We start from the raw sequence: 72,089 nt of genomic DNA, 5'->3' as shown, positions 1-72,089 counted from the left end.
GCACCATGTATATACTACCAGTAGGGGGAGATAGCGGCCGATCCTCCCTGCACCATGTATATACTACCAGTAGGGGGAGATAGTGGCCGATCCTCCCTGCACCGTGTATATACTACCAGTAGGGGGAGATAGCGGCTGATCCTCCCTGCACTGTGTATATACTACCAGTAGGGGGAGATAGCGGCCGATCCTCCCTGCACCATGTATATACCACCAGTAGGGGGAGATAGCGGCCGATCCTCCCTGCACCATGTATATACTACCAGTAGGGGGAGATAGCGGCCAATCCTCCCTGCACCATGTATATACTACCAGTAGGGGGAGATAGTGGCCGATCCTCCTGCACCATGTATATACTACCAGTAGGGGGAGATAGCGGCCGATCCTCCTGCACCATGTATATACTACCAGTAGGGGGAGATAGCAGCCAATCCTCCCTGCACCATGTATATACTACCAGTAGGGGGAGATAGCAGCCGATCCTCCTGCACCATGTATATACTACCAGTAGGGGGAGATAGCGGCCGATCCTCCCTGCACCATGTATATACTACCAGTAGGGGGAGATAGCGGCCGATCCTCCCTGCACCATGTATATACTACCAGTAGGGGGAGATAGCGGCCGATCCTCCCTGCACCATGTATATACTACCAGTAGGGGGAGATAGCGGCCCATCCTCCCTGCACCATGTATATACTACCAGTAGGGGGAGATAGCGGCCGATCCTCCCTGCACCATGTATATACTACCAGTAGGGGGAGATAGCGGCCGATCCTCCCTGCACCATGTATATACTACCAGTAGGGGGAGATAGCGGCCGATCCTCCCTGCACCATGTATATACTACCAGTAGGGGGAGATAGCGGCCAATCCTCCCTGCACCATGTATATACTACCAGTAGGGGGAGATAGCGGCCGATCCTCCCTGCACCATGTATATACTACCAGTAGGGGGAGATAGCGGCTGATCCTCCCTGCACCATGTATATACTACCAGCAGGGGGAGATAGCGGCTGATCCTCTCTGCACCATGTATATACTACCAGTAGGGGGAGATAGCGGCCGATCCTCCCTGCACCGTGTATATACTACCAGTAGGGGGAGATAGCGGCCGATCCCGATCCTCCCTGCACCATGTATATACTACCAGTAGGGGGAGATAGCGGCCGATCCTTCCTGCACCGTGTATATACTACCAGTAGGGGAAGATAGTGGCCGATCCTCCCTGCACCATGTATATACTACCAGTAGGGGGAGATAGCGGCCGATCCTCCCTGCACCGTGTATATACTACCAGTAGGGGGAGATAGCGGCCGATCCTCCCTGCACCATGTATATACTACCAGTAGGGGGAGATAGCGGCCGATCCTTCCTGCACCGTGTATATACTACCAGTAGGGGAAGATAGTGGCCGATCCTCCCTGCACCATGTATATACTACCAGTAGGGGGAGATAGCGGCCGATCCTCCCTGCACCATGTATATACTACCAGTAGGGGGAGATAGCAGCCAATCCTCCCTGCACCATGTATATACTACCAGTAGGGGGAGATAGCGGCCCATCCTCCCTGCACCATGTATATACTACCAGTAGGGGGAGATAGCGGCCGATCCTCCCTGCACCATGTATATACTACCAGTAGGGGGAGATAGCGGCCGATCCTCCCTGCACCATGTATATACTACCAGTAGGGGGAGATAGCGGCCCATCCTCCCTGCACCATGTATATACTACCAGTAGGGGGAGATAGCGGCCGATCCTCCCTGCACCATGTATATACTACCAGTAGGGGGAGATAGCGGCCAATCCTCCCTGCACCATGTATATACTACCAGTAGGGGGAGATAGCGGCCGATCCTCCCTGCACCATGTATATACTACCAGTAGGGGGAGATAGCGGCCGATCCTTCCTGCACCGTGTATATACTACCAGTAGGGGAAGATAGCGGCCGATCCTCCCTGCACCATGTATATACTACCAGTAGGGGGAGATAGCGGCCGATCCTCCCTGCACCATGTATATACTACCAGTAGGGGGAGATAGCAGCCAATCCTCCCTGCACCATGTATATACTACCAGTAGGGGGAGATAGCGGCCCATCCTCCCTGCACCATGTATATACTACCAGTAGGGGGAGATAGCGGCCGATCCTCCCTGCACCATGTATATACTACCAGTAGGGGGAGATAGCGGCCGATCCTCCCTGCACCATGTATATACTACCAGTAGGGGGAGATAGCGGCCCATCCTCCCTGCACCATGTATATACTACCAGTAGGGGGAGATAGCGGCCGATCCTCCCTGCACCATGTATATACTACCAGTAGGGGGAGATAGCGGCCAATCCTCCCTGCACCATGTATATACTACCAGTAGGGGGAGATAGCGGCCGATCCTCCCTGCACCATGTATATACTACCAGTAGGGGGAGATAGCGGCTGATCCTCCCTGCACCATGTATATACTACCAGCAGGGGGAGATAGCGGCTGATCCTCTCTGCACCATGTATATACTACCAGTAGGGGGAGATAGCGGCTGATCCTCCCTGCACCATGTATATACTACCAGTAGGGGGAGATAGCGACCGATCCTCCCTGCACCATGTATATACTACCAGTAGGGGGAGATAGCGGCCGATCCTCCCTGCACCATGTATATACTACCAGTAGGGGGAGATAGCGGCCGATCCTCCCTGCACCATGTATATACTACCAGTAGGGGGAGATAGCGGCCGATCCTCCCTGCACCATGTATATACTACCAGTAGGGGGAGATAGCGGCTGATCCTCCCTGCACCATGTATATACTACCAGCAGGGGGAGATAGCGGCCGATCCTCCCTGCACCATGTATATACTACCAGTAGGGGGAGATAGCGGCCGATCCTCCCTGCACCATGTATATACTACCAGTAGGGGGAGATAGCGGCCGATCCTTCCTGCACCGTGTATATACTACCAGTAGGGGAAGATAGTGGCCGATCCTCCCTGCACCATGTATATACTACCAGTAGGGGGAGATAGCGGCCGATCCTCCCTGCACCGTGTATATACTACCAGTAGGGGGAGATAGCGGCCGATCCCGATCCTCCCTGCACCATGTATATACTACCAGTAGGGGGAGATAGCGGCCAATCCTCCCTGCACCATGTATATACTACCAGTAGGGGGAGATAGCGGCCGATCCTCCCTGCACCATGTATATACTACCAGTAGGGGGAGATAGCGGCCAATCCTCCCTGCACCATGTATATACTACCAGTAGGGGGAGATAGCGGCCGATCCTCCCTGCACCATGTATATACTACCAGTAGGGGGAGATAGCGGCTGATCCTCCCTGCACCATGTATATACTACCAGCAGGGGGAGATAGCGGCTGATCCTCTCTGCACCATGTATATACTACCAGTAGGGGGAGATAGCGGCCGATCCTCCCTGCACCATGTATATACTACCAGTAGGGGGAGATAGCGGCCGATCCTCCCTGCACCATGTATATACTACCAGTAGGGGGAGATAGCGGCCGATCCTCCCTGCACCATGTATATACTACCAGTAGGGGGAGATAGCGGCTGATCCTCCCTGCACCATGTATATACTACCAGCAGGGGGAGATAGCGGCTGATCCTCTCTGCACCATGTATATACTACCAGTAGGGGGAGATAGCGGCCGATCCTCCCTGCACCATGTATATACTACCAGTAGGGGGAGATAGCGGCCGATCCTTCCTGCACCGTGTATATACTACCAGTAGGGGAAGATAGTGGCCGATCCTCCCTGCGCCATGTATATACTACCAGTAGGGGGAGATAGCGGCCGATCCTCCCTGCACCATGTATATACTACCAGTAGGGGGAGATAGCGGCCGATCCTCCCTGCACCATGTATATACTACCAGTAGGGGGAGATAGCGGCCGATCCTCCCTGCACCGTGTATATACTACCAGTAGGGGGAGATAGCGGCCGATCCCCATCCTCCCTGCACCATGTATATACTACCAGTAGGGGGAGATAGCGGCCGATCCTTCCTGCACCGTGTATATACTACCAGTAGGGGAAGATAGTGGCCGATCCTCCCTGCACCATGTATATACTACCAGTAGGGGGAGATAGCGGCCGATCCTCCCTGCACCATGTATATACTACCAGTAGGGGGAGATAGCAGCCAATCCTCCCTGCACCATGTATATACTACCAGTAGGGGGAGATAGCGGCCGATCCTCCCTGCACCATGTATATACTACCAGTAGGGGGAGATAGCGGCCGATCCTCCCTGCACCATGTATATACTACCAGTAGGGGGAGATAGCGGCCGATCCTCCCTGCACCATGTATATACTACCAGTAGGGGGAGATAGCGGCCCATCCTCCCTGCACCATGTATATACTACCAGTAGGGGGAGATAGCGGCCGATCCTCCCTGCACCATGTATATACTACCAGTAGGGGGAGATAGCGGCCGATCCTCCCTGCACCATGTATATACTACCAGTAGGGGGAGATAGTGGCCGATTCTCCCTGCACCGTGTATATACTACCAGTAGGGGGAGATAGCGGCCGATCCTCCCTGCACCATGTATATACTACCAGTAGGGGGAGATAGCGGCCGATCCTCCCTGCACCATGTATATACTACCAGTAGGGGGAGATAGCGGCCGATCCTTCCTGCACCGTGTATATACTACCAGTAGGGGAAGATAGTGGCCGATCCTCCCTGCACCATGTATATACTACCAGTAGGGGGAGATAGCGGCCGATCCTCCCTGCACCGTGTATATACTACCAGTAGGGGGAGATAGCGGCCGATCCCGATCCTCCCTGCACCATGTATATACTACCAGTAGGGGGAGATAGCGGCCGATCCTTCCTGCACCGTGTATATACTACCAGTAGGGGAAGATAGTGGCCGATCCTCCCTGCACCATGTATATACTACCAGTAGGGGGAGATAGCGGCCGATCCTCCCTGCACCATGTATATACTACCAGTAGGGGGAGATAGCAGCCAATCCTCCCTGCACCATGTATATACTACCAGTAGGGGGAGATAGCGGCCGATCCTCCCTGCACCATGTATATACTACCAGTAGGGGGAGATAGCGGCCGATCCTCCCTGCACCATGTATATACTACCAGTAGGGGGAGATAGCGGCCGATCCTCCCTGCACCATGTATATACTACCAGTAGGGGGAGATAGCGGCCCATCCTCCCTGCACCATGTATATACTACCAGTAGGGGGAGATAGCGGCCGATCCTCCCTGCACCATGTATATACTACCAGTAGGGGGAGATAGCGGCCAATCCTCCCTGCACCATGTATATACTACCAGTAGGGGGAGATAGCGGCCGATCCTCCCTGCACCATGTATATACTACCAGTAGGGGGAGATAGCGGCTGATCCTCCCTGCACCATGTATATACTACCAGCAGGGGGAGATAGCGGCTGATCCTCTCTGCACCATGTATATACTACCAGTAGGGGGAGATAGCGGCCGATCCTCCCTGCACCATGTATATACTACCAGTAGGGGGAGATAGCGGCCGATCCTCCCTGCACCATGTATATACTACCAGTAGGGGGAGATAGCGGCCGATCCTCCCTGCACCATGTATATACTACCAGTAGGGGGAGATAGCGGCTGATCCTCCCTGCACCATGTATATACTACCAGCAGGGGGAGATAGCGGCTGATCCTCTCTGCACCATGTATATACTACCAGTAGGGGGAGATAGCGGCCGATCCTCCCTGCACCATGTATATACTACCAGTAGGGGGAGATAGCGGCCGATCCTTCCTGCACCGTGTATATACTACCAGTAGGGGAAGATAGTGGCCGATCCTCCCTGCGCCATGTATATACTACCAGTAGGGGGAGATAGCGGCCGATCCTCCCTGCACCATGTATATACTACCAGTAGGGGGAGATAGCGGCCGATCCTCCCTGCACCATGTATATACTACCAGTAGGGGGAGATAGCGGCCGATCCTCCCTGCACCGTGTATATACTACCAGTAGGGGGAGATAGCGGCCGATCCCGATCCTCCCTGCACCATGTATATACTACCAGTAGGGGGAGATAGCGGCCGATCCTTCCTGCACCGTGTATATACTACCAGTAGGGGAAGATAGTGGCCGATCCTCCCTGCACCATGTATATACTACCAGTAGGGGGAGATAGCGGCCGATCCTCCCTGCAGCATGTATATACTACCAGTAGGGGGAGATAGCAGCCAATCCTCCCTGCACCATGTATATACTACCAGTAGGGGGAGATAGCGGCCGATCCTCCCTGCACCATGTATATACTACCAGTAGGGGGAGATAGCGGCCGATCCTCCCTGCACCATGTATATACTACCAGTAGGGGGAGATAGCGGCCGATCCTCCCTGCACCATGTATATACTACCAGTAGGGGGAGATAGCGGCCCATCCTCCCTGCACCATGTATATACTACCAGTAGGGGGAGATAGCGGCCGATCCTCCCTGCACCATGTATATACTACCAGTAGGGGGAGATAGCGGCCCATCCTCCCTGCACCATGTATATACTACCAGTAGGGGAAGATAGCGGCCGATCCTCCCTGCACCATGTATATACTACCAGTAGGGGGAGATAGCGGCCGATCCTCCCTGCACCATGTATATACTACCAGTAGGGGGAGATAGTGGCCCATCCTCCCTGCACCATGTATATACTACCAGTAGGGGGAGATAGCGGCCCATCCTCCCTGCACCATGTATATACTACCAGTAGGGGGAGATAGTGGCCGATTCTCCCTGCACCGTGTATATACTACCAGTAGGGGGAGATAGCGGCCGATCCTCCCTGCACCATGTATATACTACCAGTAGGGGGAGATAGCGGCCGATCCTCCCTGCACCATGTATATACTACCAGTAGGGGGAGATAGCGGCCCATCCTCCCTGCACCATGTATATACTACCAGTAGGGGGAGATAGCGGCCGATCCTCCCTGCACCATGTATATACTACCAGTAGGGGGAGATAGCGGCCGATCCTCCCTGCACCATGTATATACTACCAGTAGGGGGAGATAGCGGCCCATCCTCCCTGCACCATGTATATACTACCAGTAGGGGGAGATAGCGGCCGATCCTCCTGCACCATGTATATACTACCAGTAGGGGGAGATAGCGGCCGATCCTCCCTGCACCATGTATATACTACCAGTAGGGGGAGATAGCGGCCCATCCTCCCTGCACCATGTATATACTACCAGTAGGGGGAGATAGCGGCCGATCCTCCTGCACCATGTATATACTACCAGTAGGGGGAGATAGCGGCCGATCCTCCCTGCACCATGTATATACTACCAGTAGGGGGAGATAGCGGCCCATCCTCCCTGCACCATGTATATACTACCAGTAGGGGGAGATAGCGGCCCATCCTCCCTGCACCATGTATATACTACCAGTAGGGGGAGATAGCGGCCGATCCTCCTGCACCATGTATATACTACCAGTAGGGGGAGATAGCGGCCGATCCTCCCTGCACCATGTATATACTACCAGTAGGGGGAGATAGCGGCCCATCCTCCTTGCACCATGTATATACTACCAGTAGGGGGAGATAGCGGCCGATCCTCCTGCACCATGTATATACTACCAGTAGGGGGAGATAGCGGCCGATCCTCCCTGCACCATGTATATACTACCAGTAGGGGGAGATAGCGGCCCATCCTCCCTGCACCATGTATATACTACCAGTAGGGGGAGATAGCGGCCCATCCTCCCTGCACCATGTATATACTACCAGTAGGGGGAGATAGCGGCCCATCCTCCCTGCACCATGTATATACTACCAGTAGGGGGAGATAGCGGCCGATCCTCCCTGCACCATGTATATACTACCAGTAGGGGGAGATAGCGGCCGATCCTCCCTGCACCATGTATATACTACCAGTAGGGGGAGATAGCGGCCGATCCTCCCTGCACCATGTATATACTACCAGTAGGGGGAGATAGCGGCCCATCCTCCCTGCACCATGTATATACTACCAGTAGGGGGAGATAGCGGCCGATCCTCCCTGCACCATGTATATACTACCAGTAGGGGGAGATAGCGGCCCATCCTCCCTGCACCATGTATATACTACCAGCGGGGGGAGATAGCGGCCGATCCTCCCTACACCATGTATATACTACCAGTAGGGGGAGATAGCAGCCGATCCTCCCTGCACCATGTATATACTACCAGTAGGGGGAGATAGCGGCCCATCCTCCCTGCACCATGTATATACTACCAGTAGGGGGAGATAGCAGCCGATCCTCCCTGCACCATGTATATACTACCAGTAGGGGGAGATAGCGGCCGATCCTCCCTGCACCATGTATATACTACCAGTAGGGGGAGATAGCGGCCCATCCTCCCTGCACCATGTATATACTACCAGTAGGGGGAGATAGCGGCCGATCCTCCTGCACCATGTATATACTACCAGTAGGGGGAGATAGCGGCCGATCCTCCCTGCACCATGTATATACTACCAGTAGGGGGAGATAGCGGCCGATCCTCCCTGCACCATGTATATACTACCAGTAGGGGGAGATAGCGGCCCATCCTCCCTGCACCATGTATATACTACCAGTAGGGGGAGATAGCGGCCGATCCTCCCTGCACCATGTATATACTACCAGTAGGGGGAGATAGCGGCCGATCCTCCCTGCACCATGTATATACTACCAGTAGGGGGAGATAGTGGCCGATTCTCCCTGCACCGTGTATATACTACCAGTAGGGGGAGATAGCGGCCGATCCTCCCTGCACCATGTATATACTACCAGTAGGGGGAGATAGCGGCCGATCCTCCCTGCACCATGTATATACTACCAGTAGGGGGAGATAGCGGCCGATCCTCCCTGCACCATGTATATACTACCAGTAGGGGGAGATAGCGGCCGATCCTCCCTGCACCATGTATATACTACCAGTAGGGGGAGATAGCGGCCCATCCTCCCTGCACCATGTATATACTACCAGTAGGGGGAGATAGCGGCCGATCCTCCTGCACCATGTATATACTACCAGTAGGGGGAGATAGTGGCCGATCCTCCCTGCACCATGTATATACTACCAGTAGGGGGAGATAGCGGCCGATCCTCCCTGCACCATGTATATACTACCAGTAGGGGGAGATAGCGGCCGATCCTCCCTGCACCATGTATATACTACCAGTAGGGGGAGATAGCGGCCAATCCTCCCTGCACCATGTATATACTACCAGTAGGGGGAGATAGCGGCCAATCCTCCCTGCACCATGTATATACTACCAGTAGGGGGAGATAGCGGCCGATCCTCCCTGCACCATGTATATACTACCAGTAGGGGGAGACAGCGGCCCATCCTCCCTGCACCATGTATATACTACCAGTAGGGGGAGATAGCGGCCGATCCTCCCTGCACCATGTATATACTATCAGTAGGGGGAGATAGCGGCCGATCCTCCCTGCACCATGTATATACTACCAGTAGGGGGAGATAGCGGCCCATCCTCCCTGCACCATGTATATACTACCAGTAGGGGGAGATAGCGGCCGATCCTCCTGCACCATGTATATACTACCAGTAGGGGGAGATAGCGGCCGATCCTCCCTGCACCATGTATATACTACCAGTAGGGGGAGATAGCGGCCCATCCTCCCTGCACCATGTATATACTACCAGTAGGGGGAGATAGCGGCCCATCCTCCCTGCACCATGTATATACTACCAGTAGGGGGAGATAGCGGCCGATCCTCCTGCACCATGTATATACTACCAGTAGGGGGAGATAGCGGCCGATCCTCCCTGCACCATGTATATACTACCAGTAGGGGGAGATAGCGGCCCATCCTCCCTGCACCATGTATATACTACCAGTAGGGGGAGATAGCGGCCGATCCTCCTGCACCATGTATATACTACCAGTAGGGGGAGATAGCGGCCGATCCTCCCTGCACCATGTATATACTACCAGTAGGGGGAGATAGCGGCCCATCCTCCCTGCACCATGTATATACTACCAGTAGGGGGAGATAGCGGCCGATCCTCCTGCACCATGTATATACTACCAGTAGGGGGAGATAGCGGCCGATCCTCCCTGCACCATGTATATACTACCAGTAGGGGGAGATAGCGGCCCATCCTCCCTGCACCATGTATATACTACCAGTAGGGGGAGATAGCGGCCGATCCTCCTGCACCATGTATATACTACCAGTAGGGGGAGATAGCGGCCGATCCTCCCTGCACCATGTATATACTACCAGTAGGGGGAGATAGCGGCCCATCCTCCCTGCACCATGTATATACTACCAGTAGGGGGAGATAGCGGCCGATCCTCCTGCACCATGTATATACTACCAGTAGGGGGAGATAGCGGCCGATCCTCCCTGCACCATGTATATACTACCAGTAGGGGGAGATAGCGGCCCATCCTCCCTGCACCATGTATATACTACCAGTAGGGGGAGATAGCGGCCGATCCTCCTGCACCATGTATATACTACCAGTAGGGGGAGATAGCGGCCGACCCTCCCTGCACCATGTATATACTACCAGTAGGGGGAGATAGCGGCCCATCCTCCCTGCACCATGTATATACTACCAGTAGGGGGAGATAGCGGCCGATCCTCCTGCACCATGTATATACTACCAGTAGGGGGAGATAGCGGCCGATCCTCCCTGCACCATGTATATACTACCAGTAGGGGGAGATAGCGGCCCATCCTCCCTGCACCATGTATATACTACCAGTAGGGGGAGATAGCGGCCGATCCTCCCTGCACCATGTATATACTACCAGTAGGGGGAGATAGCGGCCGATCCTCCTGCACCGTGCATAGATTATCTCCAAAATAGGAAAAGTTAATGGGTCCCAACTCGATTATTCAATTCTAAGTGCAAAATAATTAGTGTCCTTATTTTATGCACGTAATCTAATTCTCTCACTTCCTGATGTCATTTTATATAAAGGAAACGTCGCATGGTTGCCTCCACGTGGTGTTTTCTGGGTAACGCAGAGAACTATGCAAAATGGTGAACATATGTTTTTCCTCAGTATCTCTAAAGTAGCCACGACTTCATAAGATTTCCGTGTGAACACCAGATAAACACCAGTACCAAATTAACTCGGGCGAAGCCGGGTATATCAGCTAGTATATATATATATAACTCGGGCGAAGCCGGGTATATCAGCTAGTATATATATATATAACTCAGGCGAAGCCGGGTATATCAGCTAGTATATATATATATAACTCGGGTGAAGCCGGGTATATCAGCTAGTATATATATATATAACTCGGGTGAAGCCGGGTATATCAGCTAGTATATATATATATAACTCGGGTGAAGCCGGGTATATCAGCTAGTCTATATATATATATATAACTCGGGCGAAGCCGGGTATATCAGCTAGTATATATATATATAACTCGGGTGAAGCCGGGTATATCAGCTAGTATATATATATATATAACTCGGGTGAAGCCGGGTATATCAGCTAGTATATATATATATATAACTCGGGTGAAGCCGGGTATATCAGCTAGTCTATATATATATATATATATATATATATATAACTCGGGCGAAGCCGGGTATATCAGCTAGTATATATATATATATATATAACTCGGGTGAAGCCGGGTATATCAGCTAGTATATATATATATATATAACTCGGGTGAAGCCGGGTATATCAGCTAGTATATATATATATAACTCGGGCGAAGCCGGGTATATCAGCTAGTATATATATATATATGCCTCTTCAGACCTATTCCATCCCGGCTCACGCACACGGTGTATTGTCAGCACATATTACACACATGTTTCCCGTGTACCCCCGTGGCTGGAGGCAGTGACCGTCTGCGGTCTGTCGCTCTCCCCTGCACACCTCTGGGCGCTGCGATACGCAGGAGGAGTAAGTCGCCGCAGCACGCTCGGTTTCTCCGTGTCTCATGCGCAGCCCTTGTATGAAACAACCCGCATGCTTTGTGAAGGGGCGGCGCTTCCACACGCATCCTCTGTCTGAGCAGGGAACAAACCACACTGCGCCCGTCTGTGCCGTCAGATCCGCGGGCATGCCCAGTGCAAATCGCAGCCCGTACGCGGTTTGTGAGGGCAAAGCGTATGGGCTGTAATGTGTACAACATGTGAGGGCCGCAGCATTGTATGCAGACCCCCGTGTGAATGAGCCCCGTGTCTGATGAAGAGCCCTGAGAGGGTGGAAGCTGCGGTACCATCATGTATTGTTGTGGCCATTCGAAGGTCTCACATCTACAAGAGGACTTGGCTTCTCCTGCTGGGAACAACCACATTGTACGCCGCGCACTCAGAGTCTGGAGGTGCCAGCAGAACAGTGAATGCAGCTCTGGATGGAGCACACGGCCCTTTTACATGGCGGCATGTAGATCTGCACTCATTAAAGGGGCTGTCCAGTTGTAAACCAGTCATAGCCTGTCCTTAGCTGAGCTCATCAATAGTAGATTGTCATCCAGGACTGCCGCTGCACTCTGAAGGAGGCAGACAGCGCCATTCTCACTGCAGTGGCCAGGACTGGTATGACATCCATTCATTTCAGCAGGACTTTCATCTGTAATACCAATCCTGGCCACTGTGGGAGAACGGAGCTATCACTCAGTACATGGGTAAACTGGCGTGGATTACACCTAAACGGTGGGGGTCCTCGGGGACCAACCTGCACTGATCTATAGACATGTATGCCTCTACACACGGCAGGTATATACATATCCTCTACAGCTCTACCCTGCGTGTATCTACGGATTTCACTGTACTTTGTGTGCTGTCAGGCAGCGCTCGCATCGGATCACACCTGTGATTTAAAGGGCTTAATGACAGGAGCGTGAGAATGCCGGCCGTACAACGGGACACAGCGACACCGCGGATGTCAGCAGGAGTTCACTGGTCGAGAGCAGGCAGGCGCGGCCCTGCAGTGAACACGGGATCGGCGAGGATCGGCCGGCCGCTCGCTTCCTGCCTCTTTTTTCAAACTCCTGCAGTCTGGCACAAAGTTTGAGCTGCCGGCGAGGGAGAATAGGTCCGCCCGTTCAGGCGCAGCTCCGTACCACCGCGTGTATTCGTGCCTAGGGCAGCGTGTTTCCAGCCTGACCAGAGGCCTCCCACGGGTATTGCCCAATTAGACGGGTATCGGGTGAGCGGCCTGACTGCGCCGCCACCTTCATGTTCAGCGTGTAAAGCCGCCTGCACCGTACTGTGAGGCTGCTGGCGGCGCGGTTCGCTTCCCAGGAGAAAACCACCTCCGTTGTTCACTGTAAACGTTTTCTAATAAAGTTTTGTAGTTTGACATTTCTTGCTGTCCGATCAGCGGGTGCAGACGGGCAGACGGAACGCTCCGCACGCATGTGTTACAAAAATAACAAATTACAATACTTTTTCAATTTTGTAACTTTTTTTTTGCGGAACAGAAAACCGTAGCAGACAAACCGCACAGAAACAACGGTCCGCCGCCGTGCGGCTGCTGCACGCCATTGTAGCCCACGGCGCCCTCAGACACCACCTTCTCATCTGGTTTTTGGACAATAGTGTGCGGTTGAAGATTTGTCCGCACTGACGGCCCCTAAAACAGGTGTTTGTGCAGGGTGGCGCCCCCTTCAGCCGCCGTTGGGCACTACAGTGGCACTCTCTTGTCGGTGGCCGATTCTTGGTTGCCGCTCCACTGCTGCCCCATCTCGGCGGACGCCCCGGTGAAGGAGGATACGAGGATCGGGAGTGGTTAGAAGAGCCAACATACGATGGCATCGGTGCGGCGTTCATACGGACGTTCGGCCCGATCCGTGCCGCCACCAATGATCGATGGGATTAACAACCATCGGCCCATGCAAAGGCCCTGTAAATGAATGCCAATCGCCACAGACCACTATAGAAGATATGGCAGGAGGATACTGGGCAGCAGGCGGGTAGAAGGAAGTGATGCCGCTGCCCTTACACTTCCCATTGGCAATGCACTCCACAGTTCCTCTGGCACCACAACATTGCCAAGCAAGCCGCCCGTATATCCCCCGACACATGAGCCGTTGGCAGTACTACGCTGTAAGGAAAGCCTAGAAGGAAGGTTGTCGGGCAGGGGGGAGGAGTCAGGCAGCGAGCCCGCTGTACACGTGAGGATGCCTTTATTGGGGTACACAGATCATACATCACACCTTCAGGGTTTGTCATATGAAGTCATTGTGATTAAAGAGCCGCCATCTTCCAGGACGACGTCTTCCTCTGGTATGGCGGCCCGTGAAGTGCGCAGCGTGAGGCCTTTCACAAACCGCGCCTCTCTGGGGAATCTGGAGGAGATCCAGCAGCAGGGAGGGTGACAGCGTGAGACAATATCCACCGGGTACAACGTGATAGTGGGAAACAAATGAAGATGGAGGTGGCGCCCCCAGGGGGTTACATGTTGTTCAGCTCCACCAGCGTCTGGTCCAGCGTCTGCTGAATTTCCAACTTCTCATCCTTGGCCTGGGACAAGGTCTCTGGAGGAGCAAACGCAACAATGGTGACCAAGGTGACAACCCAAGTGAGCCACCACTCACACTCCGCTTATGGTACCCGGGTCAACGTGCGTCTTACAAACATCACCCCATGTGGCCCTCATGACCGCTCACCCGCTACCTCAGTGCATACTCATATGTACATGGTGCATTATCCTGTGCACCCACACAGAGCGGCAGCCCGCACCCACACAGGCCGGCAGCCCGCACCCACACAGAGCGGCAGCCCGCGCCCACACAGAGCGGCAGCCTGCACCCACACAGAGCGGCAGCCCGCACCCACACAGAGCGGCAGCCTGCACCCACCCAGAGCGGCAGCCCGCACCCACACAGAGCGGCAACCTGCACCCACACAGAGCGGCAACCTGCACCCACACAGAGCGGCAGCCCGCGCCCACACAGAGCGGCAGCCTGCGCCTACACAGACTAGCAGCCTGCGCCCACACAGGCCAGCAGCCTGCACCCACACAGACTAGCAGCCTGCACCCACACAGACTAGCAGCCTGCACCCACACAGACTAGCAGCCTGCACCCACACAGACTAGCAGCCTGCACCCACACAGACTAGCAGCCTGCACCCACACAGAGCGGCAGCCCGCGCCCACACAGAGCGGCAGCCCGCGCCCACACAGAGCGGCAGCCCGCGCCCACACAGAGCGGCAGCCTGCGCCCACACAGAGCGGCAACCTGCACCCACACAGAGCGGCAACCTGCACCCACACAGACTAGCAGCCTGCACCCACACAGACTAGCAGCCCGCACCCACACAGAGCGGCAGCCCGCGCCCACACAGAGCAGGATCCGGCACCCACACAGAGCGGCAGCCTGCGCCCACACAGAGCGGCAGCCTGCGCCCACACAGAGCGGCAGCCCGCGCCCACACAGAGCGGCAGCCCGCGCCCACACAGAGCGGCAGCCCGCGCCCACACAGAGCGGCAGCCCGCGCCCACACAGAGCGGCAGCCCGCACCCACACAGAGCAGGATCCTGCACCCACACAGAGCGGCAGCCCGCGCCCACACAGAGCAGCAGCCTGCGCCCACACAGAGCAGGATCCTGCACCCACACAGAGCGGCAGCCCGCACCCACACAGAGCAGCAGCCCGCACCCACACAGAGCAGCAGCCCGCACCCACACAGAGCAGGATCCTGCACCCACACAGAGCGGCAGCCCGCACCCACACAGAGCAGCAGCCTGCGCCCACACAGAGCAGGATCCTGCACCCACACAGAGCAGGATCCGGCACCCACACAGAGCGGCAGCCTGCACCCACACAGAGCGGCAGCCTGCACCCACACAGAGCAGGATCCGGCACCCACACAGAGCGGCAGCCGGCACCCACACAGAGCGGCAGCCTGCACCCACACAGAGCAGGATCCGGCACCCACACAGAGCGGCAGCCCGCACCCACACAGCGCGGCAGCCTTGCACCCACACAGAGCGGCAGCCCGCACCCACACAGAGCGGCAGCCCGCACCCACACAGAGCGGCAGCCCGCACCCACACAGAGCGGCAGCCTGCACCCACACAGAGCGGCAGCCCGCACCCACACAGAGCGGCAGCTCGCACCCACACAGAGCGGCAGCCCGCGCCCACACAGATCGGCAGCCCGCGCCCACACAGATCGGCAGCCCGCGCCCACACAGAGCGGCAGCCCGCGCCCACACAGAGCGGCAGCCCGCGCCCACACAGAGCGGCAGCCCGCGCCCACACAGTTCAGCAGCCTGCACCCACACAGAGCAGCAGCCTGCACCCACACAGACTAGCAGCCTGCACCCACACAGTTCAGCAGCCTGCACCCACACAGGCCAGCAGCCTGCACCCACACAGACTAGCAGCCTGCACCCACACAGGCCAGCAGCCTGCACCCACACAGACTAGCAGCCTGCACCCACACAGAGCGGCAGCCCGCACCCACACAGAGCGGCAGCCCGCACCCACACAGAGCGGCAGCCCGCACCCACACAGAGCGGCAGCCCGCACCCACACAGAGCGGCAGCCTGCACCCACACAGAGCGGCAGCCTGCACCCACACAGAGCGGCAGCCTGCACCCACACAGAGCAGCAGCCTGCACCCACACAGAGCGGCAGCCCGCACCCACACAGAGCGGCAGCCCGCACCCACACAGGCCAGCAGCCTGCACCCACACAGGCCAGCAGCCCGCACCCACACAGAGCGGCAGCCTGCACCCACACAGAGCAGCAGCCTGCACCCACACAGAGCGGCAGCCTGCACCCACACAGAGCGGCAGCCTGCACCCACACAGAGCGGCAGCCTGCACCCACACAGAGCGGCAGCCTGCGCCCACACAGATCGGCAGCCCGCGCCCACACAGAGCGGCAGCCCGCGCCCACACAGAGCGGCAGCCCGCGCCCACACAGAGCGGCAGCCCGCGCCCACACAGAGCGGCAGCCCGCGCCCAGAGCGGCAGCCTGCGCCCACACAGTTCAGCAGCCTGCACCCACACAGAGCAGCAGCCTGCACCCACACAGACTAGCAGCCTGCACCCACACAGTTCAGTAGCCTGCACCCACACAGGCCAGCAGCCTGCACCCACACAGACTAGCAGCCTGCACCCACACAGGCCAGCAGCCTGCACCCACACAGACTAGCAGCCTGCACCCACACAGACTAGCAGCCCGCACCCACACAGAGCGGCAGCCTGCACCCACACAGACTAGCAGCCTGCACACACACAAGCCTGCACCCCCACAGACTAGCAGCCTGCACCCACACAGACCGGCAGCCTGCACCCACACAGACCAGCAGCCTGCACCCACACAGACCAGCAGCCTGCACCCACACAGACTGGCAGCCTGCACCCACACAGACTAGCAGTAATCCATCGTGGCATCTGTGAGTCTTTAGAAGAGAGCTTCCAGCAGAGAAGGAGGAAATCAGCAACATAGAGAAACATCTAGAGCCTTAGGAGGAGAGAAGAATCAGCAGGTGACTGGATGGCAGTGCTGACTACAACTGGCCAAGAGAAATGGACTTACCACATGTCCCCCAATGTGGCTGCAGATTGCTGTAGGGCACTGGCACACCCAGGTTCTGCATTTTACCTCTGTCCAAGACCCCAAACCTCCGAACATGTACCATGAAAACTAGGTACCAGGGAAGGGGGTTCTAGTATGTGGATGAGTGGCACCTACCCCTCAGTGACCCATCATCCATATATATATATATATATATATGGGACCATAGGGAGGGAAGGGACCATGGTGTGCGCTGAATCTGCCCCTCTTACCACCTACATGTACCATATATACTCCACCTGCATGTGGCGCTCTGCAGACCACGTTATGAGAGATATGGCCTCTACCTGGAAGATTTTGGGTTCTCCACCACTTCATGCGGCTGCACTATTAGATATTATAGCTTATACATTTCGGAAGCACCCTCTTATGTCTGCAACTGTCAGGTCTTTGCCAAGGGAACTGATTATGGGACTACCACTCATGACCGCCATTACAGTCACTATTGGGCTCATTACCTAACTAGAAACCCTGACATAACTTTGCTCTCTGCCTTGTGTCAGTCCTCCTTGCATTTTATTCATGCCCATGGGGATCTAATGAGCTATAGGGATACTCTGTGAATACCATTAGTCACAATTCTACATCTGGGGGTCGTGGAGAAGATGGGATTGAATTTGTGGGTGAGAGAGAAAGATGGAGACATAAAAGGACAGCAATGGAGAGAAGCACTTTATTCAGCAGTGATGGAACCGCACGGTGCGACGGAAACCCATGAACGGGAGCAGCAAAATCCTCCATGCCCGGAGTGTAACGTGTCCGGGTCATCGTCCTTCCTGCCCCCCCACTCACACGTAATCACACAAAACACAATAATAACATCTGGGAAGAGAATGAGAGGAAGCACAAGAGCCATCTGTAGTTTATGTACAAGACGAGACCTCCGTGTCGGACATCAGTGACCGCAGAAGATGGGGCGAGCAGCGGAGAGCTAGAAGAGGAGGAGAAGGAGGAAAGTGTGGAGGGTCGTCCAGGATAATGACCGTGTGCATCCAGGCTGGAGAGGTGTGCAACAGAGACAGCGACAGGACCCGAGGATGGACAGAGGTGACAGGCCGTGGAAGGCTCACAGGGAGGTAATGTCATTAAGGGCATTATCCAGCTCCTCACTGATGGCCTTATACTTCATCTTCTGAGCATAGACCTCATCTATAGAGCAGCAGGAAAAGACAGAGGACAGAAAAGTCAGAGCAGAGTACACCAGAGGAGCAAGTACAGTCAGAAGGGAGGGGGGTCAGGTGAAAGCATGGACAGTCCAATGGGAAAACCCAGCAAAGAGAAGCAAGGCAACCCGGTAAGCACAGCTGAGTATGACAACTCGGCAAGTTCACTCCGTACAAAGTACAAAGACAATCCAGCAGGATTCTCATGATGTACGTGCCGGCTGCTCGTGAAGGAGTGTAGTCAGGACACAGACAAGGGGAACACGTGGCAGCCGGACTATGAGGAGCTCCTTTACCTTCAAGGTCATCGATTGTCTTCTCCAGCTTCGCCACTGATTTTTCTGCAAACTCTACTCGGCCATCAGTCTAAAAAACAATTCGGTGTTACACGGTGCAGCGGTGACTTTTAGGAGCGTGTGCAAGTAGGAAGAGGATTCAGACTCACCTCCTTCAGCCGCTCGGTCAGATGTCTTATCTCTTCCTCATAGTGGTCTTCTTTAGATGAGTACTACGGAATGAAAGTTTGAGAAGATCAGGGTCTACTATGCGTCAGCAGGCGTTGTGGACGGTGGAGATCGGCGAGGACACAAGCATTGCACTCCAGTATTAGACATGTTAGAAGGTGGCACTTTCATGCATGGCGGTGAACAGGACGGGGGCAGAATAGGAAGACAGCTTGGGGGTCTTAGACTTGTTAGGAGGGGATATGTTATCACACAGCAGGTTGGCCTGCATACATGTACAGTGATACCTTATCTGCTTGAGCTTCTAGGGACTTTTGGGTATTGGTGACATTCTTGAGCTCCTCTTCCAAGTCGGCACATTTACTGTGCCGGGGTAATAACAGGACGTAAAGCGGGGAAGTGCGGATGGCAGGATGGAGGACGTGTGAGGGAAGAGGGAGAGAGAGAGGTGGAAGAGCAATCATGAGAACAAGAGCCAAAATCAGACAGAAGAGCAGTGAAATACAGAAGATATATCAGACATGGGGGAGGGGAGAGTCTGGTGCAAAGGAGGGGGGAGGGAGTGGAGAGTCTGGTGTAAAAAAGGGGGGGAGGGAGTGGAGAGTCTGGTGTAAAAAAGGGGGGGAGGGAGTGGAGAGTCTGGTGTAAAGAAGGGGGGGAGGGAGTGGAGAGTCTGGTGTAAAGAAGGGGGGAGGGAGTGGAGAGTCTGGTGTAAAGAAGGGGGGAGGGAGTGGAGAGTCTGGTGTAAAAAAGGGGGGGGAGGGAGTGGAGAGTCTGGTGTAAAGAAGGGGGGAGGGAGTGGAGAGTCTGGTGTATAGAAGGGGGGGAGGGAGTGGAGAGTCTGGTGTAAAAAAGGGGGGGAGGGAGTGGAGAGTCTGGTGTAAAAAAGGGGGGGAGGGAGTGGAGAGTCTGGTGTAAAGAAGGGGGGGAAGGGAGTGGAGAGTCTGGTGTAAAGAGGGGGGAGGGAGTGGAGAGTCTGGTGTAAAGAAGGGGCGAGGGAGTGGAGAGTCTGGTGTAAAGAAGGGGGGAGGGAGTGGAGAGTCTGGTGTAAAGAAGGGGGGGAGGGAGTGGAGAGTCTGGTGCAAAGGAGGGGGGAGGGAGTGGAGAGTCTGATGCAAAGAAGGGGGGTGGAGGGAGTGGAGAGTCTGGTGTAAAGGAGGGGGCAGGGAGTGGAGAGTCTGGTGCATAGAAGGGGGGAAGGGAGTGGAGAGTCTGGTATAAAGAAGAGGGAGTGGAGAGAGTCTGGTGCAAAGGAGGGGGGGGGGAATAGAGAGTCTGATGCAGGAGAGGGCGAGGAAGTGGAGAGTCTGGTGCAAAGGAAGGAGTGGGGAGTCCAGTACAAGGGTCAGGGTGGTGGGGGGCGGAGTCTGGTATAAGGATGGGACAGCAGTACATGGTCAGCATCAAATACTGATTGGAATTGACCCAAGCCGATTGCTATCGAGGGTGAATGATGCAATATGCCTGTTACAGCTGGGGAAACCTTGTGAAGGATGTGGCGGCGCCCACATATGGTAATAACCTATGACTCTATAGGTCAGAGGGAGGCAGAGAACCTCCAATGTACAGAAGAGATATGAGCAGAGGATAGACAGCAGAGACGCTCCCCGTCAATACCTCCTCCTCTGCTGCTATCAATGATTTCAAGGCTTGGTCCACGGTGCGAAGTTCTGTTTCTAGCTCTCTGTACCGACTTAGGAAGGAAAAAAGGAAGATGACATCACCAGAGACTTAAAATACGTAGCGCCAAATCCCATCACATGACTCCTGGAATTATGACATCACTCTAGCTTAGTGACATCATATGACTGCATCGCTTTGCATAAGCAACGTCTTGTTTATTAAGTCTCCGTATCATGACATCACTCTGACCCAATGACATCACAGACACCTAACTCAGGACTATGACATCACTCTGCATCATTACAGTTATACACATGGAAATCTACGTCAAGTCAGTGGTGGTGAACTCCAGCAAGGCTCGTGTGCCTAGGAGGAGCCGACTACTCTCATTATCTGCAGAGTACCATCACCTCATGATCGTCTGTATATATCCGGCTTGCTCCCCCTTCCTCTGCTACAACCATAATCCGAGGAAACTGTGAATCTGGGGGATCCTGGATACATGTAATGCAGAGACACAATTTTTACAGATTCTACACATGGGAAACCACTACATAGCGTACAGCGGGGGGAGGTGCTCAGAGAGGAGCAATGGCAAGACTAGGGGTCCAGGGAGGAGCAATGGCCAGACTAGAGACCCAGGGAGGAGAAACTGCAAGACTAAAGGCCCAGGGAGCAGTGATGGCAAGACTAGAGGCTCAGGGAGGAGCAACGGTGAGACTATAGGCCCAAAGAGGAGCAAGGGCAAGACTACCCAGGGAGGAGGAACGACGCCAAGACTAGAGGCCCAGGGAGGAGTGATGATGAGACTAGATGCCCAGAGAGGAGCGACAGTGAAACTAGAGGCCCAAGAAGGAACGATGGCAAGACTAGAGGCCCAGGGAGGTGCAATGGCGATACTAGAGGCCCAGGGTGGAGTAAAGGTAGGACTAGAGACCCAGAGAGGAGTGACGGTGAGACTAGAGGCCCAGGGAGGAGGAACGACAGTCAGACTAGAGGCCTAGGGAGGAGTGACGGTGAGACTAGAGGCTCAGGGAGGAGGGATGGTGAGACTAGAGGCCCAGGGAGGAGGGATGGTGAGACGAGAGGCTCAGGGAGGAGCGATTGTGAGACTAGAGGCCCAGGGAGGCGCGACAGTGTGACTAGAGGCCCAGGGAGGAGCGACGGCAAGGCTAGACACCTAGGGAGGCACGACAGCAAGACTAGACACCTAGAGAGGAACAACAGTGACACTAGAGGCCCATGGTGGAGTGACAGTGAGACTAGAGGCCCAGAGAGGAGTGATGGCGGGACTAGAGACCAAGAGAGAAGCAACAGTCAAACTAGAGGCCCAAGAAGGAGCAACGGCAAGACTAGAGGCCCAGGGACGCGCAATGGCAATACTAGAGGCCCAGGGACGCGCAATGGCAATACTAGAGGCCCAGGGACGCGCAATGGCAATACTAGAGGCCCAGGAAGGAGCGACGGCAAGGCTAAACACCTAGGGAGGAACGACAGTGACACTAGAGGCCCAGGGAGGAGTGACGGTGAGACTAGAGGCCCAGGGAGAAGTGACGGTGAGACTAGAGGCCCAGGGAGGACCAATGGCAGGACCAGAGGTCCAGAGAGGAGTGACTGTGAAACTAAAGACCCAAGAAGGAGCAATGGCAAGACTAAAGGCCCAGGGAGGAGCGACAGCAAGACTAGACACCTAGGGAGAAATGACAGCGACACTAGAGGCTGAGGGAGATGCGACACTAGAGACCCAGGGAGGAGCGATGGTCACACTAGAGGTTACGGTATGGAGAGGTTATAGTGTAATGTAAATGAAGGCTTGTAAAGGAGAAACACCAAAAATGTTGACTTGTAGAATGGATGCCATGGAAACAGAGGACAATTTTTCTATCATAGAATCCTAGAATGGTAGAGTTGGAAGGGACCTCCAGGGTCATCAGATCCACCCCCCTGCTCAGTGCAGTTTCTATAGGAGGTGACTCACCTCTCAGCCACCTCGGCTCGCTCTTCAGATCGCTCTAATTCACCCTCAATAATCACTAATTTGCGGGCAACCTGCGGCAAAAGAGATGGAAGAGTAGATTAGACCCTTGTCCGAAAGTAAAAGACAATCTGAAAGCCAGTAGAACACTGGGGAAGGGGACAAGGGGGACAACGAGGGTAAGACCAGGGGGAGGGGGACTTAAAGGAGACTGAGGGGGCTTTTATACTAACATATACAATAAACCCTCCGGAATGCTCTGGCAGGAGAACGAGCTCCCACACATAATATATTGGGCCAGTTATTCTAATATCGGGGGTCACAGACTGCTGGAACGCAGATATAAGAGAATCTATGAATAAACATCAGCCCTCCATTTCCTGGTAAAAGCAATTAGTCCTGGAACTCCACCCAAAGTTTGGACAAGAGAGGAACGCAGAGCCAGTTCTCAGGAGGCTTCAGATCTTTGGTGTCTCAAGCTTCAGGAAAAAAACAAACTTCTTTACAACATGATTAGAAAACGTGGGGTGCAGACCCCAGGTTACCTACGCATTTCGAGTTGTGATTAGCTCTTACACATAGCATGAAGCTGGAGACACCACACATTTCAAGCTGCCTTGCCATAAGAGAATCATAGTATGGAGTCATCATTGGCAGGTATACCTATACCACACCACAATGGACAACCGTCCACAAGACTCACCTCCTCATACTTCCTGTCAGAGTCCTCAGCAACGTGTTTGGCTTCCTTGAGCTGTAGGTCCTGGTCGTGCATCTTCTCCTCATCCTTGTTGGCCCTGTTCTCTATGACCTTCATTCCTCTGTAAGACAAAGAGAATCCAGGAGAAGTCAGTGGTCCAATAATCTGCAGGATGTATAAATATGTATTAGGGGGTCTGAAAAGTCCTCACACCCTCTCACTCTATACCTGTAATGTTGTGTCCCTGACATTTTGCACTCAGCACCCCATAATGACAAAGTGACAACAGAAATCTTTGCAAATCTTTTAAAAATGAAAGACTCCCATTCTGCAGCGACACAAGTATTCACACCCTTTGGTATGACACTTGTAGCTCCAGGTCTCCCATCTCTCTTGATTATCAAAAAGTTGTATCTACACCGTGATTGGAGTCACCTGGGGGAAATCCAGCTGATTGGACATATGACCTCACATCTATATAAGGTCTCACAGCTCACAATCCTTATCAGAGCTCAAACAAAGCCATGAGGAGGACAGAACTGCCTGTAGAGCTCAGAGACTGGATTGTGTGGAGGCGAAGATCTGGAGAAGCTGCAAAAACATTTCTGCTGCCCTGAAAGTTCTCAAGAGCCCAGCAGCCCCCATAATACTTATATGGAAGAACAGCCAGGACTCTTACTAGAGATGCCAACCCACCAAACTAAGGAGAGAAGGGTCTTGTAAGAGAGGTGACCAAGAGCACAGCCGCCTCCATAATTCTTACATGGGAGAACAACCACCAAGACCTTCCTAGAGCCACCGACCCCCAAACTAAGGGGGAGAAGGGTCTTGTAAAAGAGATGACCAAGAGCCCAGTGGCTCCCATAATACTTACATGGAAGAACAACCAGGACTCTTCCTAGACCTGCTGACCCACCAAACTAAGGAGAGAAGGGTCTTTGTGAGAGAGGAGACCAACAGTCCAGCGGCTCCCATAATACTTACATGGAAGAACCAACAAGACTCTTCCTAGAGCTGCCGACCCACCAAACTAAGGGGGAGAAGGGTCTTGTAAGAGAGGAGACCAAGAGCCCAGTGGCCCCCATAACACTTACATGGAAGAACAACCAAGACTCTTCCTAGAGCTGGTGACCCACCAAACTAAGGGAAGAAGGGTCTTATAAGAGAGGAGACCAAGAACCCAACTGTCACTCTGTTCTGATAACACCAAGATAAAACTTCTTGGGCTCTAAGCATTCTGTCTGGAGTAAACCAGGCGTCACTCATTACCAGCCCAATACCATCCCTACAGTGAAGCCCGGTGGTGGAGCATCATACTGGGATAGGGGAGATGGTCAGGGTGGATGGAAACCAGGCGCCGTTCATCACCAGCCCAATACCATCCCTACAGTGAAGCCCGGTGGTGGTGCATCATGTTGGGGGAGGAGAGACTGGTCAAGGTGGATGGAAACCAGGCGCCGCTCACCACCTGCCCAATATGATCCTTACAGTGAAGCCAGGTGGCGAAGCATCATACTGGGGGAGGGGAGACCAGTCAGGGTGGATGGAAAGCTGAATGGAACGAAGTGCAGAGATAATGACAACCTAATTTAGAGCACAAGGCACCTTAGACTGGACAGAAGGGTCACCTTTCAACAAGACAATGACCCTAAGACCCCAGCCAAGACCACTAAGGAGTGGGGACGACTCTGTGGATGTCCATGAGGGGCCCAGCCAGAGCCCTGAAACCAATGGGACATCTCTGGAGAGACCTGCCAATGGCTGTCGACAGACGGCCCCCCTTTCAACCTGACAGAGGACAGAAAGTCCCCAAATTCAGGGGTGCAAACCTTGCGGCATCCCCAAGAAGACTGGAGGCTGGAATCACTGCCAAAGGGGCTCCGACTAGTACTGAGTGTGACTACTTATGTCACTGCAGGGTGGGGGGGGTTATAAAAACGTACAAAGATTTCTGGGGGTTTGTTGTCACTTTGTCATTATGGGGTACTGAATGCAGAATGAGGGGGACACAAGATAACGTGTGAGAGGGTTTGAGGAGTTTCAGGATCCTCTATATCTGCGATAATGGAGAATGGTGTAATGGGTTAATGAGGATTTGTGAAGCACCTGGTATTAGACCTGGGTCATATTCATACTTTGTGTCACATCCATTGTGGTAACTACAGAGGAGAAATGATGACGCTCCATCTCGTCTGCACATGGCAGATGGGGGCCCATTACAGATGTGACATTGGGGCTCCGGAGCCCACAGTTGGTGCCGCTGCTCACCTCTCGCTCTCATCCACGGCCTTCTCTGTCTCCTCCAGCTTCTGCAGGGCGGTGGCCAGTCTCTCCTGTGCCCGGTCCAACTCTTCCTCTACCAGTTGGATGCGTCTGTTCAGAGAAGCCACGTCCGCCTCCGCCTGGAAGACACGATACACAAGGGAGCTTTGAGCTTCACATGTTACATGGCCACTGGATGACGCTGCGCTCAATGTCTATGTGTGCCTACTGAAGTGTGTGTGATACAAGAGAGAAACAACGGTGCAGACAGAGCAAGGCCACCATTATCCACGCAGACCCTCATTATAACCCCCTGGAGACACCTCATCAGAAGTATAAGCAGCCCCAGCCAGAAACACGGCACAGAGGTGCTATGAGGACACAGGTGATATTACAGCTGGAAGCTCCGGTGATGCCGGCGGCACAGGTACATGAAATATTCAACAGAGAGACACGACGACACTGAAACCTGAGGAATGTGCGAGGGGTTAAATTGTCACTTGTAGGCTATACACATGGATGGTTCTAATACTCACAGTATGGTGGACAGTGTAACGATGTCACAGAACGCTGGATACGTGGACAGTGTAAGGCTGTGACAATATGGTGGAGACGTGGATGGTGTAAGGATGTGACAATATGGTGGAGATGTGGAAGAAGAAAGGATGTAACAGAATGGTGGAGATGTGGATGGTGTAAGGATGTGACAATATGGTGGAGATGTGGAAGAAGAAAGGATGTAACAGTATGGTGGAGATGTGGACAGTGTAGGGATGTAACAGTATGGTGGAGATGTGGATGGTGTAAGGATGTGACAATATGGTGGAGATGTGGATGGTGTAAGGATGTGACAATATGGTGGAGATGTGGATGGTGTAAGGATGTGACAATATGGTGGAGATGTGGATGGTGTAAGGATGTGACAATATGGTGGAGATGTGGATGGTGTAAGGATGTGACAATATGGTGGAGATGTGGAAGAAGAAAGGATGTAACAGTATGATGGAGATGTGGAAGAAGAAAGCATGTAACAGAATGGTGGAGATGTGGACGGTGTAAGGATGTAACAGAATGGTGGAGATGTGGACGGTGTAAGGATGTAACAGAATGGTGGAGATGTGGACGGTGTAAGGATGTAACAGTATGGAGGAGATGTGGAAGAAGAAAGGATGTGAGAGTATGGTGGAGATGTGGAAGAAGAAAGCATGTAACAGAATGGTGGAGATGTGGACAGTGTAGGGATGTAACAGTATGGAGGAGACGTGGACGGTGAAAGGATGTGACAGTATGGTGGAGACGTGGAGGGGGTAAGTATGTAACAGTATGGTGGAGATGTGGACAGTGTAAGGATGTAACAGTATGGTGGAGACGTGGATGGTGTAAGGATGTAACAGTATGGTGGAGATGTGGACGGTGTAGGGATGTAACAATATGGTGGATACGTGGACAGTGTAAGGCTGTGACAGTATGGTGGAGAAGTGGATGGTGTAAGGATGTGACAATATGGTGGAGATGTGGAAGAAGAAAGGATGTAACAGAATGGTGGAGACGTCGACGGTGTAAGGATGTAACAGTATGGTGGAGATGCACAGGGGATAAGGATGTAACAATATGGTGGAGATGTGGACGGTGTAAGGATGTAACAGTATGGTGGAGATGCACAGGGGATAAGGATGTAACAATATGGTGGAGATGTGGACGGTGTAAGGATGTAACAGTATGGTGGAGATGTGGACGGTGTAAGGATGTAACAGTATGATGGAGATGTGGATGGTGTAAGGATGTGACATTATGGAGGAGATGTGGACAGTGTAGGGATGTAACAGTATGGAGGAGATGTGGAAGAAAGGATGTGAGAGTATGGTGGAGACGTGGACGGTGAAAGGGTGTGACAGTATGGTGGAGATGTGGAAGAAGAAAGGATGTAACAGAATGGTGGAGACGTGGACGGTGTAAGGATGTAACAGTATGGTGGAGATGCACAGGGGGTAAGGATGTAACAATATGGTGGAGATGTGGACGGTGTAAGGATGTAACAGTATGGAGGAGACGTGGACGGTGAAAGGATGTGACAGTATGGTGGAGACGTAGATGAAGTAAGGATGTAACAGTATGGTGGACATGTGGACGGTGAAAGGATGTAACAGTATGGAGGAGACGTGGAAGGTGAAAGGATGTGACAGTATGGTGGAGACGTGGAGGGTGTAAGGATGTAACAGTATGATGGATACGTAGACAAAGTAAGGATGTGACAGTATGGAGGAGATGCAGAGGGTGTAAGGATGTAACAGTATGGTGGACATGTGGACGGTGTAAGGATGTAACAGTATGGTGGACATGTGGACAGTGTAAGGATGTAACAGTATGGAGGAGATGTGGAAGAAGAAAGGATGTAACAGTACAGGGAGACGTGGACGGTGTAGGGATGTAACAGTATGGTGGAGACGTTGACAGTGTGAGGTTGTAACAGTATGGAGGAGACGTGGACGGTGAAAGGATGTAACAGTATGGAGGAGACGTGGACGGTGTAGGGATGTAACAGTATGGTGGAGATGTGGAAGAAGAAAGGATGTAACAGTATGGAGGAGACGTGGACGGTGAAAGGATGTAACAGTACAGGGAGACGTGGACGGTGTAGGGATTTAACAGTATGGTGGAGATGTTGACAGTGTGAGGTTGTAACAGTATGGAGGAGACATGGACGGTGAAAGGATGTAAGAGTATGGTGGAGATGTGGAGGAAGAAAGGATGTGACAGTATGGTGGAGATGCAGAGGGGGTAAGGATGTAACAGTATGGAGGAGATGTGGACCCTGTAAGGATGTAACAGTATGGTGGAGATGTGGACAGTGTAAGGATGTAACAGTATGGTGGAGATGTGGACAGTGTAAGGATGTAACAGTATGGTGGAGATGCAGAGGGGGTAAGTATGTAACAGTATGGTGGAGATGTGGACAGTGTAAGGATGTAACAGTATGGTGGAGATGCAGAGGGGGTAAGTATGTAACAGTATAGTGGAGACGTGGATGGTGTAAGGATGTAACAGTATGGTGGAGATGTGGATGGTGTAAGGATGTAACAGTATGGTGGACATGTGGACGGTGTAGGGATGTAACAGTATGGAGGAGATGTGGATGGTGTAAGGATGTAACAGTATGGTGGAGATGTGGAAGAAGAAAGGATGTAACAGTATGGAGGAGACGTGGACGGTGAAAGGATGTAACAGTATGGAGGAGACGTGGACGGTGAAAGGATGTAACAGTACAGGGAGACGTGGACGGTGTAGGGATTTAACAGTATGGTGGAGATGTTGACAGTGTGAGGTTGTAACAGTATGGAGGAGACATGGACGGTGAAAGGATGTAAGAGTATGGTGGAGATGTGGAGGAAGAAAGGATGTGACAGTATGGTGGAGATGCAGAGGGGGTAAGGATGTAACAGTATGGAGGAGATGTGGACCCTGTAAGGATGTAACAGTATGGTGGAGATGTGGACAGTGTAAGGATGTAACAGTATGGTGGAGATGCAGAGGGGGTAAGTATGTAACAGTATAGTGGAGACGTGGATGGTGTAAGGATGTAACAGTATGGTGGAGATGTGGATGGTGTAAGGATGTAACAGTATGGTGGACATGTGGACGGTGTAAGGATGTAACAGTATGGTGGAGATGTGGAAGAAGAAAGGATGTAACAGTATGGTGGAGATGTGGAAGAAGAAAGGATGTGACAGTATGGAGGAGATGCACAGGGGGTAAGGATGTAACAGTATGGAGGAGACGTGGACGGTGTAAGGATGTAACAGTATGGTGGAGATGTGGAAGAAGAAAGGATGTGACAGTATGGAGGAGATGCACAGGGGGTAAGGATGTAACAGTATGGAGGAGACGTGGACGGTGTAAGGATGTAACAGTATGGTGGAGATGTGGACAGTGTAAGGATGTAACAGTATGGTGGAGATGTGGAAGAAGAAAGGATGTGACAGTATGGAGGAGACGTGGACGGTGTAAGGATGTAACAGTATGGTGGAGATGTGGACAGTGTAAGGATGTAACAGTATGATGGAGATGTGGAAGAAGAAAGGATGTGACAGTATGGAGGAGACGTGGACGGTGTAAGGATGTGACAATATGGTGGACATGTGGACGGTGTAAGGATGTAACAGTATGGTGGAGACGTGGACGGTGTAAGGATGTAACAGTATGGAGGAGACGTGGACGGTGTAAGGATGTAATAGTATGGTGGACATGTGGACAGTGTAAGGATGTAACAGTATGGAGGAGACGTGGACGGTGTAAGGATGTAACAGTATGGAGGAGACGTGGACGGTGTAAGGATGTAATAGTATGGTGGACATGTGGACGGTGTAAGGATGTAACAGTATGATGGACATGTGGACAGTGTAAGGATGTAACAGTATGGAGGAGACGTGGAAGAAGAAAGAATGTAACAGTACAGGGAGACGTGGATGGTGTAGGGATGTAACAGTATGGTGGAGATGTTGACAGTGAACGGATGTAACAGTAGGGAGGAGACATGGATGGTGTAAGGATGTAACAGTAGGGAGGAGACGTGGACAGTGAAAGGATGTAACAGTATGGTGGAGATGCAGAGGGGGTAAGGATGTAACAGTATGGAGGAGACGTCCACGGTGTAAGGATGTAACAGTATGGTGGAGATGCACAGGGGGTAAGGATGTAACAGTATGGAGGAGACGTGGACGGTGAAAGGATGTAACAGTATGGAGGAGACGTAGATGAAGTAAGGATGTAACAGTATGGTGGAGACGTAGATGAAGTAAGGATGTGACAGTATGGTGGATGAGGTTCAGCCCTTCTACATATCGGTAGCCACAGAATTACTATAAGTAACTACCTTCTATCGGACCCAGAGCCACATGTGACCCTTCTTACCCGCTCCCGGGTCTCCCTCTCCACAGCCAGCTCCTTCCTTAGCCGGTCTCCTCGCTCCTCAGCATTATCCACCTTCTCCTGAAGGTCCTGGATCTTCTTCCTCACTGCTGCTATCGATTTGGCGCCGGGCAGGGATGACCTACAGGCGAGTTTATTCTGTATCTCATCTCGTCAGCAGGAAGGCCACAGATGCCCACAGAGCCAACAATAGTGGTGGCTCCACTGGTACAAGTGTAGACCCCAAGGTCACCTAGAAAGAACTAATATACTGTGCAAACTCACTAGTACCTCAGTGAAGAAACTGGATGCTCACCATGATGATATCATCACACCAATGACATCACCATCAAAACAAAGATGTCACTGCAGAACATCAATGTCACTCCTGCCAATGATGCCACCACTACAGCGATGCTACACGCACAAATGATGTCACCACCGCATAGATCACTGAGCAGCATCTGAGATGATCTGCAGGGACAGGCAGAGTCTTGGCCGCAGTGCATCAGATGCATTCTGGGTAAGCACCGGAATGTGTGGTCGGACAGTGCCATCTGCTGTAGCCCATCACCTAAACCTGGGAGGCTGCAGATATTGGGAAGACAACGAAGGTAAGCGCAGTGACATCACCAACGCGTCTCCAGACTACAGGCTGACAGAGCGCCAACCGGCGACCAACACCCCCACCCCGCCAGGGAAAGCGAAGAGAACCAAAATTCAAATGATACTTAAAAGTGACTGACTTCATCAGTGTGTGACATCATCAGTGACATCATCAGTGACATCATCAGTGACCGCTACGTCGCTTTTTATTGGAATATGGAGGAATAACGGCTAGGTTGTATTTTCGTCATCTGCGGCCATGAACTCCTTCCTACTGCTGGGGACTTTTTGGATGGGGGTTCAGATCCTTTTTGTGGTGGAGCAGTAGATGCTCCTCACCCGGCTGCGTTACTTCACACATAGCCCCTGCTGCTGATAAATCTCTATTTTAGACATCTCATCAGTGACATCATCAGTGACATCATCAGTATGGCAGTTCACATCTCTTGTGGTAGAACATGTGAGCGTGCCTCCTCGCAGGAGCCTCCAGCAAGACGACAGCCACGCGGCTTCACTAGAAGGACATATAAGGAATCCAAGTGCCGAGACCGCTGATACAAGAGACCGCACCAGCAGAGTGAGGGGAGTGCCGAGACCGCTGATACAAGAGACCGCACCAGCAGAGTGAGGGGAGTGCCGAGACCGCTGATACAAGAGACCGCACCAGCAGAGTGAGGGGAGTGCCGAGACCGCTGATACAAGAGACCGCACCAGCAGAGTGAGGAGAGTGCCGAGACCGCTGATACAAGAGACCGCACCAGCAGAGTGAGGGGAGTGCCGAGACCGCTGATACAAGAGACCGCACCAGCAGAGTGAGGGGAGTGCCGAGACCGCTGATACAAGAGACCGCACCAGCAGAGTGAGGGGAGTGCCGAGACCGCTGATACAAGAGACCGCACCAGCAGAGTGAGGGGAGTGCCGAGACCGCTGATACAAGAGACCGCACCAGCAGAGTGAGGGGAGTGCCGAGACCGCTGATACAAGAGACCGCACCAGCAGAGTGAGGGGAGTGCCGAGACCGCTGATACAAGAGACTGCACCAGCAGAGTGAGGAGAGTGCCGAGACTGCTGATACAAGAGACCGCACCAGCAGAGTGAGGGGAGTGCCGAGACCGCTGATACAAGAGACCGCTCCAGCAGAGTGAGGGGAGAGCCGAGACCGTTGATACAAGAGACCGCACCAGCAGAGTGAGGAGAGTGCCGAGACTGCTGATACAAGAGACCGCACCAGCAGAGTGAGGGGAGTGCCGAGACCGCTGATACAAGAGACCGCACCCGCAGAGTGAGGAGAGTGCCGAGACCGCTGATACAAGAGACCGCACCAGCAGAGTGAGGAGAGTGCGGAGACCGCTGATACAAGAGACCGCACCCGCAGAGTGAGGGGAGTGCGGAGACCGCTGATACAAGAGACCGCACCAGCAGAGTGAGGGGGTGCGGAGACCGCTGATACAAGAGACCGCACCAGCAGAGTGAGGGGGTGCGGAGACCGCTGATACAAGAGACCGCACCAGCAGAGTGAGGGGAGTGCCGAGACCGCTGATACAAGAGACCGCACCAGCAGAGTGAGGAGAGTGCCGAGACTGCTGATACAAGAGACCGCACCACCAGAGTGAGGGGAGTGCCGAGACCGCTGATACAAGAGACCGCACCAGCAGAGTGAGGAGAGTGCCGAGACTGCTGATACAAGAGACCGCACCAGCAGAGTGAGGGGAGTGCGGAGACCGCTGATACAAGAGACCGCACCAGCAGAGTGAGGAGAGTGCCGAGACCGCTGATACAAGAGACCGCACCAGCAGAGTGAGCAGAGTGCCGAGACCGCTGATACAAGAGACCGCACCAGCAGAGTGAGGAGAGTGCCGAGACTGCTGATACAAGAGACCGCACCAGCAGAGTGAGGGGAGTGCGGAGACCGCTGATACAAGAGACCGCACCAGCAGAGTGAGGAGAGTGCCGAGACTGCTGATACAAGAGACCGCACCAGCAGAGTGAGGGGAGTGCGGAGACCGCTGATACAAGAGACCGCACCAGCAGAGTGAGGAGAGTGCCGAGACCGCTGATACAAGAGACCGCACCAGCAGAGTGAGGAGAGCGCGGAGACCACTGATACAAGACACCGCACAAGCAGAGTGAGGAGAGTGCCGAGACTGCTGATACAAGAGACCGCACCAGCAGAGTGAGGGGAGTGCCGAGACCGCTGATACAAGAGACCGCACCAGCAGAGTGAGGAGAGTGCCGAGACTGCTGATACAAGAGACCGCACCCGCAGAGTGAAGAGAGTGCCAAGACCGCTGATACAAGAGACCGCACCACCAGAGTGAGGGGAGTGCCGAGACCGCTGATACAAGAGACTGCACAAGCAGAGTGAGGCGAGTGCGGAGACTGCTGATACAAGAGACCGCACCAGCAGAGTGAGGGGAGTGCGGAGACTGCTGATACAAGAGACCGCACCAGCAGAGTGAGGAGAGTGCCGAGACCGCTGATACAAGACACCGCACCAGCAGAGTGAGGAGAGTGCCGAGACCGCTGATACAAGAGACCGCACCAGCAGAGTGAAGAGAGTGCCGAGACCGCTGATACAAGAGACCGCACCAGCAGAGTGAGGGGAGTGCCGAGACCGCTGATACAAGAGACCGCACCAGCAGAGTGAAAAGAGTGCCGAGACCGCTGATACAAGACACCGCACCAGCAGAGTGAGGAGAGTGCCGAGACTGCTGATACAAGAGACCGCACCAGCAGAGTGAGGGGAGTGCGGAGACCGCTGATACAAGAGACCGCACCAGCAGAGTGAGGAGAGTGCCGAGACCGCTGATACAAGAGACCGCACCAGCAGAGTGAGGGGAGTGCCGAGACCGCTGATACAAGAGACCGCACCAGCAGAGTGAGGGGAGTGCGGAGACCGCTGATACAAGAGACCGCACCAGCAGAGTGAGGAGAGTGCCGAGACCGCTGATACAAGAGACCGCACCAGCAGAGTGAGGGGAGTGCCGAGACCGCTGATACAAGACACCGCACCAGCAGAGTGAGGAGAGTGCCGAGACCGCTGATACAAGAGACCGCACCAGCAGAGTGAAGAGAGTGCCGAGACAATTACACCACAAGTGTGAAAATCAGTCCGACCCCGCTGTGCAGAAACAGATGTAGCAGAGCTGGAACTGAACATCTGGAGGAGCAGAGTGTGCGTCCTTCTAGCTCTGAGTACAGATAATGTAGTAGGTGTGACCGGCAGTCCTATGTAACACCACAGATAACACATTGATACATCTCTGAGTATAGATAATGTAGTAGGTGTGACCGTCAGTCCTATGTAACACCACAGATAATACATTGATACCGCTCTGAGAACAGATAATGTAATAGGTGTGACCGGCAATCCTATGTAACACCACAGATAATACATTGATACCGCTCTGAGAACAGATAATGTAGTAGGTGTGACCGTCAGTCCTATGTAACACCACAGATAATACATTGATACCGCTCTGCGTACAGATAATGTAGTAGGTGTGAACGGCAGTCCTATGTAACACCACAGATAATACATTGATATCCCTCTGAGTACAGATAATGTAGTAGGTGTGACCGGCAGTCCTATGTAACACCACAGATAACACATTGATACATCTCTGAGTACAGATAATGTAGTAGGTGTGACCGTCAGTCCTATGTAACACCACAGATAATACATTGATATCCCTCTGAGTACAGATAATGTAGTAGGTGTGACCGGCAATCCTATGTAACACCACAGATAATACATTGATATCCCTCTGAGTACAGATAATGTAGTAGGTGTGACCGGCAGTCCTATGTAACACCACAGATAACACATTGATACATCTCTGAGTACAGATAATGTAGTAGGTGTGAACGGCAGTCCTATGTAACACCACAGATAATACATTGATATCCCTCTGAGTACAGATAATGTAGTAGGTGTGACCGGCAATCCTATGTAACACCACAGATAACACATTGATACATCTCTGAGTACAGATAATGTAGTAGGTGTGAACGGCAGTCCTATGTAACACCACAGATAACACATTGATACATCTCTGCGTACAGATAATGTAGTAGGTGTGAACGGCAGTCCTATGTAACACCACAGATAACACATTGATACATCTCTGAGTACAGATGATATAGTAGGTGTGACCGGCAGTCCTATGTAACACAGAGTCAAGGCAATCTCAGCTCTGCTGCATGTGTATCTCTCAGGTCCGCAGCTCCTACCTCATCTTCTGTCTTTCTGTCTTCTCACCATCTATGTCCTCTGCTGTCAGAGATCTCTCTCTGGGATGTAATGACCCCCCCCCCCCCCTGCCCCCCCATCATCCTCCCTCTTAACTCTTCACCTCCTGCTCTAAGTGACGCAATGTAACCATGATCCATCTATAGAAAGAACGCGCCCCATAGACTAGGAATACAGAAATGTGTCCTCACCGCCCCTCCTTGTAATCTGCCTCCTCTGTACTATACCGTGTACCTCCTGCCCCTCCTTGTAATCTGCCTCCTCTGTACTTCTCTATACCGTGTATCTGCTGCCCCTCCTTGTAATCTGCCTCCCCTGCACTTCTCTATATCGTGTATCTGCTGCCCCTACTTGTAATCTGCCTCCCCTGCACTTCTCTATATCGTGTATCTGCTGCACCTCCTTGTAATCTGCCTCCCCTGCACTTCTCTATATCGTGTATCTGCTGCCCCTCCTTGTAATCTGCCTCCTCTGTACTTCTCTATATCGTGTACCTCCTGCCCCTCCTTGTAATCTGCCTCCTCTGTACTTCTCTATATCGTGTATCTGCTACCCCTCCTTGTAATCTGCCTCCCCTGCACTTCTCTATATCGTGTACCTCCTGCCCCTCCTTGTAATCTGCCTCCTCTGTACTTCTCTATACCGTGTATCTGCTGCACCTCCTTGTAATCTGCCTCCCCTGCACTTCTCTATATCATGTACCTCCTGCCCCTCCTTGTAATCTGCCTCCCCTGCACTTCTCTATACCGTGTATCTGCTGCCCCTCCTTGTAATCTGCCTCCCCTGCACTTCTCTATATCGTGTATATCCTGCCCCTCCTTGTAATCTGCCTCCCCTGCACTTCTCTATACCGTGTATCTGCTGCCCCTCCTTGTAATCTGCCTCCCCTGCACTTCTCTATATCGTGTATATCCTGCCCCTCCTTGTAATCTGCCTCCCCTGCACTTCTCTATACCCTGTATCTGCTGCCCCTCCTTGTAATCTACCTCCTCTGTACTTCTCTATACCATGTACCTCCTGCCCCTCCTTGTAATCTGCCTCTCCTGCATTTCTCTATATCATGTACCTCCTGCCCCTCCTTGTAATCTGCCTCCCCTGCACTATACCGTGTATCTCCTGCCCCTCCTTGTTATCTGCCTCCTCTGTACTTCTCTATATCGTGTACCTCCTGCCCCTCCTTGTTATCTGCCTCCTCTGTACTTCTCTATATCGTGTATCTGCTGCCCCTCCTTGTAATCTGCCTCCCCTGCACTTCTCTATATCGTGTATCTGCTGCCCCTCCTTGTAATCTGCTTCCCCTGCATTTCTCTATATCGTGTATCTCCTGCCCCTCCTTGTAATCTGCCTCCCCTGCACTTCTCTATATCGTGTATCTCCTGCCCCTCCTTGTAATCTGCCTCCCCTGCACTTCTCTATATCGTGTATCTGCTGCCCCTCCTTGTAATCTGCCTCCCCTGCACTTCTCTATATCGTGTATCTGCTGCCCCTCCTTGTAATCTGCTTCCCCTGCATTTCTCTATATCGTGTATCTCCTGCCCCTCCTTGTAATCTGCCTCCCCTGCACTTCTCTATATCATGTACCTCCTGCCCCTCCTTGTAATCTGCCTCCCCTGCACTATACCGTGTATCTCCTGCCCCTCCTTGTTATCTGCCTCCCCTGCATTTCTCTATACCGTGTACCTCCTGCCCCTCCTTGTAATCTCCCTCCCCTGCACTTCTCTATACCGTGTATCTGCTGCCCCTCCTTGTAATCTGCCTCCTCTGTACTTCTCTATATCGTGTATCTGCTGCCCCTCCTTGTAATCTGCCTCCTCTGTACTTCTCTATATCGTGTATCTGCTGCCCCTCCTTGTAATCTGCTTCCCCTGCATTTCTCTATATCGTGTATCTGCTGCCCCTCCTTGTAATCTGCCTCCCCTGCACTTCTCTATATCGTGTATATCCTGCCCCCCCTTGTAATCTGCCTCCCCTGCACTTCTCTATACCGTGTATCTGCTGCCCCTCCTTGTAATCTGCTTCCCCTGCATTTCTCTATATCGTGTATCTGCTGCCCCTCCTTGTAATCTGCCTCCCCTGCACTTCTCTATATCGTGTATATCCTGCCCCCCCTTGTAATCTGCCTCCCCTGCACTTCTCTATACCGTGTATCTGCTGCCCCTCCTTGTAATCTGCTTCCCCTGCACTTCTCTATATCGTGTATCTCCTGCCCCTCCTTGTAATCTGCCTCCTCTGCACTTCTCTATATTGTGTACCTCCTGCCCCTCCTTGTAATCTGCCCCCCCTGCACTTCTCTATATCGTGTACCTCCTGCCCCTCCTTGTAATCTGCTTCCCCTGCATTTCTCTATATCGTGTACCTCCTGCCCCTCCTTGTAATCTGCCTCCCCTGCACTTCTCTATATCGTGTATCTGCTGCCTCTCCTTGTAATCTGCCTCCCCTGCACTATACCGTGTACCTCCTGCCCCTCCTTGTAATCTGCCTCCCCTGCACTATACCGTGTACCTCCTGCCCCTCCTTGTAATCTGCCTCCCCTGCACTATACCGTGTACCTCCTGCCCCTCCTTGTAATCTGCCTCTCCTGCACTATACCGTGTACCTCCTGCCCCTCCTTGTAATCTGCCTCCCCTGCACTATACCGTGTACCTCCTGCCCCTCCTTGTAATCTGCATCCCCTGCACTTCTCTATATCGTGTATCTCCTGCCCCTCCTTGTAATCTGCCTCCCCTGCACTATACCGTGTATCTGCTGCCCCTCCTTGTAATCTGCCTCCCCTGTACTTCTCTATATCATGTATCTCCTGCCCCTCCTTGTAATCTGACTCCCCTGCATTTCTCTATACCGTGTATCTCCTGCCCCTCCTTGTAATCTGCCTCCCCTGCACTTCTCTATATCGTGTATCTGCTGCCCCTCCATGTAATCTGCTTCCCCTGCATTTCTCTATATCGTGTACCTCCTGCCCCTCCTTGTAATCTGCCTCCCCTGCACTTCTCTATATCGTGTATCTGCTGCCCCTCCTTGTAATCTGCTTCCCCTGCATTTCTCTATATCGTGTATCTGCTGCCCCTCCTTGTAATCTGCTTCCCCTGCATTTCTCTATATCGTGTATCTGCTGCCCCTCCTTGTAATCTACCTCCCCTGCACTTCTCTATATCGTGTATCTGCTGCCCCTCCTTGTAATCTGTTTCCTCTGCACTTCTCTATACCGTGTCCCTCCTGTCCCTCCTTGTAATCTGCCTCCCCTGCAGTTCTCTATATCGTGTATCTGCTGCCCCTCCTTGTAATCTGCCCCCCCTGCACTTCTCTATATCGTGTATCTGCTGCCCCTCCTTGTAATCTGCCTCCTCTGCACTTCTCTATATCGTGTACCTCCTGCCCCTCCTTGTAATCTGCCTCCCCTGCACTTCTCTATATTGTGTATCTGCTGCCCCTCCTTGTAATCTGCTTCCCCTGCACTTCTCTATATCGTGTATCTGCTGCACCTCCTTGTAATCTGCCTCCCCTGCACTTTTCTATATCGTGTACCTCCTGCCCCTCCTTGTAATCTGCCTCCTCTGTACTTCTCTATACCGTGTATCTGCTGCACCTCCTTGTAATCTGCCTCCCCTGCACTTCTCTATATCATGTACCTCCTGCCCCTCCTTGTAATCTGCCTCCCCTGCACTTCTCTATACCGTGTATCTGCTGCCCCTCCTTGTAATCTGCCTCCCCTGCACTTCTCTATACCATGTACCTCCTGCCCCTCCTTGTAATCTGCCTCTCCTGCATTTCTCTATATCATGTACCTCCTGCCCCTCCTTGTAATCTGCCTCCCCTGCACTATACCGTGTATCTCCTGCCCCTCCTTGTTATCTGCCTCCTCTGTACTTCTCTATATCGTGTACCTCCTGCCCCTCCTTGTAATCTGCCTCCTCTGCACTTCTCTATACCGTGTATCTGCTGCCCCTCCTTGTTATCTGCCTCCTCTGTACTTCTCTATATCGTGTATCTGCTGCCCCTCCTTGTAATCTGCCTCCCCTGCACTTCTCTATATCGTGTATCTGCTGCCCCTCCTTGTAATCTGCTTCCCCTGCATTTCTCTATATCGTGTATCTCCTGCCCCTCCCTGTAATCTGCCTCCCCTGCACTTCTCTATATCGTGTATCTCCTGCCCCTCCTTGTAATCTGCCTCCCCTGCATTTCTCTATATCGTGTATCTGCTGCCCCTCCTTGTAATCTACCTCCCCTGCACTTCTCTATATCGTGTATATCCTGCCCCTCCTTGTAATCTGCCTCCCCTGCACTTCTCTATATCGTGTATCTGCTGCCCCTCCTTGTAATCTGCCTCCCCTGCACTTCTCTATATCGTGTATCTGCTGCCCCTCCTTGTAATCTGTTTCCTCTGCACTTCTCTATATCGTGTATCTGCTGCCCCTCCTTGCAATCTGCCTCCCCTGCACTTCTCTATACCCTGTATCTGCTGCCCCTCCTTGTAATCTGCTTCCCCTGCATTTCTCTATACCGTGTACCTCCTGCCCCTCCTTGTAATCTCCCTCCCCTGCACTTCTCTATATTGTGTATCTGCTGCCCCTCCTTGTAATCTGCTTCCCCTGCATTTCTCTATATCGTGTATCTGCTGCCCCTCCTTGTAATCTGCCTCCCCTGCACTTCTCTATATCGTGTATATCCTGCCCCCCCTTGTAATCTGCCTCCCCTGCACTTCTCTATACCGTGTATCTGCTGCCCCTCCTTGTAATCTGCTTCCCCTGCATTTCTCTATATCGTGTATCTCCTGCCCCTCCTTGTAATCTGCTTCCCCTGCACTTCTCTATACCCTGTATCTGCTGCCCCTCCTTGTAATCTGCTTCACCTGCACTTCTCTATATCGTGTATCTGCTGCCCCTCCTTGTAATCTGCTTCCCCTGCACTTCTCTATATCGTGTATCTCCTGCCCCTCCTTGTAATCTGCCTCCTCTGCACTTCTCTATATTGTGTACCTCCTGCCCCTCCTTGTAATCTGCCCCCCCTGCACTTCTCTATATCGTGTACCTCCTGCCCCTCCTTGTAATCTGCCCCCCCCTGCATTTCTCTATATCGTGTACCTCCTGCCCCTCCTTGTAATCTGCCTCCCCTGCACTTCTCTATATCGTGTATCTGCTGCCTCTCCTTGTAATCTGCCTCTCCTGCACTTCTCTATACCGTGTATCTGCTGCCCCTCCTTGTAATCTGCCCCCCCTGCATTTCTCTATATCGTGTACCTCCTGCCCCTCCTTGTAATCTGCCTCCCCTGCACTTCTCTATATCATGTATTTCCTGCCCCTCCTTGTAATCTGCCTCTCCTGCATTTCTCTATATCATGTATCTCCTGCCCCTCCTTGTAATCTGCCTCCCCTGCAGTTCTCTATATCGTGTATCTGCTGCCCCTCCTTGTAATCTGCCTCTCCTGCATTTCTCTATATCATGTATCTCCTGCCCCTCCTTGTAATCTGCCTCCCCTGTACTTCTCTATACCGTGTATCTCCTGCCCCTCCTTGTAATCTGCCTCCCCTGCACTATACCGTGTATCTGCTGCCCCTCCTTGTAATCTGCCTCCCCTGCACTATATCGTGTATCTGCTGCCCCTCCTTGTAATCTGCTTCCCCTGCATTTCTCTATACCGTGTACCTCCTGCCCCTCCTTGTAATCTGCCTCCCCTGCACTTCTCTATATCGTGTATCTGCTGCCTCTCCTTGTAATCTGTCTCCCCTGCACTTCTCTATATCGTGTATCTCCTGCCCCTCCTTGTAATCTGCCTCTCCTGCATTTCTCTATATCATGTATCTCCTGCCCCTCCTTGTAATCTGCCTCCCCTGCATTTCTCTATATCGTGTATCTGCTGCCCCTCCTTGTAATCTACCTCCCCTGCACTTCTCTATATCGTGTATCTGCTGCCCCTCCTTGTAATCTGTTTCCTCTGCACTTCTCTATACCGTGTATCTGCTGCCCCTCCTTGTAATCTGCCTCCCCTGTACTTCTCTATATCGTGTACCTCCTGCCCCTCCTTGTAATCTGCCTCCCCTGCACTTCTCTATATTGTGTATCTGCTGCCCCTCCTTGTAATCTGCTTCCCCTGCATTTCTCTATATCGTGTATCTGCTGCCCCCCCTTGTAATCTGCCTCCTCTGTACTTCTCTATACCCTGTATCTGCTGCCCCTCTTTTCAATCTGCCTCCCCTGCACTTCTCTATACCGTGTATCTGCTGCCCCTCCTTGTAATCTGCCTCCCCTGTACTTCTCTATATCGTGTACCTCCTGCCCCTCCTTGTAATCTGCTTCCCCTGCACTTCTCTATACCCTGTATCTGCTGCCCCTCCTTGTAATCTGCTTCCCCTGCATTTCTCTATATCGTGTATCTCCTGCCCCTCCTTGTAATCTGCCCCCCCTGCACTTCTCTATATCGTGTATCTGCTGCCCCTCCTTGTAATCTGCCTCCCCTGTACTTCTCTATATCGTGTATCTGCTGCCCCTCCTTGTAATCTGCCCCCCCTTGCACTTCTCTATATCGTGTACCTCCTGCCCCTCCTTGTAATCTGCTTCCCCTGCATTTCTCTATATCATGTATCTCCTGCCCCTCCTTGTAATCTGCCTCCCCTGCACTTCTCTATATCATGTATCTCCTGCCCCTCCTTGTAATCTGCCCCCCTGCACTTCTCTATATCATGTATCTCCTGCCCCTCCTTGTAATCTGCCTCCTCTGCACTTCTCTATATCGTGTATCTGCTGCCTCTCCTTGTAATCTGTCTCCCCTGCACTTCTCTATATCGTGTATCTCCTGCCCCTCCTTGTAATCTGCCTCTCCTGCATTTCTCTATATCATGTATCTCCTGCCCCTCCTTGTAATCTGCCTCCCCTGCACTTCTCTATATCGTGTATATCCTGCCCCTCCTTGTAATCTGCCTCCCCTGCACTTCTCTATATCGTGTATCTCCTGCCCCTCCTTGTAATCTGCCTCCCCTGCACTTCTCTATATCATGTATCTCCTGCCCCTCCTTGTAATCTGCCTCCCCTGCACTTCTCTATATCATGTATCTCCTGCCCCTCCTTGTAATCTGCCTCCCCTGCACTTCTCTATACCGTGTATCTCCTGCCCCTCCTTGTAATCTGCCTCCCCTGCATTTCTCTATATCGTGTACCTCCTGCCCCTCCTTGTAATCTGCCTCCCCTGCACTTCTCTATATCGTGTATCTGCTGCCTCTCCTTGTAATCTGTCTCCCCTGCACTTCTCTATATCGTGTATCTCCTGCCCCTCCTTGTAATCTGCCTCTCCTGCATTTCTCTATATCATGTATCTCCTGCCCCTCCTTGTAATCTGCCTCCCCTGTACTTCTCTATACCGTGTATATCCTGCCCCTCCTTGTAATCTGCCTCTCCTGCATTTCTCTATATCATGTATCTCCGGCCCCTCCTTGTAATCTGCCTCCCCTGTACTTCTCTATACCGTGTATATCCTGCCCCTCCTTGTAATCTGAGTTTTCTGTGGGGGTAGATTATATCAGAGGGGTAAATGTGTAATGAAGGATCAGATTATATCAGCGAGGATGGAAGATTGTTATATGGGGGCAGATTATATTAGTTAGATGACTGTAATATGTGGGTAGAATGCATCATTGGAGGTAGATGTGTAATACAGGGGCAGATTATATTGTGGGTAGTTAACTGTTATACCGGGGCAGATAATAATAATGGAGGTAGATGACTGTTTTACGAGGGCAGATTATATTAGTGGAGGTAGATGACTGTTATACGGGGGCAGATTATATTAATAGGGGTAGTTGACTGCTATAAAGGGGCAGATTATATCAGTGGGGGTAGATGACTGTTATACGGGGCAGATTATATTGTGGGGGCAGATGACTGATATACAGGGGCAGATTATATCATGGGGCAGATGACTGATATACAGGGGCAGATTATATTGTGGGAGTAGATGACTGTTATACGGGGGCAGATTATATCTATGGGGTAGATGACTGTTATACAGGGGCAGATTATATTGTTGCGGTAGATGACTGTTATACGAAGACAGATTATATCAGTAGGGTAGATGGCTGTTATATAGGGGCAGATTATATCTATGGGGTAGATGACTGTTATACAGGGGCAGATTATATCGTGGGAGTAGATGGCTGTTATACGGGGGCAGATTATATCAGTAGGGTAGATGGCTGTTATACGGGGCAGATTATATTGTGGGGATAGATGGCTGTTATACGGGGGCAGATTATATCAGTAGGGTGGATGTCTGTTATACAGGGGCAGATTATATCAGTAGGGTAGATGGCTGTTATACGGGGCAGATTATATTGTGGGGGTAGATGGCTGTTATACGGGGGCAGATTATATCAGTAGGGTAGATGGCTGTTATACGGGTCAGATTATATCAGTAGGGTAGATGGCTGTTATACGGGGGCAGATTATATCGTGGGAGTAGATGGCTGTTATATGGGGGCAGATTATATTGTGGGAGTAGATGGCTGTTATACGGGGGCAGATTATATTGTGGGGGTAGATGGCTGTTATACGGGGGCAGATTATATTGTGTGGGTAGATTACTGTTATACGGGGCAGATTATATTGTGGGGGTAGATGGCTGTTATAAAGGGCAGATTATATCGGTTGGGTAGATGGCTGTTATACGGGGGCAGATTATATTGTGGGGGTAGATGGCTGTTATACGGGGGCAGATTATATTGTGGGGGTAGATGGCTGTTATACGGGGCAGATTATATCTATGGGGTAGATGGCTGTTATATGGGGCGGATTATATTTTGGGGGTAGGTGGCTGTTATACGGGGAAGATTATATCTATGGGGTAGATGGCGGTTATACGGGGGCAGATTATATTGTGGGGGTAGATGGCTGTTATACGGGGCAGATTATATCGGTTGGGTAGATGGCTGTTATACGGGGGCAGATTATATTGTGGGGGTAGATGGCTGTTATACGGGGGCAGATTATATCTATGGGGTAGATGGCTGTTATACAGGGCAGATTATATCTATGGGGTAGATGGCTGTTATACGGGGCAGATTATATTGTGCGGGTAGATGGCTGTTATACGGGGCAGATTATATTGTGGGGGTAGATGGCTGTTATACGGGTCAGATTATATCGGTTGGGTAGATGGCTGTTATACGGGGGCAGATTATATTGTGGGGGTAGATGGCTGTTATACAGGGCAGATTATATTGTGGGGGTAGATGGCTGTTATACGGGGCAGATTATATCTATGGGGTAGATGGCTGTTATACGGGGCAGATTATATTGTGGGGGTAGATGGCTGTTATACGGGGGCAGATTATATCGGTTGGGTAGATGGCTGTTATACGGGGCAGATTATATTGTGGGGGTAGATGGCTGTTATACGGGGGCAGATTATATCTATGGGGTAGATGACTGTTATATGGGGCGGATTATAGGATTATATTGTGGGGGTAGATGGCTGTTATACGGGGCAGATTATATCGGTTGGGTAGATGGCTGTTATACGGGGGCAGATTATATCGGTTGGGTAGATGGCTGTTATACGGGGGCAGATTATATCTATGGGGTAGATGGCTGTTATACGGGGGCAGATTATATTGTGGGGGTAGATGGCTGTTATACAGGGCAGATTATATTGTGGGGGTAGATGGCTGTTATACGGGGGCAGATTATATTCTGGGGGTAGATGGCTGTTATACGGGGCAGATTATATTGTGGGGGTAGATGGCTGTTATACGGGTCAGATTATATCGGTTGGGTAGATGGCTGTTATACGGGGGCAGATTATATTGTGGGGGTAGATGGCTGTTATACAGGGCAGATTATATTGTGGGGGTAGATGGCTGTTATACGGGGCAGATTATATTGTGGGGGTAGATGGCTGTTATACGGGGGCAGATTATATCAGTAGGGTAGATGGCTGTTATACGGGGGCAGATTATATCGTGGGAGTAGATGGCTGTTATACGGGGGCAGATTATATCGTGGGAGTAGATGGCTGTTATACGGGGGCAGAATATATTGTGGGGGTAAATGGCTGTTATACGGGGGCAGATTATATTGTGGGGGTAGATTACTGTTATACGGGGCAGATTATATTGTGGGGGTAGATGGCTGTTATACGGGGCAGATTATATCGGTTGGGTAGATGGCTGTTATACGGGGGCAGATTATATTGTGGGGGTAGATGGCTGTTATACGGGGGCAGATAATATTGTGGGGGTAGATGGCTGTTATACGGGGCAGATTATATCTATGGGGTAGATGGCTGTTATATGGGGCGGATTATATTTTGGGGGTAGATGGCTGTTATACGGGGCAGATTATATCTATGGGGTAGATGGCGGTTATACAGGGGCAGATTATATTGTGGGGGTAGATGGCTGTTATACGGGGGCAGATTATATTGTGGGGGTAGATGGCTGTTATACGGGGCAGATTATATTGGTTGGGTAGATGGCTGTTATACGGGGGCAGATTATATTGTGGGGGTAGATGGCTGTTATACGGGGGCAGATTATATCTATGGGGTAGATGGCTGTTATACGGGGCAGATTATATCTATGGGGTAGATGGCTGTTATACGGGGGCAGATTATATTGTGCGGGTAGATGGCTGTTATACGGGGCAGATTATATTGTGGGGGTAGATGGCTGTTATACGGGTCAGATTATATCGGTTGGGTAGATGGCTGTTATACTGGGGCAGATTATATTGTGGGGGTAGATGGCTGTTATACAGGGCAGATTATATTGTGGGGGTAGATGGCTGTTATACGGGGCAGATTATATCTATATGGTAGATGGCTGTTATACGGGGCAGATTATATTGTGGGGGTAGATGGCTGTTATACGGGGGCAGATTATATCGGTTGGGTAGATGGCTGTTATACGGGGCAGATTATATTGTGGGGGTAGATGGCTGTTATACGGGGGCAGATTATATCTATGGGGTAGATGACTGTTATATGGGGCGGATTATAGGATTATATTGTGGGGGTAGATGGCTGTTATACGGGGCAGATTATATCGGTTGGGTAGATGGCTGTTATACGGGGGCAGATTATATCGGTTGGGTAGATGGCTGTTATACGGGGGCAGATTATATCTATGGGGTAGATGGCTGTTATACGGGGGCAGATTATATTGTGGGGGTAGATGGCTGTTATACAGGGCAGATTATATTGTGGGGGTAGATGGCTGTTATAGGGGGGCAGATTATATTCTGGGGGTAGATGGCTGTTATACGGGGCAGATTATATTGTGGGGGTAGATGGCTGTTATACGGGTCAGATTATATCGGTTGGGTAGATGGCTGTTATACGGGGGCAGATTATATCTATGGGGTAGATGGCTGTTATACGGGGCAGATTATATCTATGGGGTAGATGGCTGTTATACGGGGCAGATTATATCGGTTGGGTAGATGGCTGTTATACGGGGGCAGATTATATTGTGGGGGTAGATGGCTGTTATACAGGGCAGATTATATTGTGGGGGTAGATGGCTGTTATACGGGGCAGATTATATCTATGGGGTAGATGGCTGTTATACGGGGCAGATTATATTGTGGGGGTAGATGGCTGTTATACGGGGCAGATTATATCTATGGGGTAGATGGCTGTTATACGGGGCAGATTATATTGTGGGGGTAGATGGCTGTTATACGGGGGCAGATTATATTGTGGGGGTAGATGGCTGTTATACGGGGCAGATTATATCTATGGGGTAGATGGCTGTTATATGGGGGCAGATTATATTCTGGGGGTAGATGGCTGTTATACGGGGGCAGATTATATCTATGGGGTAGATGGCTGTTATACGGGGGCAGATTATATATATGGGGTAGATGGCTGTTATACGGGGGCAGATTATATTCTGGGGGTAGATGGCTGTTATTCGGGGGCAGATTATATTCTGGGGGTAGATGGCTGTTATAATGGGGCAGATTATATCAATTGGGTAGATGGCTGTTATACGGGGGCAGATTATATCGGTTGGGTAGATGGCTGTTATACGGGGGCAGATTATATCTATGGGGTAGATGGCTGTTATACGGGGCAGATTATATCTATGGGGTAGATGGCTGTTATATGGGGGCAGATTATATTGTGCGGGTAGATGGCTGTTATACGGGGCAGATTATATTGTGAGGGTAGATGGCTGTTATACGGGGCAGATTATATTGTGGGGGTAGATGGCTGTTATACGGGGCAGATTATATTGTGGGGGTAGATGGCTGTTATACGGGGCAGATTATATTGTGGGGGTAGATGGCTGTTATACGGGGCAGATTATATTGTGGGGGTAGATGGCTGTTATACGGGGCAGATTATATTGTGGGGGTAGATGGCTGTTATACGGGGGCAGATTATATCTATGGGGTAGATGGCTGTTATACGGGACAGATTATATCTATGGGGTAGATGGCTGTTATATGGGGGCAGATTATATTCTGGGGGTAGATGGCTGTTATATGGGGGCAGATTATATTCTGGGGGTAGATGGCTGTTATATGGGGGCAGATTATATTGTGGGGGTAGTTGGCTGTTATACGGGGGCAGATTATATTGTGGGGGTAGTTGGCTGTTATACGGGGGCAGATTATATTGTGGGGGTAGTTGGCTGTTATACGGGGGCAGATTATATCTATGGAGTAGATGACTGTTATACGGGGGCAGATTATATCGGTTGGGTAGTTGGCTGTTATACGGGGGCAGATTATATCTATGGAGTAGATGACTGTTAAACGGGGGCAGATTATATCGGTTGGGTAGATGGCTGTTATACGGGGGCAGATTATATCGGTTGGGTAGATGGCTGTTATACGGGGGCAGATTATATCCATGGGGTAGTTGGCTGTTATACGTGGGCAGATTATATCTATGGGGTAGTTGGCTGTTATACGGGGGCAGATTATATCGGTTGGGTAGATGGCTGTTATACGGGGCAGATTATATTGTGGGGGTAGATGGCTGTTATACGGGGGCAGATTATATCTATGGAGTAGATGGCTGTTATACGGGGGCAGATTATATCTATGGGGTAGATGGCTGTTATATGGGGCAGATTATATCTATGGGGTAGATGGCTGTTATACGGGGGCAGATTATATCTATGGAGTAGATGGCTGTTATACGGGGGCAGATTACATGGGTTGGGTAGATGGCTGTTATACGGGGGCAGATTATATCGGTTGGGTAGATGGCTGTTATGCGGGGGCAGATTATATCTATGGAGTAGATGGCTGTTATATGGGGGCAGATTACATGGGTGTATTCAGTCAGATACTCTGTACTCTACGCTTACAGAGGTGATTGCTGAGATGCGCCCGCAGCCGCCGCTGGATCCACGTCTCATCTTACACTTTATAAATATCATCTAAGAAACCAAAATGAGGGGAGACGCGGGGTGATGATGTGTGACGGGCATGACAACGGGCGGTCGGGCCACGGGGCATAGGGGGTAAACAATGAGAAAGAATGGAGCAACACATGTTTCTGCATCTATACAGGCGCGGGCGCTTCTAGCTCCTAGCGGCACTTACATCAGAGGCCTTCTTCTCCGCCAGCTCCAGACGCTCCTGCGCCTCCTTCACGGACTCCGAGTACTTCTCCACCTCTTCTTCTGTGCCCTTCACCTTTTTCGACAGCTCCATCACCTCTTCCTCCAGCTGCAGGGAGATACAACAACTGCTATCAGTTCTATCATCTCCGATATGTAGCACACAGTAGATATAGGGTAACCCCCAAGTCCGTGGGACCCTCGGTTACTGGCATGTATACGGGCTTCCTGACTGTCCAACAAGCTGATGTCAGAGGAGAAAAGGATTTTACCTGCCCGATCCATTGTAGTAGGAGGAGCCAGATGGGGGTATATGGGCAGCAGATAAATCTGGTAGCGATATATACACATGTATACTATGTGGCCGTTATCTTTCTGTCCATAAATTTCTATAACAATATTACCCCCCATATACCCCACATACATTGTATCCATTATATATAGCTCCAGATTACCCCTCATATACACCAGATACATTGTGTCCATTATATATAGCTCCAGATTACCCCTCATATACACCAGATACATTGTATCCATTATATATAGCTCTAGATTACCCCCCATATACACCAGATATATTTTATCCATTATATATAGCTCTAGATTACCCCTCATATACACCAGATACATTGTATACATTATGTATAGCTCTAGATTAGCCCTCATATACACCAGATACATTGTATCCATTATATATAGCTCTAGATTACCCCTCATATACCCCACATACATTGTATCCATTATATATAGCTCTAGATTACCCCTCATATACACCAGATACATTGTATCCATTATATATAGCTCTAGATTACCCCTCATATACCCCACATACATTGTATCCATTATATATAGCTCTAGATTACCCCTCATATACACCAGATACATTGTATCCATTATATATAGCTCTAGATTACCCCTTATATACCCCACATACATTGTATCCATTACATATAGTTCTAGATTACCCCTCATATACACCAGATACATTGTATCTATTATATATAGCTCTAGATTACCCCTCATATACCCCACATACATTATATCCATTATATATAGCTCGATTACCCCTCATATACACCAGATACATTGTATCCATTATATAAAGCTCTAGATTACCCCCCCATATACACCAGATACATTGTATCCATTATATATAGCTCTAGATTACCCCTCATATACCCCACATACATTGTATCCATTATATATAGCTCTAGATTACCCCTCATATACACCAGATACATTGTATCCATTATATATAGCTCTAGATTACCCCTTATATACCCCACATACATTGTATCCATTACATATAGTTCTAGATTACCCCTCATATACACCAGATACATTGTATCTATTATATATAGCTCTAGATTACCCCTCATATACCCCACATACATTATATCCATTATATATAGCTCGATTACCCCTCATATACACCAGATACATTGTATCCATTATATATAGCTCTAGATTACCCCTCAATTTACACCAGATACATTGTATCCATTACATATAGCTCTAGATTACCCCTCATATACACGAGATACATTGTATCCATTATATATAGCTCTAGATTACCACTCATATACACCAGATACATTGTATCCATTATATATAGCTCCAGATTACCCCCCATATACACCAGATACATTGTATCCATTATATATAGCTCCAGATTACCCCTCATATAAACCACATACATTGTATACATTATGTATAGCTCCAGATTACCCCTCATATACACCAGATCCATTATATATAGCTCTAGATTACCCCTCATATACACCAGATACATTGTATCCATTATATATATAGCTCTAGATTACCCCTCTAAGGACATCAGATCTATTGTATCCATTATATATAGCTCTAGATTACCCCTCATATACCCCACATACATTGTATCCATTATATATAGCTCTAGATTACCCCTCATATTCACCAGATACATTGTATCCATTACATATAGCTCTACATTAGCCCTCATATACACCAGATACATTGTATCCATTACATATAGCTCTAGATTACCCCTCATATACCCCACATACATTGTATCCATTATATATAGCTCTAGATTACCCCTCATATTCACCAGATACATTGTATCCATTATATATAGCTCTGGATTATTCCTCATATACACCAGATACATTGTATCCATTATATATAGCTATAGATTACCCCCCATATACACCAGATACATTGTATCCATTATATATAGCTCTAGATTACCCCCCATATACACCAGATACATTGTATACATTATGTATAGCTCTAGATTACCCCTCATATACACCAGATACATTGTATCCATTATATAGAGCTCTAGATTACCCCTCATATACACCAGATACATTGTATCCATTATATATAGCTCCAGATTACCCCTCATATACACCAGATACATTGTGTCCATTATATATAGCTCCAGATTACCCCTCATATACACCAGATACATTGTATCCATTATATATAGCTCTAGATTACCCCCCATATACACCAGATATATTTTATCCATTATATATAGCTCTAGATTACCCCTCAAATACACCAGATACATTGTATCCATTATATATAGCTCTAGATTACCCCTTATATACCCCACATACATTGTATCCATTACATATAGTTCTAGATTACCCCTCATATACACCAGATACATTGTATCTATTATATATAGCTCTAGATTACCCCTCATATACCCCACATACATTATATCCATTATATATAGCTCGATTACCCCTCATATACACCAGATACATTGTATCCATTATATATAGCTCTAGATTACCCCTCAATTTACACCAGATACATTGTATCCATTATATATAGCTCTAGATTACCACTCATATACACCAGATACATTGTATCCATTATATATAGCTCCAGATTACCCCTCATATACACCAGATACATTGTATCCATTATATATATAGCTCTAGATTACCCCTCTAAGGACATCAGATCCATTGTATCCATTATATATAGCTCTAGATTAGCCCTCATATACCCCACATACATTGTATCCATTATATATAGCTCTAGATTACCCCTCATATACACCAGATACATTGTATCCATTATATATATAGCTCTAGATTGCCCCTCATATACACCAGATACATTGTATCCATTATATATATATAGCTCTAGATTAGCCCTCATATACACCAGATACATTGTATCCATTACATATAGCTCTAGATTACCCCTCATATACCCCACATACATTGTATCCATTATATATAGCTCTAGATTACCCCTCATATTCACCAGATACATTGTATCCATTATATATAGCTCTGGATTATTCCTTATATACACCAGATACATTGTATCCATTATATATAGCTATAGATTACCCCCCATATACACCAGATACATTGTATCCATTATATATAGCTCTAGATTACCCCCCATATACACCAGATACATTGTATCCATTATATAGAGCTCTAGATTACCCCTCATATACACCAGATACATTGTATCCATTATATATAGCTCTAGATTAGCCCTCATATACACCACATACATTGTATCCATTATATATAGCTCTAGATTACCCCTCATATTCACCAGATACATTGTATCCATTATATATAGCTCTGGATTATTCCTCATATACACCAGATACATTGTATCCATTATATATAGCTATAGATTACCCCCCATATACACCAGATACATTGTATCCATTATATATAGCTCTAGATTACCCCCCATATACACCAGATACATTGTATCCATTATATAGAGCTCTAGATTACCCCTCATATACACCAGATACATTGTATCCATTATATATAGCTCTAGATTACCCCTCATATACACCACATACATTGTATCCATTATATATAGCTCTGGATTATTCCTCATATACACCAGATACATTGTATCCATTACATATAGCTCTAGATTACCCCTCATATACCCCACATACATTGTATCCATTATATATAGCTCTAGATTACCCCTCATATACACCAGATACATTGTATCCATTATATATAGCTCTAGATTACCCCTCAATTTACACCAGATACATTGTATCCATTATATATAGCTCTAGATTACCCCTCATATACACCAGATACATTGTATCCATTATATATATATATCTAGATTACCCCTCAGACATCAGATACATTGTATCCATTATATATAGCTCTAGATTACCTCTCATACACACCAGGTACATTGCATCCATTATATATAGCTCTAGATTACCCCTCATATAACCCACATACATTGTATCCATTATATATAGCTCTAGATTACCCCTCATATACACCAGATACATTGTATCCATTACATATAGCTCTAGATTACCCCTCATATACACCAATTACACTGAATCCATTATATATATATATATATATATATATATATATATATATATATATATATATATCTCTAGATTACCCCTCATATACACCAGATCCATTGTATCCATTATATATAGCTCTAGACTACCCCTCATAGACACCAGATACATTGTATCCATTATATATATAGCTCTAGATTAGCCCTAATACACACCACATACATTGTATCCATTATATATAGCTCCAGATTACCCCTCATATACACCAGATACATTGTATCCATTATATATAGCTCTAGACTACCCCTCATAGACACCAGATACATTGTATCCATTATATATATAGCTCTAGATTAGCCCTCATACACACCAGATACATTGTATCCATTATATATAGCTCCAGATTACCCCTCATATACACCAGATACATTGTATCCATTATATATAGCTCCAGATTACCCCTCATATACACCAGATACATTGTATCCATTATATATAGCTCTGGATTACCCCTCATATACACCAGATACATTGTATCCATTATATATAGCTCTAAATTACCCCTCATATACACCAGATACATTGCATCCATTATATATAGCTCTAGATTACCCCTCATATACACCAGATACATTGTATCCATTATATATAGCTCTAGATTACTCCTCATATACACCAGATACATTGTATCCATTATATATAGCTCTAGATTACCCCTCATATACCCCACATACATTATATCCATTATATATAGCTCTAGATTACCCCTTATATACCCCACATAAATTGTATCCATTATATATAGTTCTAGATTACCCCTCATATACCCCACATACATTATATCCATTATATATAGCTCTAGATTAGCCCTCCTATACACCACATACATTGTATCTATTATATATATAGCTCTAGATTACCCCTCATAGACACCAGATACATTGTATCCATTATATATAGCTCTAGATTACCCCTCATATACACCAGATACATTGTATCCATTATATATAGCTCTAGATTACCCCTCATATACACCAGATACATTGTATCCATTATATATAGCTCTAGATTACCACTCATATACCCCACATACATTGTATCCATTATATATAGCTCCAGATTACCCCTTATAGACACCAGATACATTGTATCCATTATATATAGCTCTAGATTACCCCTCATATACACCAGATACATTGTATCCATTATATATAGCTCTGGATTACCCCTCATATACACCAGATACATTGTATCCATCATATATAGCTCTAGATTACCCCTCATATACCCCACATACATTGTATCCATTACATATAGCTCTAGATTACCCGTCATATACACCAGATACATTGTATCCATTATATATAGCTCCAGATTACCCCTCATATACACCACATACATTGTATCCATTATATATAGCTCTAGATTACCCCTCAATTTACACCAGATACATTGTATCCATTATATATAGCTCTAGATTACCCCTCATATACACCAGATACATTGTATCCATTATATATATATATCTAGATTACCCCTCAGACATCAGATACATTGTATCCATTATATATAGCTCTAGATTACCTCTCATACACACCAGGTACATTGCATCCATTATATATAGCTCTAGATTACCCCTCATATAACCCACATACATTGTATCCATTATATATAGCTCTAGATTACCCCTCATATACACCAGATACATTGTATCCATTACATATAGCTCTAGATTACCCCTCATATACACCAATTACACTGAATCCATTATATATATATATATATATATATATATATATATATATATATATATATATCTCTAGATTACCCCTCATATACACCAGATCCATTGTATCCATTATATATAGCTCTAGACTACCCCTCATAGACACCAGATACATTGTATCCATTATATATATAGCTCTAGATTAGCCCTAATACACACCACATACATTGTATCCATTATATATAGCTCCAGATTACCCCTCATATACACCAGATACATTGTATCCATTATATATAGCTCTAGACTACCCCTCATAGACACCAGATACATTGTATCCATTATATATATAGCTCTAGATTAGCCCTCATACACACCAGATACATTGTATCCATTATATATAGCTCCAGATTACCCCTCATATACACCAGATACATTGTATCCATTATATATAGCTCCAGATTACCCCTCATATACACCAGATACATTGTATCCATTATATATAGCTCTGGATTACCCCTCATATACACCAGATACATTGTATCCATTATATATAGCTCTAAATTACCCCTCATATACACCAGATACATTGCATCCATTATATATAGCTCTAGATTACCCCTCATATACACCAGATACATTGTATCCATTATATATAGCTCTAGATTACTCCTCATATACACCAGATACATTGTATCCATTATATATAGCTCTAGATTACCCCTCATATACCCCACATACATTATATCCATTATATATAGCTCTAGATTACCCCTTATATACCCCACATAAATTGTATCCATTATATATAGTTCTAGATTACCCCTCACATACCCCACATACATTATATCCATTATATATAGCTCTAGATTAGCCCTCCTATACACCACATACATTGTATCTATTATATATATAGCTCTAGATTACCCCTCATAGACACCAGATACATTGTATCCATTATATATAGCTCTAGATTACCCCTCATATACACCAGATACATTGTATCCATTATATATAGCTCTAGATTACCCCTCATATACACCAGATACATTGTATCCATTATATATAGCTCTAGATTACCACTCATATACCCCACATACATTGTATCCATTATATATAGCTCCAGATTACCCCTTATAGACACCAGATACATTGTATCCATTATATATAGCTCTAGATTACCCCTCATATACACCAGATACATTGTATCCATTATATATAGCTCTGGATTACCCCTCATATACACCAGATACATTGTATCCATCATATATAGCTCTAGATTACCCCTCATATACCCCACATACATTGTATCCATTACATATAGCTCTAGATTACCCGTCATATACACCAGATACATTGTATCCATTATATATAGCTCCAGATTACCCCTCATATACACCACATACATTGTATCCATTATATATAGCTCTAGATTACCCCTCATATACACCAGATACATTGTATCCATTATATATATATAGCTCTAGATTACCCCTCATATACCCCACATACATTATATCCATTATATATACTGTAGCTCTAGATTACCCCTCATATACACCAGATACATTGCATCCATTATATATAGCTCTAGATTACCCCCCATATACACCAGATACATTGTATCCATTATATATATAGCTCTAGATTACCCCTCATAAACACCAGATATATTGTATCCATTATATATAGCTCTAGATTAGCCCTCATATACACCAGATACATTGTATCCATTATATATAGCTCTAGATTACCACTCATATACCCCACATACATTGTATCCATTATATATAGCTCCAGATTACCCCTCATACACCCCACATACATTGTATCCATTATATATAGCTCTAGATTACCCCTCATAAACACCAGATATATTGTATCCATTATAGATAGCTCTAGATTACTCCTCATATACACCAGATACATTGTATCCATTATAGATAGCTCTAGATTACCCCTCATATACACCAGATACATTGTATCCATTATATATAGCTCCAGATTACCCCTCATATACCCAACATACATTGTATCCATTATATATAGCTCTAGATTACCCCTCATATACAGCAGATACATTGTATCCATTATATATAGCTCTAGATTACCCCTCATATACCCCACATACATTGTATCCATTATATATAGCTCTAGACTACCCCTCATATACCCCACATACATTGTATCCATCATATATAGTTCTAGATTTCCCCTCATATACACCAGATACATTGTATCCATTATATATATAGCTCTAGATTGCCCCTCATATACACCAGATACATTGTATCCATTATATATATATAGCTCTAGATTAGCCCTCATATACACCACATACATTGTATCCATTATATATATATAGCTCTAGATTAGCCCTCATAGACACCAGATACATTGTATCCATTATATATAGTTCTAGATTTCCCCTCATATACCCCACATACATTGTATCCATTATATATATAGCTCTAGATTGCCCCTCATATACACCAGATACATTGTATCCATTATATATATATAGCTCTAGATTAGCCCTCATATACACCACATACATTGTATCCATTATATATATATATAGCTCTAGATTACCCCTCATAGACACCAGATACATTGTATCCATTATATATAGCTCTAGATTACCCCTCATATACCCCACATACATTGTATCCATTATATATAGCTCTAGATTACCCCCCATATACACCAGATACATTGTATCCATTATAGATAGCTCCAGATTACCCCTCATATACACCAGATACATTGTATACATTATATATAGCTCTAGATTACCCCTCATATACAGCAGATACATTGTATCCATTATATATAGCTCTAGATTACCCCTCATATACCCAACATACATTGTATACATTATATATAGCTCTAGATTACCCCTCATATACATCAGATACATTGTATCCATTACATATAGCTCTAGATTACCCCTCAAATACACCAGATACATTGTATACATTATATATAGCTTTAGATTACCCCTCATATACACCAGATACATTGTATACATTATGTATAGCTCTAGATTACCCCCCATATACACCAGATACATAGTATCCATTACATATAGCTCTAGATTACCCCCCATATACACCAGATACATTGTATCCATTATATATAGCTCTAGATTACCCCCCATATACACCAGATACATTGTATCCATTATATATAGCTCCAGATTACTCCTCATATACACCAGATACATTGTATCCATTATATATAGCTCCAGATTACTCCTCATATACACCAGATACATTGTATCCATTATATATAGCTCTAGATTAGCCCTCATATACAGCAGATACATTGTATCCATTATATATAGCTTCAGATTACCCCTCATATACACCAGATACATTGTATCCATTATATATAGCTCCAGATTACCCCTCATATACACCAGATACATTGTGTCCCTTATATATATAGCTCTAGATTACCCCTCATATACAGCAGATACATTGTATCCATTATATATAGCTCTAGATTACCCCCCATATACACCAGATACATTGTATCCATTATATATATATATATAGCTCTAGATTACCACTCATATACAGCAGATACATTGTATCCATTATATATAGCTCTAGATTACCCCTCATATACACCAGATACATTGTATCCATTATATATATATAGCTCTAGATTACCCCTCATAGACACCAGATACATTGTATCCATTATATATAGCTCTAGATTACCCCTCATATACACCACATACATTGTATCCATTATATATATATAGCTCTAGATTACCCGACATATACACCAGATACATTGTATCCATTATATATAGCTCTAGATTACCCCTTATAGACATCACATCCATTGTATCCATTATATATAGCTCTAGATTACCCCCCATATACACCAGATACATTGTATCCATTATATATAGCTCTAGATCACCCCTCATATACACCAGATACATTGTATCCATTATATATAGCTCTAGATTACCCCTCATATACATCAGATACATTGTATCCATTATATATAGCTCTAGATTACCCCCCATATACACCAGATACATTGTATCCATTATATATAGCTCTAGATTACTCCTCATATACACCAGATACATTGTATCCATTATATATATAGCTCTAGATTACCCCTCTAAGGACATCAGATCCATTGTATCCATTATATATAGCTCTAGATTAGCCCTCATATACACCAGATACATTGTATCCATTATATATAGCTCTAGATTACCCCTCATATACACCAGATACATTGTATCCATTATATATAGCTCTAGATTACCCCTCATATACCCCACATACATTGTATCCATTACATATAGCTCTAGATTACCCCTCATATACCCCACATACAATGTATCCATTACATATAGCTCTAGATTACCCCTCATATACCCCACATACAATGTATCCATTATATATAGCTCTAGATTACCCCTCATATACAGCAGATACATTGTATCCATTATATATAGCTCTAGATTAGCCCTCATATACACCAGATACATTGTATCCATTATATATAGCTCTAGATTACCCCTCATATACAGTAGATACATTGTATCCATTATATATAGCTCTAGATTACCCCTCATAGACACCAGATACATTGTATCCATTATATATAGCTCTAGATTACCCCCCATATACACCAGATACATTGTATCCATTATATATAGCTCCAGATTACCCCTCATATACACCACATACATTGTATCCATTATATATAGCTCTAGATTACCCCTCATATACACCAGATACATTGTATCCATTATATATAGCTCTAGATTACCCCTCATATACACCAGATACATTGTATCCATTATATATAGCTCTAGATTAGCCCTCATAGACACCAGATACATTGTATCCATTATATATAGCTCTAGATTACCCCCCATATACACCAGATACATTGTATCCATTATATATAGCTCCAGATTACCCCTCATATACACCACATACATTGTATCCATTATATATAGCTCTAGATTACCCCTCATATACACCAGATACATTGTATCCATTATATATAGCTCTAGATTACCCCTCATATACAGCAGATACATTGTATCCATTATATATAGCTCTAGATTACCCCTCATATTCACCAGATACATTGTATCCATTATATAGCTCTAGATTACCCCTCATATACCCAACATACATTGTATCCATTATATATAGCTCTAGATTACCCCTCATATACACCACATACATTGTATCCATTATATATAGCTCTAGATTACTCCTCATATACACCAGATACATTGTATCCATTATATATAGCTCTAGATTACCCCTCATATTCACCAGATACATTGTATCCATTATATATAGCTCCAGATTACTCCTCATATACACCAGATACATTGTATCCATTATATATATAGCTCTAGATTACCCCTCATAGACACCAGATACATTGTATCCATTATATATAGCTCTAGATTACCCCTCATATACACCAGATACATTGTATCCATTATATATAGCTCTAGATTACCCCTCATATACACCAGATACATTGTATCCATTATATATATAGCTCTAGATTACCCCTCTAAGGACATCAGATCCATTGTATCCATTATATATAGCTCTAGATTACCCCTCATATACCCCACATACATTGTATCCATTATATATAGCTCTAGATTACCCCTCATATTCACCAGATACATTGTATCCATTACATATAGCTCTAGATTAGCCCTCATATACACCACATACATTGTATCCATTACATATAGCTCTAGATTACCCCTCATATTCACCAGATACATTGTATCCATTATATATAGCTCTGGATTATTCCTCATATACACCAGATACATTGTATCCATTATATATAGCTATAGATTACACCCCATATACACCAGATACATTGTATCCATTATATATAGCTCTAGATTACCCCCCATATACACCAGATACATTGTATCCATTATATAGAGCTCTAGATTACCCCTCATATACACCAGATACATTGTATCCATTATATATAGCTCTAGATTACCCCTCATATACACCAGATACATTGTATCCATTATATATAGCTCCAGATTACCCCTCATATACACCAGATACATTGTATCCATTATATATAGCTCTAGATTAGCCCTCATATACAGCAGATACATTGTATCCATTATATATAGCTTCAGATTACCCCTCATATACACCAGATACATTGTATCCATTATATATAGCTCCAGATTACCCCTCATATACACCAGATACATTGTGTCCCTTATATATATAGCTCTAGATTACCCCTCATATACAGCAGATACATTGTATCCATTATATATAGCTCTAGATTACCCCCCATATACACCAGATACATTGTATCCATTATATATATATATAGCTCTAGATTACCACTCATATACAGCAGATACATTGTATCCATTATATATAGCTCTAGATTACCCCTCATATACACCAGATACATTGTATCCATTATATATATATATAGCTCTAGATTACCCCTCATAGACACCAGATACATTGTATCCATTATATATAGCTCTAGATTACCCCTCATATACACCACATACATTGTATCCATTATATATATATAGCTCTAGATTACCCGCCATATACACCAGATACATTGTATCCATTATATATAGCTCTAGATTACCCCTCATAGACATCACATCCATTGTATCCATTATATATAGCTCTAGATTACCCCCCATATACACCAGATACATTGTATCCATTATATATAGCTCTAGATCACCCCTCATATACACCAGATACATTGTATCCATTATATATAGCTCTAGATTACCCCTCATATACATCAGATACATTGTATCCATTATATATAGCTCTAGATTACCCCCCATATACACCAGATACATTGTATCCATTATATATAGCTCTAGATTACTCCTCATATACACCAGATACATTGTATCCATTATATATATAGCTCTAGATTACCCCTCTAAGGACATCAGATCCATTGTATCCATTATATATAGCTCTAGATTAGCCCTCATATACACCAGATACATTGTATCCATTATATATAGCTCTAGATTACCCCTCATATACACCAGATACATTGTATCCATTATATATAGCTCTAGATTACCCCTCATATACACCAGATACATTGTATCCATTATATATATAGCTCTAGATTACCCCTCATAGACACCAGATACATTGTATCCATTATATATAGCTCTAGATTACCCCTCATATACCCCACATACATTGTATCCATTACATATAGCTCTAGATTACCCCTCATATACCCCACATACAATGTATCCATTACATATAGCTCTAGATTACCCCTCATATACCCCACATACAATGTATCCATTATATATAGCTCTAGATTACCCCTCATATACAGCAGATACATTGTATCCATTATATATAGCTCTAGATTAGCCCTCATATACACCAGATACATTGTATCCATTATATATAGCTCTAGATTACCCCTCATATACAGTAGATACATTGTATCCATTATATATAGCTCTAGATTACCCCTCATAGACACCAGATACATTGTATCCATTATATATAGCTCTAGATTACCCCCCATATACACCAGATACATTGTATCCATTATATATAGCTCCAGATTACCCCTCATATACACCACATACATTGTATCCATTATATATAGCTCTAGATTACCCCTCATAGACACCAGATACATTGTATCCATTATATATAGCTCTAGATTACCCCCCATATACACCAGATACATTGTATCCATTATATATAGCTCCAGATTACCCCTCATATACACCACATACATTGTATCCATTATATATAGCTCTAGATTACCCCTCATATACACCAGATACATTGTATCCATTATATATAGCTCTAGATTACCCCTCATATACCCCACATACATTGTATCCATTATATATAGCTCTAGATTACCCCTCATATTCACCAGATACATTGTATCCATTATATATAGCTCCAGATTACTCCTCATATACACCAGATACATTGTATCCATTATATATAGCTCTAGATTAGCCCTCATATACAGCAGATACATTGTATCCATTATATATAGCTTCAGATTACCCCTCATATACACCAGATACATTGTATCCATTATATATAGCTCCAGATTACCCCTCATATACACCAGATACATTGTGTCCCTTATATATATAGCTCTAGATTACCCCTCATATACAGCAGATACATTGTATCCATTATATATAGCTCTAGATTACCCCCCATATACACCAGATACATTGTATCCATTATATATATATATATAGCTCTAGATTACCACTCATATACAGCAGATACATTGTATCCATTATATATAGCTCTAGATTACCCCTCATATACACCAGATACATTGTATCCATTATATATATATATAGCTCTAGATTACCCCTCATAGACACCAGATACATTGTATCCATTATATATAGCTCTAGATTACCCCTCATATACACCACATACATTGTATCCATTATATATATATAGCTCTAGATTACCCGCCATATACACCAGATACATTGTATCCATTATATATAGCTCTAGATTACCCCTCATAGACATCACATCCATTGTATCCATTATATATAGCTCTAGATTACCCCCCATATACACCAGATACATTGTATCCATTATATATAGCTCCAGATTACCCCTCATATACACCACATACATTGTATCCATTATATATAGCTCTAGATTACCCCTCATATACACCAGATACATTGTATCCATTATATATAGCTCTGGATTACCCCTCATATACACCAGATACATTGTATCCATTATATATAGCTCTAGATTACCCCTCATATACACCAGATACATTGTATCCATTATATATAGCTCTAGATTACCCCCCCGATACACCAGATACATTGTATCCATTATATATAGCTATAGATTACCCCTCATATACACCAGATACATTGTATCCATTATATATAGCTCTAGATTACCCCTCATATACAGCAGATACATTGTATCCATTATATATAGCTCTAGATTACCCCTCATATTCACCAGATACATTGTATCCATTATATAGCTCTAGATTACCACTCATATACCCAACATACATTGTATCCATTATATATAGCTCTAGATTACCCCTCATATACACCAGATACATTGTATCCATTATATATAGCTCTAGATTACCCCTCATATACACCAGATACATTGTATCCATTATATATAGCTCCAGATTACCCCTCATATACATCAGATACATTGTATCCATTATATATAGCTCCAGATTACCCCTCATATACCCCACATACATTGTATCCATTATATATAGCTCTAGATTACCCCTCATATTCACCAGATACATTGTATCCATTATATATAGCTCTAGATTACCCCTCATATACACCAGATACATTGTATCCATTATAGATAGCTCTAGATTACCCCTCATATACCCCACATACATTGTATACATTATAGATAGCTCTAGATTACCCGACATATACACCACATACATTGTATCCATTATGTATAGCTGCAGATTACCCCTCATATACATCAGATACATTGTATCCATTATATATAGCTCCAGATTACCCCTCATATACCCCACATACATTGTATACATTATAGATAGCTCTAGATTACCCCTCATATACCCCACATACATTGTATCCATTATATATAGCTCTAGATTACCCTCATATTCACCAGATACATTGTATCCATTATATATAGCTCTAGATTACCCCTCATATACACCAGATACATTGTATCCATTATATATAGGGGGGTTGGACCCGATGACCCTGGAGGACCCTTCCAACTCTACCATTCTATGATTTATATACACCAGATACATTGTATCCATTATATATAGCTCTAGATTACCCCCCATATACACCAGATACATTGTATCCATTATATATAGCTCTAGATTACCCCCCATATACACCAGATACATTGTATCCATTATATATAGCTCTAGATTACCCCTCATATACACCAGATACATTGTATCCATTACATATAGGGGGTTTGGACCCGATGACCCTGGAGGACCCTTCCAACTCTACCATTCTATGATTTATATACAGTAGATACATTGTATCCATTACATCCAGCTCTATATTACAGTAGATATGCTGATATCAGGCAGACCGCCTTATATGCGCCCTTTGTGGCTGGAGGTGATCAGGGGGGCACAGATAGGAAATGTGGGGGTCTTTAGGTCCTTGTATGTATAATAGGCTCTTGTCTGCAGTTCTGGAGTTGGTATTACAGCTGGGCTGGATCAGGGGTCCAGTGGATACTAAAGGGTTTCCTTAGTTTCCGGTAGGGGGCGCCACACGACAACTGAAATCACATGTAGCAATTATCAGGTTCCTTTAGCTGTAAGCCCCTGGGGTGAGGATACCCCCTATCTCCTCCAAGGTTCTTCATCCTTGAGATGTCTGCTGATCTGTAGATTGTCAGCTCTGTAGTCCAAAGAAAGCCCTGCGAAGCTCCGGCGCAGAGGGATAAAATGCTTCACCCATGTAGGATATGCTAGCGAGGAAGTAGTAGTTATAGACTAGGGGTGGTAGTAGTTAGACTATTGGTGGTAGTAGTTACAGAGTAGGGGGGTAGTACTGGTATCCCACTAGGGGTGGTAGTAGTAACTGACTAGGGGTGGTAGTAGTTACAGACTAGGGGTGGTAGTAGTTACAGACTAGGGGTGGTAGTAGTTACAGACTAGGGGTGGTAGTAGTTACAGACTAGGGGTGGTAGTAGTTACAGACTAGGGGGGGTAGTAGTTAGACTATTGGTGGTAGTAGTTACAGAGTAGGGGGGTAGTACTGGTATCCCACTAGGGGTGGTAGTAGTAACTGACTAGGGGGGTAGTAGTGGCATCCACTAGACTAGGGGTGGTAGTAGTTACAGACTAGGGGTGGTAGTAGTTACAGACTAGGGGTGGTAGTAGTTACAGACTAGGGGTGGTAGTAGTTACAGACTAGGGGTGGTAGTAGTTACAGACTAGGGGTGGTAGTAGTGGCATCCACTAGACTAGGGGGGTAGTACTGGTATCCCACTAGGGGGGGTAGTAGTTACAGACTAGGGGGGTAGTAGTTACAGACTAGGGGTGTAGTACTGGTATCCCACTAGGGGGGGTAGTAGTTACAGACTAGGGGGGTAGTACTGGTATCCCACTAGGGGGGGTAGTAGTTACAGACTAGGGGTGGTAGTAGTTACAGACTAGGGGTGGTAGTAGTTACAGACTAGGGGTGGTAGTAGTTACAGACTAGGGGGGGTAGTAGTTAGACTATTGGTGGTAGTAGTTACAGAGTAGGGGGGTAGTACTGGTATCCCACTAGGGGTGGTAGTAGTAACTGACTAGGGGGGTAGTAGTGGCATCCACTAGACTAGGGGTGGTAGTAGTTACAGACTAGGGGTGGTAGTAGTTACAGACTAGGGGTGGTAGTAGTTACAGACTAGGGGTGGTAGTAGTTACAGACTAGGGGTGGTAGTAGTTACAGACTAGGGGTGGTAGTAGTGGCATCCACTAGACTAGGGGGGTAGTACTGGTATCCCACTAGGGGGGGTAGTAGTTACAGACTAGGGGGGTAGTAGTTACAGACTAGGGGTGTAGTACTGGTATCCCACTAGGGGGGGTAGTAGTTACAGACTAGGGGGGTAGTAGTTACAGACTAGGGGGGTAGCAGTGCTATTATACGGGTATGATAGGAAGCTGCAGCCTTTGCCGAGTCCTCGGACCCCACTTGGAGGCGGCACGTTGGGGGTCGCAGTACCTGCTTGCAGCGGTCCTCCGCCTGCTTCTTGTCGCCCTCCGCCTGCTCCGCCCGGTCTATGGCGTTCTCCTTGTCCAGCTTCAGCATCTGCATCTTCTTCTTGATGGCGTCCATGGCGGCGGGTGTGAACGGGCGGCTGCGGCAGAGAACGGACGGCGAGACGGGCTCTACGGGCTGCGGGGGCTGGAGGAGCGCTGCCCCGACTCCCAGCTTTATATCCCGGGACACTAACACCGCCCAGACCCGATCATCACAGCCTTGTAGGGCAGCGAGCGAGCGCCCGGGGGTGGGAGGGATAGCACTGAGGAGAGGAGGGGGCACGGGGGGATAATGGGGGATGGGAGGGGGGCAGTACTGGGGAGAGGAGGGGAGAATGGGGGATGGGAGTGGGGCTGAACAGGGGAGAGGAGGGGGAATGGGGGGTTAATGGGGGACAGGAGAGGGCGGAACTGAAAAGAGGACGGGTTAATGGGGGATGGGAGGGGGCAGAACTGGGGAGAGGACGGGACAAGGGGGGATAATGGGGGGAGGGTTGCAGAACTGGGGAAAGGAGGGGCAAGGAGGGATATTGGGGGATGCGATGGGGGCAGAACTGGGGAGAGGAGGGGGAAAGGGGGGATGGGAGGAGGGCAGTACTGGGAAGAGGAGGGGACAAGTTGGGTTAATGGGGGATGGGAGTGGGGCTGAACAGGGTGGAGGAGGGGGAAAGGGGGGATAATTGGGGACAGGAGGAGGCAGAACTGGGAAGAGGACGGGTTAATGGGGGATGGGAGGGGGCAGAACTGGGAAGAGGAGGGGACAAGGGGGGATAATGGGGGATGGGAGGGTGGCAGAACTGAGGAGATGAGAGGCAAGGGGGTATAATGGGAGATGGGGGCAGAACTGGGGAGAGCTGGGAACAAGGGAGGGTTAATGGGGATGGGAGGAGGGTAGAAATGGGGAGAGAATGTTACAAAGAGGGTGTTAATGGGGACAAGAGGGGCAAAACTGGGAAAAGGAGGGGACAAGAGGGGGTAATAGAGGACATGAGGGTGGCAGAACTGGGGAGAGGAGGGTGGCAGAACTGAGGAGAGGAGGGGTTAATGGGAGTGGGCAGAACCTGGGAGAGAAAGGGCAAGAGGGGATAATGGGGGGACTGGAGAGTTGCAGAATTGAGGAGAGGTGGGGTTATTGGGGGATGAGAGGGGGCAAAACTGGGGAGAGGAGGGGCAAGGGGGATAAGCAGGGATTAGAGGGTGGCAGAACTGAGAGGGAGCAAAACTGGGGAGAGAAGGGGCAAGCGGTGGAACACTGGGGGGAAGGGAGCGGGCAGAACTGGGAAGAGGAGAGGCAATGGGGACATAATGGGTGATTGGGGGGGGCAGAACTGGGGAGAGAAGGGGGGTTAATGGGGAACGGGTGGGTGGCAGAACTGGGGAGATGATTGGTTAATGGTGGATGGGAGGGGGCATTACTGGGGAGTGGAGGGGACAAGGGTGGCTAACGAGGGGCAGGAGGGGGGCATAAATGGGGTGAAGATGGGTTAATGGCGGATGGGAGGGGGCAGAAGTGGAGACAGCAGAAGACAAGGGGGATAATGGGGGACAGGAGGGTGGCAGAACTGGGGAGAGGAGGAGCAAGGGGGACAATGGGGGGAAAGGAAGGGGGACAGAACTTGGGAGAGGAGGGGCAATGGGGGGATAATGGGGGATAGGAAGTGGGCAGAACTGGGGAGTGGAGGGGACAAGGGGGGTTAATAGGGGACGGGCAGGGGGCTGAACTGGGTAGAGGAGGGTGCAAGGGAAGATAAATGAGGACAGGAGGGGGGAGGAACTAGGGAGAGGATGGGTTAATGGCAGAGGGTGCAGAACTGGGGAGAGAAGGGGACAAGAGGGATAATGGGGGATGGGAAGGTGGCAGAACTGTGGAAAGGAGGGTCGGGGGGCAATGGGGGAAAGGGAGGAGGCCTGAACTGGGGAGAGGAGAGGGCATAGGGGACAGGAAGAGGGCAGAACTGGGGAGAGGAGGGGTTATTTGGGGATGGGAGGGGGCAGAACTGGGGGGAGGAGGGGAAAGGAGGGATAATAGGGTATAGGAAGGTGGCAGAACTGGGGGAGGAGGGGGCAGGGGGGATATTGGGAGATGAGAGGGTGGCAGAACTGGGGAGAGGAGGGGCAAGTAGGGTCATTTGGGGATGGGAGAGGGGCAGAACTGGAGAGAGTAGGGGTTAATGGGGGATGGGAGAGGGCAGAACTGGGGAGAGGAGGGGGCATGAGAGAATAAAGGGGGATGGGAGGGGGCAGAACTGGGGTTAGGAGGGGCAAGAGGGGACAATGGGGGGGAAGAGAGTTGGGCAGAACTGTGGAGAATAGGGGCAATGGGGTGGTAATGGGGCATTGGTGAGGGGCAGAACTGGGGAGAGAAGTGAACAAGAGGGGTTAATGGGTGACAGTAGGGGGGAAGAACCTGGGAAGATGAGGGGCAATGGGGGGATAATAGGGGATGGGAGGTTGGCAGAACTGGGGAGAGGAGGGGGCATGGGGAGATAATGGGGGATGGAAGGGGGCAGAAGTGGGAGGACGGGGCAAGGGGGGATAATGGGGGACAGGAGGGTGGCAGAACTGGGGAGAGGAGGGGCAATGGACAGATAATGGTGGATGGGAGAAGGGCAGAACTGGGGAGAGGAGGGGACAAGGGTGGGTTAATGGGGGATGGGTGGGGGGAAGAGCTGGGGAGAGGAGGGGACAAGGGGGGTAATGAGGGACAGGAGAGGGGCAGAACTAGGGAGATGATGGGTTAATGGTGGTTCAGAGGGAGCCGAACTGGGGAGAGGAGAGGACAAGGTGGGATAATGGGGGATGGGAGAGGCGTAGAAATGAGGAGAGGGCACGGTTGAGGGAAATAGGGGATGGGAAGGGGCTGAACTGGGTAGAGGAGGGGGCAAGGGGGGATAAATTGGGACAGGAATGGGCGGAACTGGGAAGAGGATGGGTTAATGGAGACAGGACAGAACTAGGGAGAGGATGGGTTAATGGGGAATGGGAGGGTGGCAGAATTTGGGAGAGGGGGAGCAAGAGGGGACAATAGGAGGAAGGGATTGGGGTAGAACTGGGGAAAGGAGGGGCAACAGGGAGATAATGTGGTAGGGGAGCAGAAGTGGCGAGAGGAGGGGACAAGGTGGTTAATGAGGGACAGTAGGGAGGCGGAATTGGGGAGAGGATGGGTTAATGGGGGATGGTAGGGGCAAAAGAGGGGACAAGGGGGCTTATGAGGGATGAGAGGGGGCAGAACTTAGGAGAGGAGGGGGAAAGGAGGTATAATGGGGGACGGGACAGGGAAGAACTGTGGAGAGGAGGGGGCTCTGGGGGATAATGGAGGACAGGAGGGGGGAAGAACTGGAGAGAGGAGGGGAAAATGGGGGATAGGAGGGGGCCTAAAATGGGACAAGGAGGGGGCAAGGGAGGATAATGGGGGGCAAGGGAGGATAATGGGGGACAGGAGGGGGTCAGAAATGGGAGAGGAGGGTTCAAGGGGGGGGGGTTAACGCTGACAGGAGAGGGATAAAACTGATGAGAGGAGGGGCAAGGGGGGATTATGGGGATGGGAGACTGGCAGAACTGGGGAAAGGAGGGGTACATAGGGGATGGGAGAGGACAGAACTGGGGAGAGGAGGGGCAAGGGCGGACAATGGGGGGAAAAGAAGTGGAGCAGAACTGGGGAGAGGAGGGGCAATGGGAGGATAATAGGATCCAAATAGAAGATAAGCTGTAGCAGCAATAATGATGCAGGAGTTATGCCAAAGTTGTCTTTATTCCTCTATTGCATCATTATTGCTGCTACAGCTTATCTTCTATTTGGATGACACTTTTGTGGAGTCTATTGATCCAGACTCCTGCTGTAGCTGGCAGCTCTGTATCTGTGGGTCCTACCTTATTGGTTCTGTGGAGGAGTGCTGTTCCCATACTACTTGTAGGGAGGATAATAGGAGATGGGAGGTGGGCAGAACTGGGGAGGGGAAGGGACAAGGAGGGTCAGTGGGGGACGGGTGGGGGTAGAACTGGGAAGAGGAGGGGACAAGGGTGGGTAATGAGGGACAGGAGGGGGGCATAACTGGGGTGAAGATGGGTTAATAGTGGATGGGAGGGGGCAGAAGTGGAGATAGGAGAGGACAAGGGGGGATAATGGGGGACAGGAGGGTGGCAGAACTGGGGAGAGGAGGAGCAAGTGGGACAATAGGGGGAAGGAAGGGGGACAGAACTGAGGAGAGGAGGGGCAATGGGTGCATAATGGGGGATGGGAGGCGGGCAGAACTGGGGAGTGGAGGGGAAAAAGGGGGTTATTAGGGGACGAGCAGGGGCTGAACTGGGTAGAGGAGGGTGCAAGGGAGAATAAATGTGGACAGGGGGGAGGAAACTAGAGAGAGGATGGGTTAATGGCAGAGGGTGCAGAACTGAGAAGAGGGGACAAGGGTTGATTATGGGGGAAAGGAGGGGGCAGAACTGGGGACAGAAGGGGTTAATGGGATGGGAGGGGGCAGAACTGTGGAAAGGAGGGGGCAAGAGGGGATATTTGGGGATGGGAGAGGGGCTGAACTGGGGAGAAGAGGGGCAAGTGGAGGACAATGGGGGGGAGCGAGGGGGCAGAACTAGGGAGAGGAGGGGCAAGGGGGGACAATGGGGGAAGGTAGGTAGGGGGCAAGGGGGAATAATGGGGGATTGGAAGGGGCAGAACTGGGGAGAGTAGGAGTTAATGGGGCATGGCAGGGGGCAGAACTGGGGAGAGGAGGGGGCACGGGGGGATAATGGAGGATGGGGCAGAACTGGAGAGAGGAAGAGAAATGGGGGTTAATGGGGGATGGGAGGGGGGCATAAATGGGGAGAGGAGGGGATGAGGAAGAGCTAGTAGGGGATGGGAAGTGGGCAGAACTGGGGAGAGGAGGGGCAATGGGAAGATAATGGGGGACAGGAGGAGGCAGAACTGGGGAGAGCTGAAGGCTGAGGGAGATAATGGGATAATGGAAGGAGGGAAGAACTGGGGAGAGGAGGAGACAAGGGAAAGCTAAGAGGGGAATGCAAAGAGGGCAGAACTGGGAAGAGAAGGGGCAAGGTGGAGATAATGGGGGATGGGAGGTGGCAGAACTGGGGAGAGGAGAAGGCTGGGGGAGATACTGTGGTGATCGAAGGGGGAAAA

At 48.5% G+C, this 72,089-nt stretch overlaps 2 protein-coding genes across 5 annotated transcripts; both read right to left on the bottom strand.

Moving 5' to 3' along the window:
* Window positions 1–14,149: 14,149 nt before the first annotated feature.
* Window positions 14,150–67,131, bottom strand: TPM2 (tropomyosin 2). Of its 4 annotated transcripts, none has more exons than XM_066602192.1 (9): window positions 66,921–67,131; window positions 49,069–49,194; window positions 25,767–25,900; window positions 23,502–23,619; window positions 22,802–22,872; window positions 20,818–20,893; window positions 19,182–19,244; window positions 19,033–19,102; window positions 14,150–14,517 (listed from the first exon to the last, which is right to left on the bottom strand). In XM_066602192.1, the coding sequence occupies exons 1-9, from the start codon at window positions 67,032–67,034 to the stop codon at window positions 14,435–14,437; spliced, it is 855 nt and encodes a 284-aa protein (XP_066458289.1). In that variant the 5' UTR covers window positions 67,035–67,131; the 3' UTR covers window positions 14,150–14,434. The 4 variants fall into 4 exon arrangements, with proteins under 4 accessions (XP_066458289.1, XP_066458287.1, XP_066458288.1 ...); XM_066602190.1 differs by lacking the exon at window positions 20,818–20,893 and adding an exon at window positions 19,488–19,563 and having other exon boundaries at window positions 66,921–67,130; XM_066602191.1 differs by lacking the exon at window positions 14,150–14,517 and adding an exon at window positions 18,233–18,722 and having other exon boundaries at window positions 66,921–67,130.
* LOC136629246 (putative proline-rich protein 21) lies at window positions 28,403–35,578 on the bottom strand. Its single transcript, XM_066605405.1, has 2 exons — window positions 35,505–35,578; window positions 28,403–30,807 (listed from the first exon to the last, which is right to left on the bottom strand). The coding sequence occupies exon 2, from the start codon at window positions 30,146–30,148 to the stop codon at window positions 28,403–28,405; it is 1,746 nt and encodes a 581-aa protein (XP_066461502.1). The 5' UTR covers window positions 30,149–30,807; window positions 35,505–35,578.
* Window positions 67,132–72,089: the final 4,958 nt, after the last annotated feature.

This window comes from Eleutherodactylus coqui, chromosome 5 (assembly GCF_035609145.1).
Source record: "Eleutherodactylus coqui strain aEleCoq1 chromosome 5, aEleCoq1.hap1, whole genome shotgun sequence".
Lineage (NCBI taxonomy): Eukaryota > Metazoa > Chordata > Amphibia > Anura > Eleutherodactylidae > Eleutherodactylus > Eleutherodactylus coqui.
The sequence above is the reverse complement of the archived record's forward strand: the minus strand, read 5'-3'. Positions and strand labels throughout refer to the sequence as shown.

Excerpts from the sequence above, each read along its gene's own strand:
- LOC136629246 (XM_066605405.1), bottom strand. The coding sequence starts at position 30,148 with ATGTCCATCATACTGTTACATCCTTACACCGTCCACATGTCCACCATA.
- TPM2 (XM_066602192.1), bottom strand. The coding sequence starts at position 67,034 with ATGGACGCCATCAAGAAGAAGATGCAGATGCTGAAGCTGGACAAGGAG. Across the intron at positions 25,901-49,068 it reads CGGAGAAGAAGGCCTCTGAT|GCGGAGGCGGACGTGGCTTC; the intron begins GTAAGTGCCGCT and ends CGTGTCTTCCAG. Across the intron at positions 19,103-19,181 it reads TGACCGAGCGGCTGAAGGAG|ACTGATGGCCGAGTAGAGTT; the intron begins GTGAGTCTGAAT and ends ATTGTTTTTTAG.